Genomic DNA, 60948 nt, shown 5'->3' on the forward strand with positions numbered 1-60948 from the left:
ACCCAAGTATGACTATACCAAAGTATTACTGTACCCAAGTATTACTATACCCAAGTATGACTATCCCAAAGTATGACTATACCAAAGTATTACTGTACCCAAGTATTACTGTACCCAAGTATTACTATACCCAAGTATTACTATACCCAAGTATTACTATACCAAAGTATTACTGTACCCAAGTATCACTGTACCCAAGTATGACTATACCAAAGTATTACTGTACCCAAGTATTACTATACCCAAGTATGACTATCCCAAAGTATGACTATACCAAAGTATTACTGTACCCAAGTATTACTGTACCCAAATATGACTGTACCCAAATATTACTTTACCAAAGTATTACTATACCTAAGTATTACTGTACCCAAGTATTACTGTACATAAGTATTACTGTACCCAAGTATGACTGTACCTAAGTATTACTATACCCAAGTATTACTTTACCCAAGTATGACTATCCCAAAGTATGACTATACCCAAGTATTACTGTACCCAAGTATTACTGTACCTAAGTATTACTATACCCAAGTATGACTATACCCAAATATAGTCATTACTGTACCAAAGTATTACTATACCAAAGTATTACTGTACCCAAGTATTACTATACCCAAGTATGACTATACCCAAGTATTACTCTACCCAAATATGACTGTACCAAAGTATTACTATACCTAAGTATTACTGTACCAAAGTATTACTGTACCAAAGTATTACTGTACCCAAATATGACTGTACCAAAGTATTACTATACCAAAGTATTAGTGTACCTAAGTATGACTATCCCCAAGTATTACTATACCCAAATATGACTGTACCAAAGTATTACTATACCAAAGTATTACTGTACCCAAGTATTACTATACCCAAGTATGACTATCCCAAATATGACTGTACCAAAGTATTCCTATACCAAAGTATTACTGTACCCAAGTATTACTATACCCAAGTATGACTATCCCAAAGTATGACTATACCAAAGTATTACTGTACCCAAATATTACTTTACCAAAGTATTACTGTACCCAATATTACTATACCTAAGTATTACTATACCTAAGTATTTGTATACCCAAGTATGACTGTACCAAAATAAAGTCATTACTGTACCCAAGTATGACTATACCCAAGTATGACTATACCCAAATATAGTCATTACTGTACCAAAGTATTACTATACCCAAATATGACTGTACCCAAATATTACTGTACCCAAGTATTACTGTACCTAAGTATTACTATACCTAAGTATTACTATACCTAAGTATTACTATACCTAAGTATTACTATACCCAAGTATTACTGTACCCAAGTATTACTAAACCTAAGTATTACTATACCCAAGTATTACTGTACCCAAGTATTACTGTACCCAAGTATAACTATACCCAAATATAACTATACCCAAGTATTACTGTACCCAAGTATTACTGTACCCAAGTATTACTGTACCCAAGTATTACTGTACCCAAGTATTACTATACACAAGTATGACTATCCCAAAGTATGACTATACCAAAGTATTACTGTACCCAAGTATAGTCATTACTGTACCCAAGTATAGTCATTACTGTACCCAAGTATTACTGTACCCAAGTATTACTATACCCAAGTATTACTGTACCCAAGTATTACTGTACCCAAGTATTACTATACCCAAGTATTACTATACACAAGTATGACTATCCCAAAGTATGACTATACCAAAGTATTACTGTACCCAAGTATAGTCATTACTGTACCCAAGTATTACTGTACCCAAGTATTACTGTACCCAAGTATTACTGTACCCAAGTATTACTATACACAAGTATGACTATCCCAAAGTATGACTATACCAAAGTATTACTGTACCCAAGTCCCTACTTTACCCAAGTAGTCAATTTTCCCCAAAAATTTCATCCCAATTACTATACCCCAATTACTTACCCAAGTATTACGGGACCCAGTAGTACTTTCCCAGTATTACTAACCAAGGATACTTCCCAAGTATACTAACCAAAGTATTACTGTACCCAAGTATTCCCTTACCCAAAAAATTTTACCCAAGTATTACTGTACCCAATATACTTACCAATTTAAATATACAATATACTTTCCCCAAAATATTACACCAAAAAACTGTACCCAAGTATTTCTGTACCCAAGATTACTATTTAAAACCCAAATTGTCCCAATATACTGTACCAAAATATTACTCCAAATAATACTGTAACCCCAAGTATTACTTTCCCAAGTATACTACCCCCGTATTACTAAACCTAAGTATTACTGTACCCAATATTACTGTACCCAAGTATTACTTACCCAGTTTTTTTAAACCCCCGTTATTAATACCCAAGGATTACTAACAATACTACCCAAGTATTACTGTACCCAAATATTACTGTACCCAAGTATTACTGTACCCAAGTATTACTGTACCCAAGTATTACTGTACCCAAGTATTACTATACCCAAATATGACTGTACCCAAATATTACTTTACCAAAGTATTACTATACCTAAATATCACTGTACCCAAGTATTACTGTACCCAAGTATTACTATACCTAAGTATTACTATACCTAAGTATTACTGTACCCAAGTATTACTGTACCCAAGTATTACTGTACCCAAGTATTACTATACCTAAGTATTACTATACCCAAGTATTACTATACTATACCCAAATATTACTTTACCAAAGTATTACTATACCTAAGTATCACTGTACCCAAGTATTACTGTACCCAAGTATTACTATACCTAAGTATTACTATACCTAAGTATTACTGTACCCAAGTATTACTGTACCCAAGTATTACTATACCCAAGTATTACTCTACCCAAGTATTACTGTACCCAAGTATTACTATACCTAAGTATTACTATACCCAAGTATTACTATACTATACCCAAATATTACTTTACCAAAGTATTACTGTCCCTAAGTATTACTGTACCCAAGTATTACTATACCCAAGTATTACTGTACCCAAGTATTACTGTACCCAAGTATTACTGTACCCAAGTATTACTATACACAAGTATGACTATCCCAAAGTATGACTATACCAAAGTATTACTGTACCCAAGTATTACTGTACCCAAGTATTACTATACCCAAATATGACTGTACCCAAATATTACTTTACCAAAGTATTACTATACCTAAGTATCACTGTACCCAAGTATTACTGTACCCAAGTATTACTATACCTAAGTATTACTATACCTAAGTATTACTGTACCCAAGTATTACTGTACCCAAGTATTACTGTACCCAAGTATTACTATACCCAAGTATTACTCTACCCAAGTATTACTGTACCCAAGTATTACTATACCTAAGTATTACTATACCCAAGTATTACTATACTATACCCAAATATTACTTTACCAAAGTATTACTGTACCCAAGTATTACTGTACCCAAGTATTACTAAACCTAAGTATTACTGTACCCAAGTATTACTGTACCCAAGTATTACTGTACCCAAGTATTACTGTACCCAAATATTACTGTACCCAAGTATTACTATACTATACCAAATATTACTTTACCAAAGTATTACTATACCTAAGTATCACTGTACCAAGTATTACTGTACCCAAGTATACTATACCTAAGTATTACTATACCTAGTATTTACTGATACCCCAAGTATTACTGTCATGGGGGCCAGAATGTAGTTGCCTGTACCCAAGTATGTACTGTACCCAAGTATTACTGTACCCAAGTATTTACTATACCTAGTATTACTATACCCAAGTATGACTATACTATACCCCAAATATTACTTACCCAAAGTATTACTTTACCTAAGTATACTGTACCCAAGTATTACTGTACCCAAGTATTACTGATACCCAAGTATTACTGTACCCAAGTATTACTATACACAAGTATGACTATCCCAAAGTATGGACTATACCAAAGTATTAACTGTACCCAAATATTACTGTACCCAAGTATACTATACCCAAGTATGACTGTACCCAAATATTACTGTACCCAAGTATTACTATACCTAAGTATTACTGTACCCAAGTATTACTGTACCCAAGTATTACTGTACCCAAATATTACTATACCCAAGTATTACTATACCCAAGTATTACTGTACCCAAGTATTACTATACCTAAGTATTATCGTATACCCAAGTATTCCTATACTATACCCAAATATACTTTACCAAAGTATTACTGTACCCAAGTATTACTGTACCCAAGTATTACTAAACCTAAGTATTACTGTACCCAAGTATTACTGTACCCAAGTATTACTGTACCCAAATATTACTGTACCCAAGTATTACTGTACCCAAGTATGACTGTACCCAAGTATTACTGTACCCAAGTATTACTGTACCCAAGTATTACTATACCTAAGTATTACTATACCCAAGTATTACTATACCTAAGTATTACTGTACCCAAGTATCACTGTACCCAAGTATTACTTTACCAAAGTATTACTATACCAAAATATTACTGTACCCAAATATGACTATACCCAAGTATGACTATACCCAAATATTACTGTACCCAAATATTACTGTACCCAAGTATTACTATACCCAAATATTACTTTACCAAAGTATTACTGTACCAAAGTATTACTGTACCCAAGTATTACTATACCCAAGTATTACTGTACCCAAGTATTACTATACCCAAGTATGACTATACCCAAATATTACTGTACCCAAATATTACTATACCCAAATATTACTGTACCCAAATATGACTGTACCCAATATTACTATACCCAAATATGACTGTACCCAAATATTACTGTACCCAAGTATTACTATACCTAAGTATTACTGTACCCAATATTACTATACCCAAATATTACTGTACCCAAGTATTACTATACCTAAGTATTACTATACCCAAGTATTACTATACTATACCCAAATATTACTTTACCAAAGTATTACTGTACCAAAGTATTACTGTACCCAAGTATTACTATACCCAAGTATTACTGTACCTATTACTGTACCCAAGTATTACTAAACCTAAGTATTACTGTACCCAAATATTACTTTACCAAAGTATTACTGTACCCAAGTATTACTAAACCTAAGTATTACTGTACCCAAGTATTACTATACCCAAGTATTACTATACCCAAGTATAGTCATTACTGTACCCAAGTATTACTGTACCCAAGTATTACTATACCCAAGTATTACTGTACCCAAGTATTACTGTACCCAAGTATTACTATACCTAAGTATTACTATACCCAAGTATAGTCATTACTGTACCGAAGTATTACTCTACCCAAGTATTACTATACCTAAGTATTACTATACCAAATTATAGTCATTACTGTACCCAAGTATTACTGTACCCAAGTATTACTATACCTAAGTATTACTATACCTAAGTATTACTGTACCCAAGTATTACTGTACCCAAGTATTACTATACCAAAGTATAGTCATTACTGTACCCAAGTATTACTGTACCCAAGTATTACTATACCTAAGTATTACTATACCTAAGTATTACTGTACCCAAGTATTACTGTACCCAAGTATTACTGTACCCAAGTATTACTATACCCAAATATTACTTTACCAAAGTATTACTATACCCAAGTATTACTATACCCAAGTATTACTATACCCAAGTATTACTGTACCCAAGTATCACTTAACCCAAGTATTACCATATATCCAAGTATCAACATACCCAGGTTCTGGACTAATATTTCCACTCAACTTTTTCTCCTAAGAGATAATGATTTGTTTTTATGGATATCTCTTAAAGCAGCAGACATCTGAAATCAAATGGGTGAAACCCAAACGATACAAATACTAATATCAAATACTAATATCAAAAATACTAATATCAAAAATACTAATATCAAATACTAATATCAAATACATATATTTCTCTCTTTGCATATTTTACATCTATAGTTATTTGAAAAAAATAGACATATCAAAATTTCTATGAATATCTAAATCAGGGTTCATACAGGTTATAACAAACCAAATTCAATGTCTTTTCAAGGGTTTTTCAATGTCTTAATTAAATATCCAAGGCCCATTTTACCCTCCATCTAAGTCATCTTGAGAGGGAAGAAGAAAACAAAAAAGCAACTTATAACTGTGATCAAAATACAGCTTGACATGGTGATTATTCTTATAAACATTTATTAAAACAGTAACGCTTTAGGGGAAGGTGTCATAGACAAAGTTCAATCCAAATGATTATTGGCCAGGGTTTCACTTATCCTAATGAAACCTTAATATTCAAGGATTTTTCAAGGCTGTTAACCTATTTTCAAGGCTTTTCAAGGCCCACAATGAAATTCAAGGCTTTTCAAGGCCCACAATGAAATTCAAGGCTTTTCAAGGCCTGTGCTAACCCTGTACATTTGATGTGCAATTACCGAAACCGCCTGTCATTTTTCAATTTTTTGTTGATATAATCAGGTCAGGGTCAAAGTATCTGAATTTTCCGGGATGACTGCCGAGAGCAGAAGATGGCTGACAGAAATCGGTCGCTATTGAAAACAAACGAGCGACCGTTGTTCCAAAATCACCAGTCGTTAGTCCCATTAGACAGGTGGTCATTATATATAGGGTCGTTATATAGTAAAATATCACAGGGAATCTTAAAATTTGTTGTTATAGACAGGCGGTCGTTATATACAGGCGGTCGTTATAGCAGGTTTGACTGTAATTTCAATCAAAAACCATCAACAAATAATTACTATGAATTTGAAAGCGCAACAACACAAGCAGAAGTTGACCAATAACGATGTCAAGGGAAGTAACTTCACAAAAATTATCTGACTGCACTCTTCAAGATAGTATAGAAGAATTGGGAACACTGACAAAATCAATGACACGGAAAATGTACAAATTGTAAACAGCAGTTTCAAAATGGATAGTGCAGGTTCCTCAAAGTTATGCCGCCTGGCCATCATTATTTTGTATTTTATATCACAGGCGCCTGCTTCTGGTTAGTAGTTTATAGAAAAAAAATAGGAGTAGGGTCTAGCATTTTTTTTTTTTTTTTTTTGACTGTTCAAAATTTTTATTGCCACAGAACATTTAACGATTTGGACTGCTGCCAGGGTTGAGACCCTGGATTCAGTATCCGGACAAATATGTCATCATGCTTGATTGCATCTCGCACATACATACATACACTGTATGATATTTCGATACTTCAAATATGATCACCAGTTGTGAGTCCGTCTTGTTATGGTCTAGCGTGGAAATCCACACTTACCATTACTGACCCACAATCTGTAATCGCATTTGATTGACCCATACCATACCACACATACATAATTACATAAATACCACACATACATACCATACATGTACATACATACATACATATATACATACAGTTCATGATAGTTTGATAGTTCAATCATGATCACCAGCTATGAGCCAGTCGTGTTATGGTCTAGCGTGGAAATCCACACTTACCATGACTGATTCGCAACTTGTAATCGCACTTGATTGACCCATATCACACATACATACACAATATATCGCAACTTTCAGTCTCCTTTACTTTCGACACCGCTCTAATTTTCACACCAATATATTTCCTTACACCATAAACATTCACTCGCATGCATCATCGTATATTATTCATTCAAATATAATACATGGAGTTAAATCGTAATCATAATTATAGTATGCAGGTTTCACTATCTTATGTATTGTACTGTTCAAACAAAAATTTAGACACCTATTGTATACTTCCGGTTTATAGCAACAAATGGTTTTACTGTAAGTAAAGTTTACAGTTCTTGAAATAGTGTTTTGTATTTTGATATTGATGAACAGTTTTTAGTTTCTGGTGTAACTTTAAGACGTAAATATATGTTTTCTTTCAGTATCCTTCGTATAATAATTAAGGCAGATGCAGGAGTTGTTGATTTATTCTGATTTTTTTTTATGTTTCTCACTTTCCAAATGACCCACTTAGTTGTATTGATTATTGTGTTAAAAAGAGCTGTTGTCAAATTGACAGATACATCTCCAAACATCATTATCTCTTCGTTTATAGTATTTAGTGGTGTTGTTGAATCAAATATAGTGTTATTGTATAGTGTATTTTGAATTAAATCTAGTAATTGAGTTGTGTAGTTACATTTGAAGAATAGGTGTGGCAAGGTTTCTGTTTCAATGTTGCATAAATGACAAATCCCATTTGACCTATTCATTACCTGTAATCTTTGTTCTGTATATATTACTCTGTGAATGATTTTCCACTGAAAATCTTTCATTTTGTTTGTTATTGCTATGTCAATGCTGTTTAGGTTCTTCCATATTTTACACCATTCTATCTCTTTTTGAAAGTGATCATTCCATTTTGCTTCTGCCTTTGGTCTTGTAATTGTTACTTTATTATCAAGTAGAAGTGATAGTTTAAGTTCTTTTGGTTTTAGAACTTTAAAGTGATCTATTTTAAAAATACATATTTCTGATTTATTGTTGATGTAAATATTCTGGGTTTTTTTTATTCTTCATCATCTGGTCCTTGCAAAGTAGTGATATAACTTTTGGGAATAGCTCTCTTTATTTTTGAAATTTCTGCAATCCAGTTTTGTTTAAAAGTAAGTTTTCTTAATAACTGATGATTTTTTATAAAGGTGTTACTGTTTTCATCCCATATGTCAGCTATTTTAGTTATTCTACTTTTGGAAAAAGCTGGTATAAATAATGGTTGTTTGTTTAACTGCAAGTTTTTATTACCAAAAAGTTGACATGATAAAATTTGTTGTTTACCATTTGGTATTATTTTTGATCTGAAGTTTGTCCATGCTTTCAAAATAGTACAATAGAATTTTGACATTCGGTTGTTAATATTTAGTCCTGTTTAGTCTGAACAGGCTGTTAAGAAATTATTTTGCATGTATTTGGCATCCAATATTTTTAGATAAAATTTCCCTATAGCATTCCAGCTTTCAGTTTTTGTATGCAGAATTTTGTATATACTTTTAATCTGTTTACTTTCTACCAAATCTATCAAATTTATCATTTCCATCCCCCCGTTTTCTTTGCTATTGCAACAAACTTTCCTTTCTATCTGATGAACTTTCCCATCCCAAATAAAATTCCATATCATTTTATTAATTTCTTGTAAGTAAACTTCTGGGATTCCAAATTTTCAAATCCTATCAATGAGATAATGAAAGATTTAATAATGAGTACTTTTCCTTTATAGGTAAGATTTCTTGTTTTCCAAACTTGGAGACAGTTTTTAATTTTTTTGTATTTTTTCTTTCCATATACCCTCGTTATCTATTTCATGACCATGAAAAACACCAAGAGTTTTAACAGCAGACTTTGTCCATTTTATTTTTGTAAATAAAGGATCTTTGTTTTTCCATGGTCCTAACTAAATACCTTCTGTTTTATTGTAATTTATTTTTGATCCTGATGCTTCTTCATATATTTTCAATAATTTAAATGTTTTTTTCTATTGATTTCTCTGTCTTATTCATGAGTTGAGTATCATCTGCGAACATATTTAGTTTAGCTTCAATATTACAAGGTAGATTTATACCTTTTATATCTGGATCTGCTCTAATGGCGCATGCTAATGGTTCAGCTTGTATTATGTAGAGTAATGGTGCAATCGGCCAGCCTTGTCGGGCTGATCTTGTTATTTCAAAGTATGGGGATATAAACCCATTGGTCTGTAAGCAGGTTTTTGAATTTTGCAATAACATACTAACCCAGTCACAAAATTTATTCCCAAAATCAAAATCATGTAAGCATTTTAAAATCCACTCCCATTCTATTCTGTCAAAGGCTTTCTGTTGGTCTAAAAATATAATTGATCCTTCTTGGTCTTCTAATTCACAGTAATCTACTATATCTTGTAGTAGTCTATTGGCGTCCATAATGTTGCGTCCTGCTACAAATCCCTTTTGATCGGTATGGATAATTTTCTGTAAAACTGTTTTCAATCTGTTACTCAAAATTTTTGCAATGATTTTATAATCTGTATTTAATAGTGTTAGAGGTCTCCAATTTTTTTATATCTTCTCTTTCACCCTTCTTATACAGTAGTTTTAAAATACCTTTATGTTGAGAATTTGTTAATTTATTGTTTTCAAAAATTTCTATAAATAATATGTTCATCTCGTTTTTTATCAAGTACCAATGTTTTTTGTAAAATTCTGCTGTTAATCCGTCTTCTCCAGGTGACTTGTTTTGTTTCAATGATTCAATTGCTTTTGTTATTTCTAACTGTTCTATCGGCCTATCAATAAAACTACTCTCTTCATTTGTTAATTTTTCCTCTAAGCACCTCGTTAAGTTATTTGCTTTCTCAATATCACATCCTTCTGTTGTAAACAATTTTTCATAAAATTTCTTTTGTTCATAAAGTATATTTTTAATCCCAGTTTTATATATTCCTTCTTCGGTTTTTATCTTGTACCATAGTTTGTTTTCTGCATTCTTTCTTTCTAAGTCAAAAAAATACTTTGATGACCTTTCACCTTCTTCAAATTCTTGAATTCTTGATCTCACTTTAGCTGCATCTGCTCTGTTATTGTGGTATTGTTTTATTTTTTCCTTTAGTGTGTCTATTCTATTTAGAATACCTGGATCATTATTTTCTTTTCCTGCAAGTATATCTAATTCTTTTTCTATCTTTTGTATTTCTTTTGGGTTCGTGTTAATATGCTTACCAACTTCAATCGCTAATTCTTTGATTTTTATTTTAATGAGATCCCACCATTCACATATGTTTCCCTGTAAATTTATTTCATTTTTCCAATGCTTCCAACATGCTTCTAGTGAGTTTTGAAATTTCATATCATTAATAACTTTGTCACTTAACTTCCATGACCCTGGTCCTCGTTCTAAATCATAAAGAAATACATTCACTGAAATAGATTTATGGTCACTGTACGGACAGTTTTTGATTTTTGTATTACTTAATGATGGTTCTAGTGAATCATGTGTCAGGATAAGGTCAATTCGATATTTAGATAATCCACGTTGGAAAGTATAATTATTTGCATCTGGATTGTGAATTCTCCATATGTCTTGTAAGTGGTAGTTGGAAATTAAGTCTTTTAATTCTGTATTACCCATGTCTTCTCTATATTGATTTGAATTTCTATCTTTTGATTTATCAACAACACAGTTAAAATCTCCCATTAGGATTTTCCCTGTAGTTTGATCATTCACAAAAAATCTTCTAAGTGTATTAAAAAATAACTTCCTTTCATTCCCTTTATTAGGCGTATAAATATTGATGATTTGAAATTGTTTATTTTCCGAGTCTATTTTACATGATAAAACTCTTCCTTGGTGGTCTCTTGAATTTTCTGTCAGCTTGAAATAAGATCTGGTTTTAAACAAAATTGCTACCCCCCTCGATTCTGATGATCCATTATTCCAAATACTATCCCCACCCGAAATATCTTTCCATTCTTTAGCCCATTTTATCATATCAGATTCTATGCAGTGTGTTTCTTGTAAAGAAAAAAATTCAAACTTCTGACTTTTTAACCAGTGCATTAATCGTGCTCTTTTATTGCTATTTCTGAGGCCGTTTACGTTTAGATTGCAAAATGTTAAAGTGTTATTTGTACTTGTCATTAAAAAAAACAATTATTTTTGATTTAACAATGTTGTCTTTCTTGACTACAGACATACATACACATTTTGTTAAAAGAACCAGCTTGCAAATAGGAAAAAAATGAACAATTGTTATATACATGTATGGGATATATACAATAAGTAAGATGTTGCTAGTGGTTTATAAAACAATATTAATGAAGCTTCTTGTCTAGCTAAAGAATCGACTGAGGATTATATGCTAGTCTTATATTTACTCAATTACCCTTTGGGTTTTACTATTGAACGTGTCTTCTGGTGGCGTGGACTTGTCACTCATGAAGCGCTTTCTATTGTTAATGTTAAGTGGTGTTTTCGGGTCTTCATCGTTACTGGCAACAATACTACTAGAACGCATGAAGTCGCACATAACACCCCACATTTTCTTGGCACCAGACTGGTTTACATGCACTCCTGAGGAGTCATTTTTAGCGCTAAAACCTAAGCGCTAAAACCATAGGTTTTAGCAGCTATTGTCAGCGCTTTTGAGAGATGGGCACGCAACGCGCTTTTTACCCCCCCGGTTGGTGTTTTGTAAAATTACTTGACTACTGTGATATCTGTATTGGCAAATTTGCACAAATATGCAACACTGTAAGGTTTTTCATCATTCTGTTCACTTATTTTGCAATGAAAATATAATATAAAAATGAATTTTGAAAGAAAATAAAACTAATGTTAGACTGAATAGCCTCTTATTTATAAAATGTCTTAAGTTTAACTAACGTCCCGGTTAGCTCAGTAGGTTGAGGTGGTGCGTTCCACCGTGACGGCCGGGGTTCAATTCCCGGCAGCAGCAAATTTTTTTTTTTTTTATTATAATTATATCTATCTATATTTCAAGAAAAGATATATATTCGTATGCGTGTTTATAGTTGTTTTAATTCATATTTGCTCGGAATGTAAATGGCCTTTTAACACAAACAAACAGTAAGGCTTAGCTGTAGTACAGTAGGCTAAAGATAGATTTAGTACTATCTTTTCGTAGCTCATTTGCAAATATGATTTTATAATAATTTCTATATCTTAAATCAGTGTATGGACGCAGAAAATAATTTGAGCCGCTCGTAAATTTGACGCTTAAAATTTTGACTAACACTAGTGGGTTTAATCCTGTTTCTCCCAAAAATGAAAATCTAGGTAAAAATTTTTTGGGAGAAACAGGATTTGTTTACACAGAGGTCTAATTATTAAGTAAACACAGAAGGTAATTATCTCTCTCATTCATTTATTGCAAAATCCAGGTAAATACAGGTAGATAGGTAATAGAACTACAAAAATGTCAATTTAATGTTATACTGTGAGATGTGAAATTACATATTATAACATTGACAAAATCAATATTCATATATATGTGAATATATATTTCAAACATTTTCTAAACTTTAAAAAGTTAAAAATAATGCATTTATATTACACACATATATGTACTTTTTACTGGTGATATGATACTTGTACAATGGATAACTAATAAGCACTATATTATCTTCAAACAAGAAAATTTCTTTAAAAAAGATAAACGGCATAGTTTGAATGCTGTTGGTTATAATGTAAAACTGCTGGTGAAATAAATTAACAAGCTAATGCGTTTCAGCACGGATACCAAACTTATATCAGTTTGAATCATTTTCGGTGATAAAAAGACTCCATTTGAATCAGGAATATAATTTTATTGATATGTCATTTGAAAGGATACATCCAGCTTGCATCCAATCTTAACTTTGTTTCGTTTTTTACTGCATGTCTGCATTTTACATTGACCGCTACATTGACCAATCACATGCTTCATCTTGACCAGTAGCACCACCTGTCGCGTCATTTCCGGGACCAAAAGAATATTAAACGTCAAATGTCTGGCGTAGGTGGACTGTGTCTTCCCGGGTAGGAGTGCGTAAACAAGTGGGTACATCTGGTCGTCTATGATGGCGTGGATGGTGTATAATTGCTTTAAATTTTATAATATGGGGATACATATAAAAATAAGTCAATTATATAAAAAATGTTAAAATATCAATAACTTTAATTAATGTATCATCTGATTAAATTGCGCGTTTTATGAATATATAGATTAATCTAGAAGAAGTCAATTATAATCACTTCTATAAATTTATTATAAATTATATACATAAATTGTTATTTATTTATTTCTTATTAAATTCCACATTTATTTTTAAATTCAAGCCATCTATGAATAAATGGATCAATCTAAAAGAAGTCAATTATAATCACTTCTATGAATTTATCATAAATACACATGTATACATACATAACTTTTTATTTTTATCTATTTATTTCTTATTAAATTATACGTTTTATTTTTAAATTCAAACCATCTGTGAATATATGGATAAATATATTATTTTATTTATTTGTCAACTGATACATTCACACATAGACACCTTAATTTACCTGTACCGGTAACAGGAACGTTGATTTACCTGTACAGGTAGAAGTTAACCTAACTGTTAAAACAACACTCTCCCTATATTGTTTACATAAGTTTTTGGGAGAAACAGGATATATATTTTTCATTTTTGGGAGAAACAGGATGACACCCACTAGTGCTGCATGAAAGTTCTTTTGTGATGTCCTATATACAGACTCACCAAAGTGTAGGTTAGCTATGGTCAGTGACACTAATTGACCCCAAGTGGTTAATTACAAGAGTCAGCCAACCGTGAAACACTCCGACTGTCGCCAAATTTGGTCACAGGTGAATTCTCCAATTAACAAATTTACCTAAATTGAAATTATGTTATTTACAACCTAGATATATTTGCTAAGAAACAGTATATTTCAATTGACTTAAGAATATTGGGACCGAACTGCAGCCATTCTCTCACAAAAATCGGCAAAATCTGTCTCTCTCTCTCTCTCTCTTTTTTTTTTTATTTATTTTTCAAACGAAACTTATAAACATGAATTTTTATAGAAAAAAAAAGGAGAAAAAAGACAGAAACGTATATCTACTTATACATATACATATTGTGACTGTAATAACTGTATGTTAAAAATGTTCTGAGTATAGAAGAAACACAGATATATTAAATAAATTCTTGTAAAAACTCTGTCGTCTATCTTCACCGGAAATCGTTTTAATATTGGTCCGAAATTTACTTTATATATTTAGATTGAAATGTAACAACTTTTTAATGATATCTGCACCGTGTAAATTTTGAATTTTTATAGCCGTCTAACATTTGATGGTCTTATTCTAATTATTATATTAATTGTACAAGTACATATGTTTTAATGCAAAAGAAGTGTAACTAGATCTAGCTCAGTAGAGTTTTCTAATCCGATACAAAACGACAAATTATACTGTATCTTTAAACCTTCCAATGACAATGACAATGACAATATTTTATTCTCATAAACATATAAAGTGTAGAGAATTATATACATACAAAATTTGTACAGGACATATGATATAATACATCGATACATTTGTTAAGCAAGAGATTATCTTAAATATTGTTGAGTCGTATACTTATTTCTTTAGTTAATTTCACAGGTGATTTCAATTCATCGTCTACTACAAAATTAAAAAGTGTATTAAATTTGAATGTACTTGGTCTTTCATAATAGTATCTAGATATATATTTTTTTCTGTTTAATGCTATTTGATGATCGCTACAATGAAATAGATAATGGAATTCGTCTCCTATTTCATTCAGGTTACACAGACTACAGATTCTATTTTCTCTTGGGATGTTATTCCATCTTCCGTATTCGATTGGTAATTTAATGTTACAAGTTCGAAATTTACAATAGGAATTAGCTAGCTTAGGAGGGAGGTCAAGTAGATATTTTTCTAAACTTAAATCATGTTTATAAATTCTGTAATTGGTCCCTTTCGGAGAATTGAAAACGTCATTTTTCCAATTACATATGAACAAATTTCTTAGGGTATGAAAAACAGTATTTTTTAAGCAGCGTATACTAGTAAATTCATGGTTTTCATTTACATCTAATAAATTACATTCTTCAAAAATGTTTTTAATATAGTTAGACCATTGAGCATTATAATGTCTTAAAATTTGGAAAAATTTGTTGCTCAATTTATTATGAGTTGAGACCATCATTTTGGCCCAAAATCCAATCATACGAACTTTTATATTTATACTTAATGGAAACCTTCCCAATTCTCCATATATCATAAAGTTTGGTGTAGATGTTTTTAATCTAAGGATATGTTTACAGAATTTCAAATGTAGACGTTCTAAGAGTTTGGTGTCACAAAACCCCCAAACTTCACAGCCATATAGTATAATCGGTTTGATTGCTTTATCAAAAATATCCATTTTACAATCGATGGACAGATTATGATTTCTGCATTTTGAAATAGCGCCATACATGGCCCTAAGGCCTTTTTCATATAATTGTTTGATATTCAAATGTGTAAAACCATTTCTAGTGAAACAAACCCCGAGATATTTAGAATTTTTCACAATTTCTAAATTATTGCCATCATAGGTGAACTGTATATTTCGTGACACCGTTCCTCTCCCAAAAACCATTATCTTAGTCTTGTCAATGTTAACTTTAAGATGCCACAATTTTGAGTAGGTGTGAAATACGTTAAGTTGTGTTTGTAAATCTTCTACTGACTCTGCAAGTAGAATGGTATCATCGGCATACAACATTACATACAACTTGAGATAAACTTGTAGCTCTGTCTCTAGTTTTCCCGCCAAATTAGATAAACCTCTACAGTCATGTGATATTAAGAAATGTTCTAGATCATTTAAAAAGATTGAAAATAAAAATGGGGACAAATTTTCCCCTTGTCTTACACCGGAATTACAATTAAAAATATTAGAGACAGAACCGCCTTTAATTACTTTGGCCTTAATTCCATTGTACATATTAATTATGACTTTAAAACATTTCCCTCCTATATTACTTGTAATTAATTTGTTCCACAGTCCTAATCTCCAGACACTCAAGTTCAAGTTTCAAGTTTTTTATTTACCAAATGTCATATAACATATAGGTATATATCAATACATAATACAAGAATCATAATAATAGAATGTCCCAAGATGGCGGAGGATAATTCCTTATACATGTACAAAATTAATATTAATACCCATTACCATTAATATCATTAAAATAATGAAGTACAATATAGCACTATAGACGATACCGCATAGGTTCATAAATTCATTAGATTGTTTCTTAGATCTGTTGCATGCACCAAATATTTACCCAAATTACGTAATGTTTTAATATTTTTATATGAAAATAATTCTATTAGCTTGAATACACTAGGATGTTTGTAATAGTACTTCTTTAAAAATTTAATTCTTAATTCTACATACACAGGACATAATAAAATAAAATTCATTTCGTCTTCAATATCATTGTTGTTACACAAGGTGCAAATTCGCTCACCTCTCGGAACTGCATTATAGCGTCCGGACTCAATATGAAGAGAGTGTGCCTGCATACGATATTTACTTAAAATCTGTTTAGTTTTAGAATTAAGAGATTTCGTCAGGTAATATTGAAGTTCAAAGTCATTCGCAAGATATTTATAAATTTGACACTTAGAAGAATTATTAAAGGAACTATGTAAATCTTGTATAAATATGTCATGCAAGCGTTGCGTATACAATTCTAAAAAGTGTTTTTCATTGTTAACATTTTGAGCAATCCAAACGTAATTAAAGCCATGTCTACATAAATCATCTTTTATCTCATAGACCCAGTTTAATTTACAATTAGGCTTTTTAATATTGAGCTCTAGCAGTGCCACATAGCATGACTTCAATATACAATTATTTGTCTTTAACAACTTTAACCAATACATCATGATCATTATTTTTCGTTGTACATGTAAACTATATCTACCAGTCTCAAAATACACCATGGAGCTATTGACTGTTTTCTTCACGTTTAGTAATCCTTTAAGGAATAAAAGATGTACAGCTTCAATCTTAGGTGCTGGGTGATGTCCCCATACTTCACAACAATAATTAAGTATACATGACACATATGTATCGAATAGTGATAATTTAGTTTCGGCATTAAGCATATAATTTTTAATTCTACTTTTGAGAAGATAATAAGCTTTCCTTCCCTGCGATGCTAATGTATTGTGTGCGACAGTAAATCTTCCATTATAATTAAAAACTAATCCCAAATAACAAAAAGTATCAACTACATCTATATCCTTCCCTTGAAAAGTCCAATGTTCGGTAGGCGTCAAACGCTTGCTCACTGTCGAAGGCTTTCTCAAAATCTATAAATGCACAGTACATTTTACTTTTGAATTGTTTTGATAGTTCAATTAAAGAATAGAGTGAAAAAATATTATCAGTTGTGGAATGATGTTTTCTAAATCCCGCTTGGTTTTCTAGTATAAGTTCAATGCTATCTGCATAATTGGTGAGTCGTTCATTGATAATGGTTGTAAATAACTTACCCAGACAGCTTACCAGTGTAATTGGTCTGTAATTATTAGCATCATGGATATCTCCTTTATTTTTAAAAACTGGTATAATATTGCCCATCAACCACACATCTGGGATATTACCAGTGTCGAATATATAATTAAAGAGTTTGACGTATAATGGTAGCATGATATCTGCAGTAGATTTTATATATTCATTACATACTAGATCTTCACCAAAAGCCTTATTGTTTTTTAATCTAAAAATACATTTTGATATTTCTGATGAAGATATAGGTATATTTAAACAAGTATTGGCTCCCAGGTTCGATAACTATTGGAGCTGTTCACTGGAAAATATATTATTATAAGTTCCCTCAACATTATGGTTAAAATATTTACTGAAATAATTGTAGAGATCCTCGATATCTGCCTTACATGTTTTTTTCTTACTAGGACTACCTTTGTTTAATATTTTCCAATATTCTTTTGGGTTTCTAGATCTTAAATTGTTTAATTTCGTTTTAATCTGAATTTTATGTGCAGTAACTGATGACTTCAGCGTTTTACGATATTTGCGTTCCTTATCGTATAAATCTTCTTTAAATACTTGGTCACCATACCTTTTATATAATCTTTTGGCTTTTCTGTAATTCTGTCTTGCTGATTTACAATCTTTAGTGAACCATGGCTTTTTGAAATTGGAATGTTTGGTCATAGGTTGGGTAGTACCAAAAGCATGTTTAGCGGCATCGACGAAAATTTCACTCAAAGTATTTACAGTTTCAATGATAAAAGTTACATTTTCAATTTCATTATTGCACATGTTATTTACAATATTCTCTATATACGAGTATCTTTCAGATACTGACTGTACAAACTTATCCTTTTCAATATCATTCCATTTTTTTGGTTTGGGAATAAAACAATCATCTTCGGAAATCTCATTATCACAATCGTTTGTAATATTACATGTTTTAAGTAGATTTAGGTGCATTGGACAGTGTACATCTGACAAAAGAGAAGAAAATTCATTAATAGAAAAATTATCTACTAATTTAAACAGTTCAAAATTCCCTATACAATAATCTACAACACTTGCATTCTTACATGTAAGTTTACCGACATCTCGGTCTTCGCCCATTCTACCATTTAAAATAAAGATATTACAGTGTTTACACATGTCTAATAAACGCCCGCCATAATTATTTCGTACTGGATCTTGAGAAAATCTTGTCTTTGGTACATGTATTTCTTCAAATTTATTTACATCCTGGTCATCAAGATCATCATCTATATCATCTATAAAATCAGGAGCGTTTGCTGTTCTACTATTAAAATCGCCCAAAAGACAAATACATTTAACATCATTACTGGAGTTTAGTAATTCGTTTTCGATTTCTTCAAAACAATCAAGTGTAGAATAATTCGAATTGGCAGGAGGTATATATGTTACACCAAACAATACATTGCCATCGTTGTTGAAAATAGACTTATTCATTTTAACCCATAGTGCATTATCATTGTCTGTTCTTATTTGAGATACATATTTTACATATTCATCCTTGATATATACAACAATACCACCAGATTTGATGGTTGATAATGACTTTCTATGTTTACAAAATGAAGTGTAGCCTTCAATATCTACCAAGTCTGCACTATCAGTCTTAGACTCTGTGATACAGATCATATCATGTTTTGTAATAAATTCTATAAATTCTGGGCATTTAAGTTTGCTAGTGAGACCATTTACATTAATACTTGTTATTTTGAATGTAGTATCTTGCAGACATTTTGATGATTCTCCCTCCGCGTGCCCCTATACTGTTTTAACAAAAGTTTCCTCGTCGGATCGGTCCTGTCTAGCGTCGGCCGAGAAGTTGGATCGACCAGATGTGCGCACGCGTTTTGCCGGTGGTGTCACTCTGTGTGGATAGCCTGTAGTCGTTTGTGGCTCCTTGAAGTTCTGTGTTGTATTGTTATTGGGCGATGGACGCAGAGTGTCACTGTCGCTGACGGATTGAACATTAGGCCTACCTACAGTTGGTCTGTTGTTGCGCGCTCTGTCGTTGCTAGCCGCGCGATCATTCCGAACTCTTTCACTCGGAACACTTCTCGCCTGTCCCTCCCCCGTAGTGGTACCGATGTCACCCGTATAAAGACGTCCGTCTACGATCAATTTATCCCGAACTAATTTGGCTCGTCGCAGATCTTTGAGTTTGGGATACAACAATTTCCTCTTATCTTCGATTTCAGATGGGAACTGTTCATTTATGTAAAATGTGGTTCCTTTGAGTTTTTTTGCGTTTCTTAGAACATTGGACCTATCTTGATTAAACAAGAACCTCGCAACTATTTGTCTGTTCTTCCCGCGCACAAACTTCCGAACCTATGGACATTACCTAGTTCCACCCCGTTGATTCCGAGTTCAATACTAAGGAAATCCCGAAGTTTGGATTCAGTGTCCTCACCATTATCCTCTCGTAGACCACTAAACACTAGATTGTTTTTCATTGAGCGCCACTTAAGCTCTGTAACACTGTTTTTCATGTCTTCTTTTTCAGCCTTTAGCTCTTTAACGGATTGTTCTAACTCGTTCACTTTAGTGTCTGTTTGTGAGGGTGTTGATACCGTGCGTTGAATTGTTTTTATTTGTTTAGTTTGTTTTTCTGTTGTGATTTTCATTTCATCAAACATGTCACTTATTGTTCTACAGCTCACTTCCATTTCAACATTTTTTTCTGTCAGACTCGTTATTTCGTTTTCAAGGGAATGCACTTTCAGTGTTAGTGAGTCTAACGAGCTCTGTACTGTATTGAGTTTGTTCTCAATGGGCTCAAGGCGTTTGAGGCGAATATCAATGTTTTGGACAAGTTCAATAATTTTATTCAACTGTGTTACTGATTCATCACTTTTGACTTCACCAAATAAAGTCTCTCTAGTTTGGTGAAGTATCGCTGATGTCGGAGTCACAGACATTGTGTTGTCACGGGCATGTACGCGTGCATGTATACAGGTAAATCAATAGTGCGTGACGAATCTTCAGCGATATAACCGGTTCACACAAGGACTCGGTTCATAGAGTTCATATCGATTGTACAAGTTGTGTATATATATCATATAGTCAATATAGTAGATCGATAGTTACGGAATAAAAGGCTCCAGAATTCAACAAACAAGTGCACCAAATCGTAAAATGGTACAATACCGTTTCAGACGATCACATCCCTTGCCAGTCTGCTCATTTTGGGTTAACTATATGTCCTGGAAACATAGTTTCTTCTCGAAAATATCGGAGCGGGACTCGACCGGTGTTATCAAGGTGCCGCCATCTTACTGGTATACATCTTGTTAAAGTTATTATAAAGACAGTCTTATGAAACTCTGGGTATATCTCGCAGGTGAAAAATGAAGGTATATAGGTTAACAACCCCCACCACCACCACCACCTCCCCCTCCCCTCCTCTCCTCACCCCTGCTGGTACAGGTGTGACACTCTTTGATTACCTGGACAGTTCAGGTATAGCCTCAGGAAATCTTTCAATACACTGACCGGTTATAGAGATACACAGATATGTCAACTTATAAATCTTCCCATGTGTGAGAAATTTATCTTCATATATGGTAGAAATTACTTCCATAACTGTGAATGTATAATTGAAATATGTTGAAAGTCGTATTGCCTAGTAAATCTATATAATAAATATTTCATACAGAAATTGAATCCGAGTAGTCAATCATATATAGTTCATAATCTTACTTATCAAGGTAAAGTAATAATGCAAACTGGTAATTGCGTTGCCTTTGTATAATTTATATAAAATACCACAAAAGACTGCAAATCACCATTCTACTGTGCCACGCACTCACTATTTCTTGCATATTATGTAATATGTATAACCATGGATAATATATTAAATCATTATCTTTTATTCTTATTTTGTATTATACAAGTTCATGTGGAATTTGCATAATGAGGATGTTGGAATTATAAAACGTGTAAAAAAGTTATGGTGTAACATATGTATATCAAAAAAAGATGTTCTTAAAATTTAGATGATTTCAATGCAGCAACCTTTGTGTTGATTATTGAAAAAAATATATAGTTTATTCAGGTGTCTTTAATATTTCAATTTATGTCTTAATAATTATGCTATTTAAACAACATATAGAACTATTGAATTAATATTCAACTCAGACGGGAATCGGGCTGTGAATCACGAAAGATTGAAAAATAAACCCCTAAAATTTTACATAAGATACAGTTGTGCAATGTAGAACATATACTTGAGTCCATTCTCTGAAATTAATACCAATTATGACCTCATTTTTAGCCCACCATCTCATATGTAGGTTGCCCTTGGTCCCTAGTTACAATGTATGCATATTTCATTTTGGGACCAGTCAGAAAACAACATGGCCGACAGGCAGTCATCTTGGATTTTGACAATTGAAGTTTATTATCGCTATTTCTCAGAAAGTACTAAAGGGATCTTTCTGAAGTTCCATATGTAGGTTGTTGCCCTTGGACCCTAGTAACAATGTATGCATATTTCATGTTGGGGCCAATCGGAAAACAACATGACCGACAGGCAGCCATCTTAGATTTTGACAATTGAAGTTTGTTATCGCTATTTCTCAGAGAGTACAGAAGGGATCCTCCTGAAATTTCATATGTAGGTTCCTCTTAGTCCCTCGTATTTCATTTTGGGACCAATCTGAAAACAACATGGCAGACAGACAGCCATTATCGCTAAATCTCAAATTTCATATATAGGTTCCCTTTGTCCTGACCGTAGGCCGGTGGTTTTTTTCTCCAGGTACTCCGGCTTTCCTCAACCTCCTAAACATGGCACACCCTTGCTGTTTATAGGACGTTAAACAAACTAAACCAAACCAATTTGTTTGAAAACACTGAGGGATGTTTCTCAATTTACACAGATTAGTAAGAGGAAGAGAAAATATAGAGAAGATCAATCTGACATGGAATATATAAAGATCATTCAATGGTGGGCGCCAAGATCCCTCTGGGATTTCTTGTTTTTCTTCGTTTCGGCAAATACCTCAAATACACAAAACACCGTTGCCAGTTCCCGGTACTCTTCCTAATAACTCCGTCCCTATTTTTTTTGCAATTTCGTGGCATTGACATAGAAAACAGATATAACTATTATGGAGGCATCGACCAAGCCATATATATGTGATCTTGGGTTGCCATTAATACATGTGTGCAAGTAGAATTTTAGGTTGTTTGGGAGTATGTGTAGTCCGAGAGATTTCCATCAACCTTAGTAACATGTTGACATGCCTTAACAGTTAGGCCATATTCGATTGCCACTTTTGCAATTGGTGGATTTGTGGCCCGTTTATTGATAAGATATACCACCTACCCTTTCCATGCATTGACTGAATCAGAATATGGCGAGTTTCCTTAAAAATTGTAGAGTCCGACGAAATTCTTCATTCTTTAAGATTTAATTAATCTGATAGCGTTGAGAGTCGGAATAGTCTTTTCACTAAATCTTTTCAATACAACGACCAGGGTAAAACGCTTCAAAATGTTGCAGTGTCCGTCTGACATTCATTTTTACCTTGACACTGCTTCACACATTTGACTTGTGCGTTCATGTAATAGAAGTCAACAACGTGTGTTGGAATAAGTTAACATCAACCATATTCAATGAAACAACTTTGTTAACACTTTCAAACGGCTTTTGGCTAACTGAAATGAATACAATGGACATGTGAGTTTGGTCAGGTCCAAACGTGTTATCTGTGAAATTACGATAATGAACCAATTGAAGAACTGAATATCGACTTGCTCAAAAATAAGGGAAATCCTGTTTGTGATACAATTCCAACAGAAAAAAAAACGTGTAAAATATTGTCAACTGATAAAATTGCACAAGAGTTTTAGCGCTACAGTACTTACAGTACTTTGATTGTCATACATATTACCTACAGCTTGATTGTCTTTGGTGAAAACATCATAGCAGTCTATAACAGTTAAGTATTCCCTGCTATCACACAGTTTCTTGATGAAACTGTTCAGTTTGACAACTGCTTCATTGTAGACTGCGGGTCTTGGCCCTTTCGCCTTGCGTTTAATCACGGTGCACAGTCCGATGGCTGCATCTGGAAATGCACTATTGACTTTATCAAGCGCGTCAATGACCCTGATTGAAACTTGATGTCCGTTTTTATTTTCACTTTGCGGTGTATCCTTATTGTTTACATCGTTACTCGTTTGTTGTTGTTCTGTCGAACACGTGGATGTATTGTTTACTTCTTCTATCTCGTCGACATATTCACCGTATTGGTCGAAGCGTAATTTTTTCTTGCAATCGCGCTGTAGATGACCCATTTCCTTACAAAAATGACATGTCCTTTCGTCTACAGCCGAACAGTCTCTAATGACATGATCAAGACTACCACATCTATGACATTTTCTGATAATTTCACCTCTAATCGGACACTGATATGAAGGATGGCCGGTTTCTCCACATCGGAAACATGCCGTACGATTGTTGTCGCCAAACAGTCTAACTGTGAATCGCCCAAAGTTGGTTTTTAATGGCAACGAGGACACACAATTCACTAACGCAAGATACCTAGATCCGTTTTCGATATCAGTTCCCCTGATTTTCCCTCTTTTCACAGACCCATTTACTAGTTCTCCAAATTTCGACATGTGAGTACAAATGATTTCATCGGACATTTCAACCGGTGCATCCTTTATTGTCACATTTGTAATATTTTGTTCTACACTGGTAAAACGGATGGTCTGGAAATCTATAACTGTTCCTTCTGTTAGTAAAGCCGTTTTTGTTTATCAAGTTTTGTCAAGTATTTGGATGGATCTTATTTTCTCCTTGTCTATCGAATTTTCAACTGCATGGAGTACTTTCTCATGAGTCAGTCCTTTTAAGAATCTGTGGTAGAAATGTACAGACATTGGTCTTGTAAGTAGATCGGACATAATTCATATAATCAGATGGTCAGATGGTCATAAATGTTCAACAATATTATATATGATGACAATATATTGTAGTGAGTAGTGTTCATAACGAAGGAAAAACTACTCTAGGCCCTAAATGTCTAAAAAAAAATCTGAATTTGGTCACATCTGAATATATTTTCAAAGCTGGATGAAGTGCTAACCTTGTTGGAATCTCCTCCATTGAGATCGGGACGAATATAGGCGATAAATACCAATTCCAAAGGAAATATTCGTATATGTCCTTTATGATAACTGAGGGTATGAATTCACAGAACCAATTCTCATTCAAAAGACAATTACATGTAGTTAAAAACATTGTTACGTAAAAATGTTTGTTTGACATCATGTCACTTTTGATGGTACGTTTAGTATCGTCCCTGACGACCATCGCGCTCTGCTGCGGCGATCACGGCCACAAGATGAGGACCTTCGCTCCCAGCTTCGTGACCTCTTCCTCTCCCGACTTCGTGACCTCTTCCTCTCCCGGGACCTTCGCTCCCGACTTCGTGACCTCTTCCTCTCCCGACTTCGTGACCTCTTCCTCTCCCGACTTCGTGACCTCTTCCTCCCGACTTCGTGACCTCTTCCTCTCCCGACTTCGTGACCTCTTCCTCTCCCGACTTCGTGACCTCTTCCTCTCCCGACTTCGTGACCTCTTCCTCTCCCGACTTCGTGACCTCTTCCTCTCCCGACTCCTGCTACGACCTCGAGTGGGTGGAGACCTGGACCTTGATCTGTTACAGAAAAGTAAGAATGTGATGATCATGTGATATCAAACAGGTATGATGGGTATTGCTTGCTAATGCAATACATATCCCCTACTAATCTCCCCCCCCCCCCCCCCAAAAAAAAACCAACAAAAATTGTATGTGACCTTGACCTTGACGCAAAACAATACACCTCAAACTCATCTGATATATCACATTACAGTCTGAAATCATTGTGTGAAGTTTGATCCAAATCCCTCAAGGAATAGAGCCACTAGATTACTGACAAGCTTCTCTCAAGGAACAGAGCCACTAGATTACTGACAAGCTTCTCTCAAGGAACAGAGCCACTAGATTACTGACAAGCTTCTCTCAAGGAACAGAGCCACTAGATTACTGACAAGCTTCTCTCAAGGAACAGAGCCACTAGATTACTGACAAGCTTCTCTCAAGGAACAGAGCCACTTGATTACTGACAAGCTTCTCTCAAGGAACAGAGCCACTAGATTACTGACAAGCTTCTCTCAAGGAACAGAGCCACTAGATTACTGACAAGCTTCTCTCAAGGAACAGAGCCACTAGATTACTGACAAGCTTCTCTCAAGGAACAGAGCCACTAGATTACTGACAAGCATTGGTGTTATGTATATACGTACAGAACAGAGGGGAGGAAACCTATATATAGTCTCCCTGATTTCACCAGTTGGGGACTAAAAATGGAGGCAATCAAATCAAACCATGTTTTGTTTCATGAAGTGAATTTTGTGTACAAGAATCAAAAGAACTCTTACAATGATACTTGGTCATTATAATTGAAATCTTTGGATGTGTTAGTAACTTCCTCTAGTTTTAGCTCACCTGGACCGAAGGTCCGGTGAGCTTATGCCATGGCGCGGCGTCCGTCCGTCCGTCCGTCCGTCCGTCAGCATTTGCTTCAAATCGCTACTAGTCACAAAGTTCTTATTGGATTTTGACCAAATTTGGCCAGAAACATCCTTGGCAGAATGGGAACAGATTTTGCATAAATGGTGATTCTGACCCCCGAGGGGCCAAAGGGGCGGGGCCAAATATGGGAAATAGAGCTAATTCCTCTAAATCTCTACTTGTCATAAAGTTATGAATGGATTTGATCCCAATTTGGTCAGAAACATCCTTGGGGGAAGGGGAACAGATTTTGCATAAATGGTGGCTCTGACCCCCGAGGGGCCAAAGGGGCGGGGCCAAATATGGGAAATAGAGCTAATTCCTCTAAATCTCTACTAGTCATAAAGTTATGAATGGATTTGAACCCAATTTGGTCAGAAACATCCTTGGGGGAAAGGGAACAGATTTTGCATAAATGGTGGCTTCTGACCCCAAAGGGACCAAAGGGGCGGGGCCCAATAGGGGAAATAGAGGTAATTCCTTTAAATCGCTACTAGTCATAAAGTTATGAATGGATTTGAACCAAATTTGGTCAGAAACATCCTTGGGGAAGGGGAACAGATTTTGCATAAATGGTGATTCTGACCCCCGAGGGGCCAAAGGGGTGGGGCCAAATATGGGAAATAGAGGTAATTCCTCTAAATCTCTACTAGTCATAAAGTTATGAATGGATTTGAACCCAATTTTGTCAGAAATTTCCTTGGGGGAAGGGGAAAAGATTTTGCGTTAATGGTGGCTCTGACCCCAAAGGGACCAAAGGGGCAGGGCCCAATAGGGGAAATAAAAGTAATTCCTTTAAATCGCTACTAGTCATAAATTAAGTTATGAATGGATTTGAACCCAATTTGGTCAGAAACATCCTTGGGGGAAGGGGAACAGATTTTGCATAAATGGTGATTCTGACCCCCGAGGGGCCAAAGGGGCAGGGCCAAATATGGAAAATAGAGGTAATTCCTCTAAATCTCTACTAGTCATAAAGTTATGAATGGATTTGAACCCAATTTGGTCAGAAACATCCTTGGGGGAACGGGAAGAGATTTTGCATAAATGGTGGCTCTGACCCCCGAGGGGCCAAAGGGGCGGGGCCCAATAGGGGTAATAGAGGTAATTCCTTTAAATCACTACTAGTCATAAAGTTATGAATGGATTTGAACCCAATTTGGTCAGAAACATCCTTCGGAAAATGGAAACAGATTTTGCATAAATGGTGATTCTGACCCCCGAGGGGCCAAAGGGGCGGGGCCCAATAGGGGTAATAGAGGTAATTCCTTTAAATCACTACTAGTCATAAAGTTATGAATGGATTTCAACCCAATTTGGTCAGAAACATCCTTGGGGGGAGGGGAACAGATTTTGCATAAATGGTGGCTCTGACCCCAAAGGGACCAAAGGGGCAGGGCCCAATAGGGGAAATAGAGGTAATTCCTTTAAATCGCTACTTGTCATAAAGTTATGAATGGATTTGAACCAAATTTGGTCAGAAACATCCTTGGGGAAGGGGAACAGATTTTGCATAAATGGTGGCTCTGACCCCTAAAGGGGCCAAAGGGTGGGGCCCAATAGGGGAAATAGAGGTAATTCCTTTAAATTGCTACTAGTCATAAAGTTATGAATGGATTTGAACCCAATTTGATCAGAAACATCCTTCGGGGAAGGGGAACAGATTTTGCATAAACGGTGACTCTGACCCTAAAGGGGCCAAAAGGGCGGGGCCCAGTGGGGGAAGTAGAGGTAATTCCTTTGAATCGCTACTAGTCATAAAGTTATGAATGAATTTGAACCCAATTTGGTCAGAAACATCCTTTGGGGAAGGGGAAGAGATTTTGCATAAATGGTGGCTCTGACCCTAAAGGGGCCAAAAGGGCGGGGCCCAGTGGGGAAAATAGAGGTAATTCCTTTGAATCGCTACTAGTCATAAAGTTATGAATGGATTTGAACCCAATTTGGTCAGAAACAGGGGAACAGATTTTGCATAAATGGTGACTCTGACCCCCGAATGGCCAAAGGGGCGGGGCCCAATAGGTGAAATAGAGGTAATTCCTTTAAATCGCTGCTAGTCATAGAATGATGAATGCATGTTCTATAAACAATTCTTGAGGTCTTTCAGACCTTAGAGAGTCTGGACTTCATTAATCTTTAAAGCAGTTCGGATTCCCACACTATGACCATATATAGCATTGTTAGAGTTTTACAAATAAAACAAATTTAATATGAACATTATTTCGACATTTGGTCTAATCCAACCAGGTTAGCGATACAGGCCCCATGGGCCTCTTGTTTATATTCCCAAACTGAACATCCATACATGAAGAACAGACAAAAACAAGAGGCCAATGTCCACACAGCTGGTGGGCAGTATGTTACCTAGATTCTTTCTCTCTCTCATAGAATATAAGGAGGTTAATTGTTCATGTTACATACTAATACAATATTAGGCACCTCTGTCACTGCAATCACTATCTATTTATGAAACACACAGAAAATTGGCAACATGACAAAACGTGACTGACTTGTGAAGGCCTGAATGGGTCGTCTATAACTGACTCGTTATTTCTATCATTAGTGGAGTTCCTTAAAGGTTATGCATCCATAAATCTTGGTTATTATTAAAAGTGAAATACCTGCTCGAAACAGGTAAACAGGTGAAAAATATGTAGGGAGAATTTGAACATGTGTAACTGACAGAATGTTTTTCAATTGTGTTGATGGTTACGCAAAACTTATACAGCTACACTGTATAATGTCCACACATTCATACATGAAAATATCCCTTAAGGAAACACAACAGAAAAAGGATGTCAATAATTAACATATACATTATTTTTCTGTACTCTGTGACTCCATTAGTTGAGTGTCACCACCACTTGAACATACGATAGTCCAAGCAAACTTTAAGCATGAAAATTGATGTAATCGGAAGATGTTTCGTTACATTTGATCAGAAAAAAAAAGTTTTATTGCTGGGTTTATAACCCCGTGAATAGCCAGTGTCATTATGTAGTAGTTGGTGACTACCTCACTTAACAACACACGGAAGGCCCGTCGCATGCCACCGAAAGTAATAAGTGTAAAGTGGCTCCTTGCCCAAGGATACAACCACGACAGCATAGACAGGTCCATTCCAGAAACACAAACCATCACAGGAGGGTCGACGCCTGTACCTCGGATCTTCACCTCAGGTTTCCTGGCCGGCGCTCTGACCCGCTGGGCTATCGCGGCCACATCTAAATTGTTTTTAAAAAACAACAACAAACAATAAAAACAAAACAAAAAAACAATTGAAATGATGTTTCAGTACGTCATGGAATAATACATTTATTATACTCTCGTAATACAAAAATATGTGATAGATATACAATATAATTTGTGATAATTAATGATTATGAGGCTGTCGACCCTTTAACATCACTCCAAATACTTGTTCCTTATACCCGACGACCCTTTAACATCTCTCTCTCAAAAACACAGTCCTCATAATATGTGCTATAATATGATATGTTATAATATGTGTTGTAATATAGCACAAATAACATATAAAAGTGTTCCCTATCTTCAAAACCCGATATAGATCAAGGTTCTATGTCTTTTCCTCTCCGGAAATGATACTTTGACATTTTATTATTGATCATTATTTATCATTATATTATCAGAAGAATCAAAACATGATTACATTTGTCTTCCTAATTTGTTTTCGTGTTTGTGGTCCTAAATCTCACTCCTCGGATATTATCATGATCACTCTTTCTCGATCTCCCCTCGGATATTGTCATGATCACTCTTTCTCGATCTCACCTCGGATATTATCATGATCACTCTTTCTCGATCTCTCCTCGGATATTATCATGATCACTCTTTCTCGATCTCACCTCGGATATTATCATGATCACTCTTTCTCGATCTCTCCTCGGATATTATCATGATCACTCTTTCTCGATCTCACCTCGGATATTGTCATGATCACTCTTTCTCGATCTCTCCACGGATATTATCATGATCACTCTTTCTCGATCTCCCCTCGGATATTATCATGATCACTCTTTCTCGATCTCACCTCGGATATTGTCATGATCACTCTTTCTCGATCTCACCTCGGATATTATCATGATCACTCTTTCTCGATCTCTCCTCGGATATTATCATGATCACTCTTTCTCGATCTCACCTCGGATATTATCATGATCACTCTTTCTCGATCTCTCCTCGGATATTATCATGATCACTCTTTCTCGTTCTCTCCTCGGATATTATCATGATCACTCTTTCTCGATCTCACCTCGGATATTGTCATGATCACTCTTTCTCGATCTCTCCACGGATATTATCATGATCACTCTTTCTCGATCTCCCCTCGGATATTATCATGATCACTCTTTCTCGATCTCACCTCGGATATTGTCATGATCACTCTTTCTCGATCTCCCCTCGGATATTATCATGATTACTCTTTCTCGATCTCTCCTCGGATGTTATTCTGATTATTGTCTCTCTCCTCAAATCGAATTTTGATGCCAGTCTTTGGTCGGAGTGTCAACTCGGGTATCGGAATAACTTCATGATCCTCGTCCAACACGACTTTGAACCTGAAAACAGAACCAAACACCACGTGACAAATAGTAAGATATACATAATTGAGTTTCCCTAATTCGATTTTCAAACTTGGCTGAAATTGGCTAAAACATATCTAAGTGACCTCGAAACCAAAACGCTAATCTCAACAACCAATATCTTGTCCTTGTTCAACATATACTATGTACCAAAATAATGACCAGCTGTGGATGTTGTTCTCTTTAATACCATACTATGATCTATTTATACATGGATTTCCCGAATACCACAACGTGACCTAATTATAAATGGATTCTCCCGAATACTACAACATGACCTAATTATAAATGGATTCTCACGAATACTACCACGTGACCTAATTAAACATGGATTCTCACGAATACTACCACGTGACCTAATTAAACATGGATTCTCACGAATACTACCACGTGACCTAATTAAAAATGGATTCTCACGAATACCACAACGTGACCTAATTAAACATGGATTATCCTGCATACCACAACGTGACCTAATTATACATGGATTCTCCCCAATACTACCACGTGACCTAATTAAACATGGATTCTCACGAATACTACAACGTGACCTAATTAAACATGGATTCTCACGAATACTACCACGTGACCTAATTATTCATGGACTCTCGTGAATACTACAACATGACCTAATTATATATGAATCATCATAAATACCACAGCGTGACCTAATTATACATGGACTCTCACGAATATACAACGTGACCTAATTATACATGGATTCTCACGAATACTACCACGTGACCTAATTATTCATGGACTCTCGTGAATACTACAACATGACCTAATTATATATGAATTATCATGAATACCACAGCGTGACCTAATTATACATGGATTCCCCTGAATATCACAACGTGACCTAATTAAACATGGATTTTCATGAATATCACAGTGTGACTGAATTATACATAGATTTTCATGTATACCACAGCGTGACCTAATTAAACATGGATTCTCCTGAATATCACAACGTGACCTAAATAATCATAGATTCTCGTGAATTCCACAGCGTGACCTAATTAAACACAGATTATCGTGAATACCACAGTGTGACCTAATTATACTTCAATTCTCGTTAATACTACAGCGTGACCTAATTATACATGGATTCTCACGAATACCACAACGTGACCTAATTATACATGGATTCCCACGAACACTACAACGTGACGTAATTACTTAATGACAAGAGTATTTTATTGTACAAACAAAGCTGGATACCATTATCAGACAGAATAACTCGTGTATCAATACTCGACGACTACAGACGATGTTGTATAGTAGATTGATATGTTTGGTTATGACAGTGTATTTTATAATGCTAATTCAGTAAAACGTGCTCAGCTTGTTACCGTTTAAGTATTCTGGATAACATCACTTTCTGTTCGTTCATGGAAAAGTTTTGTCCAATGCAGTTCCTGGAAAATCAAATTAATAGATTGATAAGCGGTCTAAGGAATAAGCATGTATATGTATGTGATTTAAGATTTTATATAGAAATTGGAGTCTGAATTCTGTTTATTTACTGAAAGCATTAACTTACATAATGATTATACATGTAAAAAAACTAAACATTTCAGATTTTTGACAGAATGCAGACGAAATTCTAAACCGAAAGTCTGTAAAACAAAGGCAAATACGAAATATAAATTTACATCGAGACTATTGAAATAGAACGAGGGGAATAAGACCAGACGTTCCGACATCTCAAGCGTTTTTATCGACGACCCACGTAAAACAATTACACAACGTTGAAGTTGAGATGAAGTAAAATATTATGATTTATATGTGTTTGACACAACACAGAATAAACAGACATTAAAATTAAGTGAGGAATAGAAAGGATTGTTCTTACCTGAGACCGGCAGAAAACGGAATGAAAGCATAAGGGTCCCTGTCCTCGGAATTCTCGGGAAGAAAACGTTCAGGTCGAAATACCTTAAATGAAAATCGTACTAATTAGACAGGTGGCATTTGTGTTAAATGTCTGTAAAGTGTTCGTTTATGATCTCGTGATGTGCTCGTTTGGCCCCATTGATATCTTTATCTGAATCAGGTAGTTATAAAAATCAACACATGAATTTTGCAACATTGGAGAATTCAGCAATCTTAATAAATTGTTGTGTGTGCTTTTTATTTGGCATACAGGCCAATTCGAAAATAAGTTTTTATTTGTGAGTAAAAATTCCAAATATTTTTCAAAATATCCTGCTTCTTTACTACCATCTTCAAGAATGGATAAGAAAGATTTTGTTCCTTAATTGGCATTTGCAATATGTGTCATAATGACTTCAGCCACTCCGTCAAGATATATCCCTAACGACCATTACAGTATATGGTGTCCCAATATGTAGCCGCCGTCACCACAAGTGGTACTTGTCACGATATTTACAGTATATGGTGCCCCAACATGTAGCGATCGTCACCACAAGTGGTACTCGTCACGATATTTACAGTATATGGTGTCCCAACATGTAGCTATCGTCACCACAAGTGGTACTCGTCACGATATTTACAGTATATGGTGTCCCAACATGTAGCGATCGTCACCACAAGTGGTACTCGTCACGATATTTACAGTATATGGTGTCCCAACATGTAGCCGTCATCACCACAAGTGGTACTCGTCACGATATTTACAGTATATGGTGTCCCAACATGTAGCGATCGTCACCACAAGTGGTACACGTCACGATATTTACACTACATGTAGCCCCAACATGTAGCCGTCGTCACCACAAGTGGTACTCGTCACGATATTTACAGTATATGGTGTCCCAATATGTAGCCGCCGTCACCACAAGTGGTACTCGTCACGATATTTACACTATAATATGTAGTCCCAACATGTAGCGATCGTCACCACAAGTGGTACTCGTCACGATATTTACACTATATGTAGCCCCAACATGTAGCCGCCGTCACCACAAGTGGTACTCGTCGCGATATTTACAGTATATGGTGTCCCAACATGTAGCCGCCGTGACCACATGTGGTACTCGTCACGATATTTACAGTATATGGTGTCCCAACATGTAGCTATCGTCACCACATGTGGTACTCGTCACGATATTTACAGTATATGGTGTCCCAACATGTAGCGATCGTCACCACAAGTGGTACTCGTCACTTACATTGAAGTCCGGGTAGACATCAGGATGGTAGTGTACACCTATCATTGCTACAGTGACAGAAGTCCCGGCCGGGAGGGAGACTCCGTCCAGTTCGAGTGGTTGTTTGAGGAGTCTGGTGCTGGAAGTCACCGGGGGGTACAGCCTCATACTCTCCTTCATAAACATGGTCAGCTTCTGTAACTTTCCCAGGTCCTCCCTGAAGCCGAATGGGGATTACTTATATACTTAAATACACGACAAAATCTATATCTATAAAGGATTCAGTATACACACGACCTCGTCATCCCGAACAGCCAAAGCCGTAAAAACGGACATGTTCAACGTTAAAATTAAATGCTTTTCCGCTAACAGGCCAAGCATATAGGATAGGTAGGTCGTGACTGTATCTTAAAATAAATCAAATTTGTCATTTTTGTTCTCTCCAGTTTCTACCCGAGGCTGAGTGAGGTTAGCCAATAAGTTGTTAAGCAAATAGATGTTAAAAGAGTGATGCTTAAGTACTTTTGGTATGTGTTTACTGTATAAATTTTGAAAATGAAATATAATTTAATCGTCTATATTGTGCCTGATAAAAGATGTTCTGTCGGCCTTCTAGGTTTGGCAACTATGTTCGCTGAAAACAATGTTCAACATTGGTGCGGAGCTGTTGTTCTTTTTAATATGAAAGACGCCAGAAAGAAAAAAACAAGAATTATAATTTCATTTTCTTTGAATAAAAGTATTTTGGAATGTCATTTACGAAAACTGATTTGCTGAAGTTTTTTCCAATCAAAAATACATTTGCTTGCGAAATAGATTTTTTGTGAATAACGGAAGGAACATACCATTTCTGATTAATTGCGTGGCGTTAACGTGTATGTGTTTTAGTAACGTGACTTAAAATGATAATTTTATTAATATCTTGGGATAAGCATCCTAAGGTCATTATAAATTAACCGGTCTTTGTCAACTGTTTCTGTTTTCTTTAATGTTAAAGCTACTTGTGAGACGCAAATTTGTGCGAAAGTCGAAAACTATGTAAGGGAATAAAATTACATCTGACCTAAAATGATCAAAAATAGCCCAGGGTTTCCCATAATTCTTACCATTCTGTGTACTTTTGGTCTCCCATGACGTCACACACTTCCCGGTAAACTTTGTCTTGCTCATCCGGGTACTTCCCAAAGTTATACAGAGCCCATCTCAGTGCCGTGAAGGTAGTATCGTGTCCTGGAAAGTAAAAAGGTGTGTTTCTCAACAATCGTCCAGCTTTTAGACAGGTTTCTCTGTCCTCACTGGTTGTAAAAGACACCTGTCTCGGTGTCTCAATAGAGTGGCATTACATATGTCTTATCAAGTGGAATTATGGCTCGTTTTCGTGCTTTTTCTGAAACCCTAAATGGCCGAAGACAAGCTCTCTCAGCGAAGAGATTACATGAATGCTTTCACTTCCATAGCCTTTCTTAATCCCCTTTTTAGAAAAGTCCAATTTTTTGCGGTTTTGGCAGAAGTTCGATAAAATAGAACAGACTATAATTTTTCCTTTTTTGTTTTCTTTTTACTTCAGCAATTTTGGCGAAACTTTGTTACATTATTGTACTTTTATTATTAGCATATAAAGTGATGCTGGGAACTCGATATGTTATTTCAGCTACCAATCTTTACTTACCAGCAAACAGGAAAGTGTCCACCTCGTCCCGGATTTCCTGGTCCGTCAATCCGACTCCGGACTCGTCTTTAGCTGTCATTAGGATGTCCAGGAAATCAAGTCTATGCTTCCCTTCCAACAACGACGAATCTTCTGTCTGAAATCGCAAACAGAATAAAATCCAGAAATAAACTATTTCCAGTTCGTATTTCTATAAGAAATCAAACATGATTTGGCACGAACTCCCAATCTTTTATACATCAATATGTGTCATTCCGTCCCCACTGCGATAACTATTCTCTTCTCTGTCCTCCTTGATAAAAATGAAAATGCTTTGTTTTGAAACAGTGCTGTGTATCAACTACGAACACTACTATAACTGTATATATCAAATTGTAAATATGTTTTTCTCTATACACCATATCAGTGAGTATGTGAAAAGAGAATAAAATGAATTTGAATTTGAATTTGAACTTGTACCGTTAATAAAACTCACCAAAGCCTTCTTTCGTTTCGCTATCAGATCGTCGGCAAATCCATGGACGTAATCCAGATGTCGTTTGTATTCTTGCCCGTCAGCGGACATCATATAGAGTGTCCAGGACAGGAACTGCCAGGGGTACCTATCGAGACAGGATGACGTCAGGGGTACCTACCGAGACAGGATGATGTCAGGGGTACCTACCGAGACAGAATGGTGTCAGGGGTACCTACCGAGACAGAATGATGTCAGGGGTACATACCGAGACAGGATGCTGTCAGGGGTACCTACCGAAACAGAATGGTGTCAGGGGTATCTACCGAGATAGAATGATGTCAGGGGTACCTACCGAGACAGAATGACGTCAGGGGTACCTACCGAGACAGAATGGTGTCAGGGGTACCTACCGAGACAGAATGATGTCAGGGGTACCTACCGAGACAGAATGGTGTCAGGGGTACCTACCGAGACAGAATGGTGTCAGGGGTATCTACCGAGATAGAATGATGTCAGGGGTACCTACCGAGACAGAATGACGTCAGGGGTACCTACCGAGACAGAATGGTGTCAGGGGTACCTACCGAGACAGAATGATGTTAGGGGTCACCTACCGAGACAGAATGACGTCAGGGGTACCTACCGAGACAGAATGACGTCAGGGGTACCTACCGAGACAGAATGACGTCAGGGGTACATACCGAGACAGAATGACGTCAGGGGTACCTACCGAGACAGAATGACGTCAGGGGTACCTACCGAGACAGAATGACGTCAGGGGTACATACCGAGACACAATGGTGTCAGGGGTACCTAACGAGACAGGATGACGTCAGGGGTACCTACCGAGACAGAATGACGTCAGGGGTACAAACCGAGACACAATGGTGTCAGGGGTACCTAACGAGACAGGATGACGTCAGGGGTACCTACCGAGACAGAATGACGTCAGGGGTACATACCGAGACAGAATGATGTTAGGGGTACATACCGAGACAGGATGATGTTAGGGGTACATACCGAGACACAATGGTGTCAGGGGTACCTACCGAGACAGAATGGTGTCAGGGATACCTACCGAGACAGAATGATGTTAGGGGTACATACCGAGACAGAATGACGTCAGGGGTACCTACCGAGACAGAATGACGTCAGGGGTACCTACCGAGACAGAATGATGTTAGGGGTACATACCGAGACAGAATGACGTCAGGGGTACCTACCGAGACAGAATGACGTCAGGGGTACCTACCGAGACAGAATGATGTTAGGGGTACATACCGAGACACAATGGTGTCAGGGGTACCTACCGAGACAGAATTACGTCAGGGGTACCTACCGAGACAGAATGACGTCAGGGGTACATACCGAGACACAATTACGTCAGGGGTACCTACCGAGACAGAATGACGTCAGGGGTACATACCGAGACAGGATGGTGTCAGGGATACATACCGAGACACAATTACGTCAGGGGTACATACCGAGACAGGATGACGTCAGGGGTACCTAACGAGACACAATGGTGTCAGGGGTACCTACCGAGACAGAATGACGTCAGGGGTACATACCGAGACAGGATGACGTCAGGGATACCTAACGAGACACAATGGTGTCAGGGGTACCTACCGAGACAGAATTACGTCAGGGGTACATACCGAGACACAATGGTGTCAGGGATACCTAACGAGACACAATGGTGTCAGGGGTACCTACCGAGACAGAATGACGTCAGGGGTACCTACCGAGACACAATGGTGTCAGGGGTACCTAACGAGACAAAATGATGTCAGGGGTACCTAACGAGACAAAATGATGTCAGGGGTACTTAACGAGACAAAATGATGTCAGGGGTACCTAACGAGACAAAATGATGTCAGGGGTACCTACCGAGACAGAATGGTGTCAGGGGTACCTACCGAGACAGAATGACGTCAGGGGTACATACCGAGACAGGATGACGTCAGGGGTACCTATCGAGACAGAATGATATCAGGGGTACCTAACGAGACAAAATGGTGTCAGGGGTACCTACCGAGACAGAATGATATCAGGGGTACCTAACGAGACAGGATGACGTCAGGGGTACATACCGAGACAGGATGACGTCAGGGGTACATACCGAGACACAATGGTGTCAGGGGTACATACCGAGACAGAATGACGTCAGGGGTACATACCGAGACACAATGGTGTCAGGGGTACATACCGAGACAGAATGATGACAGGGGTACCTACCGAGACAGAATTACGTCAGGGGTACATACCGAGACACAATGGTGTCAGGGGTACCTATCGAGACAGAATGATGTCAATAAACGATACACCAAGATAATGGTCAACACTGTAAAATAATCGTACAATGATGGTCCTATCTCTTGATTATTGAGGAAAGTCTATTCTATAAAGACACGATAAAATAGGTGTTAATTCCAATTATACACACACACACACACACACACACACACCCTATACCCACACACACCCTATACACACACACCCACACACCCAGCCACACACCCAGCCACACACACACACACACACACATATATATATTGGCGCAAATAAAAGTTTGCAAATTAAAAAAAATAAATATCTGAATTTGCCATCGAGATGATACACGAGGGATATCTCATTTTAAACATTCAGAAGCTGATAGAGAGGGAAAGTGTGTTGTTTTATACTTACGTCATTCTGCTCATTATAAGAGACCCTATCCTTTGTACCGCCATGGCATAAGGGTGTTTCTCTCTGGAACGAAATTAGTATAGACCAAGTCAAAACTTATGTCCAAAATCAAGTAATCAGATTTAATTATATAAGTGCCTAAATTGACTGTCGCAAACGCTGACCTTAATCTTAGAACTTACCGTAATGCTAATTATTTTTGCGGGGGTGATATTTTCGCAATTTCGTAGGCCATTGACGTGGTTGCGAAAATTTTATCCGCAAAATAAACTGCGATTATTTAGTGTACCATCATTGGCCGACTTGGCCACCTCCACTTATCCAAGGTTGTTGCACCAATTATAATTGTTCAGAACATGAACCAACGAAAACAATACTGGTAAACATGAACCAACGAAAAAAATACTGGTAAACATGAACCAACGAAAAAAATACTGGTAAACATGAACCAACGAAAACAATACTGGTTAACATGAACCAACGAAAACAATACTGGTAAACATGAACCAACGAAAACAATACTGGTAAACATGAACCAACGAAAACAATACTGGTAAACATGAACCAACGAAAACAATACTGGTAAACATGAACCAACGAAAACAATACTGGTAAACATGAACCAAAGAAAACATTACTCAATTAAATCACCAACCAATCGGAATTAAACTGCCGGTCAATTAAACTTTTAACTAAACAGTCAATTAGTTGGCGTACTTACTGCCTCTGTATGTTGCCCTCGTACGACAAAGCACACCTGAGGATGACGTCCAGCGTGGCGAGGTTTAGAACGTCGGTGATATCAATACTTTTAGGACTTTCCTTCATCATTGTGGCAAACTTGTCCTGCGGGAAAATTTTAAATTATATATGTATAGTACAGTTAATATCTTATATAAAGGATTCTTTTTTCATCTGAGTAGCGAAATAAGAACCAAACCATAATTCAAATTGAAAATCGATTTAACGAGAGCAAAATATGCATAAAAAGCATAGATTTGTATGAAGATTCGCGGTGGGGTGCTGAATTATACACACTACGGAAGGTCCAAATACATGTAGACTGTAACAGGTTCTCGAGTCCCTGAGGTAAGAAGTTGATGTTGAGGAGTTTGACTCTCCAGCTCTATCGACGATACTCGCGTGGTAAAACAACAGTCCAGTGTACTCTCCAGCTCTATCGGCGATACTCGCGTGGTAAAACAACAGTCCAGTGTACTCTCCAGCTCTATCGACGATACTCGCGTGGTAAAACAACAGTCCAGTGTACTCTCCAGCTCTATCGGCGATACTCGCGTGGTAAAACAACAGTCCAGTGTACTCTCAAGCTCTATCGACGATACTCGCGTGGTAAAACAGTCCAGTGTACTCTCCAGCTCTATCGACGATACTCGCGTGGTAAAACAGTCCAGTGTACTCTCCAGCTCTATCGACGATACTCGCGTGGTAAAACAACAGTCCAGTGTACTCTCCAGCTCTATCGGCGATACTCGCGTGGTAAAACAACAGTCCAGTGTACTCTCAAGCTCTATCGACGATACTCGCGTGGTAAAACAGTCCAGTGTACTCTCCAGCTCTATCGACGATACTCGCGTGGTAAAACAGTCCAGTGTACTCTCCAGCTCTATCGACGATACTCGCGTGGTAAAACAACAGTCCAGTGTACTCTCCAGCTCTATCGGCGATACTCGCGTGGTAAAACAACAGTCCAGTGTACTCTCAAGCTCTATCGACGATACTCGCGTGGTAAAACAGTCCAGTGTACTCTCCAGCTCTATCGACGATACTCGCGTGGTAAAACAGTCCAGTGTACTCTCCAGCTCTATCGACGATACTCGCGTGGTAAAACAACAGTCCAGTGTACTCTCCAGCTCTATCGACGATACTCGCGTGGTAAAACAGTCCAGTGTACTCTCCAGCTCTATCGACGATACTCGCGTGGTAAACAGTCCAGTGTACTCTCCAGCTCTATCGACGATACTCGCGTGGTAAAACAACAGTCCAGTGTACTCTCCAGCTCTATCGGCGATACTCGCGTGGTAAAACAACAGTCCAGTGTACTCTCAAGCTCTATCGACGATACTCGCGTGGTAAAACAGTCCAGTGTACTCTCCAGCTCTATCGACGATACTCGCGTGGTAAAACAGTCCAGTGTACTCTCCAGCTCTATCGACGATACTCGCGTGGTAAAACAACAGTCCAGTGTACTCTCCAGCTCTATCGACGATACTCGCGTGGTAAAACAACAGTCCAGTGTACTCTCCAGCTCTATCGGCGATACTCGCGTGGTAAAACAACAGTCCAGTGTACTCTCCAGCTCTATCGGCGATACTCGCGTGGTAAAACAACAGTCCAGTGTACTCTCAAGCTCTATCGACGATACTCGCGTGGTAAAACAGTCCAGTGTACTCTCCAGCTCTATCGACGATACTCGCGTGGTAAAACAGTCCAGTGTACTCTCCAGCTCTATCGACGATACTCGCGTGGTAAAACAACAGTCCAGTGTACTCTCCAGCTCTATCGACGATACTCGCGTGGTAAAACAACAGTCCAGTGTAGGCTATGTCAGTCTTTGAGAACCAGGATGGTGACAACGAAACTACCGAGTTTATCAACGACAACAAATGTAGACTGGATTACCTGCCGTAGTTTTTCTACTCTCCGCTAGGCTTCGCTTCGAAAATACTGTATGAATGGTTGTCACTACAGGTAAAACTGATTGGTTGTTTGTAAAGGTTCAAATACTGTATGAATGGTCGTTACTACAGGTAATACTGTATGATTGGTCGTTACTACAGGTATTCATGAGCGCAGCCTAGCGGAGAGAAATGGTACTAACAAAGATGTTATTTAAAAAACCATGTAAAAAGCAGAAAACCCTAAACTACTTCAGCAACAGAGTGGTGTTAAACTGGAACTCGCTACCAGAATGTGTGGTTTCAGTCCCGTCAGTAAATAGCTTTAAGGACAGGTTAAACAAGCACTGGCGTAACCACCCCCTAAATTTGAACCCTCGTTCAACTAACCTGTACATGTAGAATGTGTGAGTTCCAATCCAGCTCCACTGGGAAACTACGTCATAAGTATTCCACAAACTGTGTATACAATATAACCATAGTAGAACTATTGGACTATCAGTTAACCCATAAATGTATACAGTCGTAACGTCTACCTTTCTCAGTAAGACATACCCCAGTTTTTTATGACCAACTTCGATAATATACTCTGAGTATACATTATGTTTTTTAGAACTGTTTAAGTGTATATACAATTTTGTGATTATTAAGTGTGTGTGCAACCGGAACGAAGTCGCGAAGGACAAACATTAGTTGTGGGAAAACGTCAAGATACATCAAAGAAGTCAAATAAGACTTATATCGATGTCTTCCAGTGATTCAGTGATTCAGTGATACTAAGGCAGGTAATCCACTCTACAACAGATGACGTCGGAAGTCATAATCAACTTTTCTTCCTCCATTGTTACAAATTAAGTTATTATATCAAAATTATATGAACATGTTAATGATTCAATTTCCAGTACATTTTTTTTGTTTTTGTTTTTTAATTTAGCGGCAATATTTTCTATATACCTGAAAACCGTTCATCTCCCTGTCAGGTATTTGAATTTATCGAGAGAGAAATGATCCATATCTAGTCAAATCCTTCGATAACAGATTTTCCTTGTTTTTTTGTTTTTGTTTTGTTTTTGTTTTTTTTTAGCACTCAGAGAATGGGAGTTTTTGCCAACGATTTGAATTAGAAAAGTGTGAATTGCAAATATTTATAAAATAGGACAGTTTTGGGGATTCTAATACATATCATAGTTAATATACTTAATTACTTCTGGTGAACAACAATTCGGTTATCAAATTATACAGAAAGGACAGCAAGCACTTATGAGGGAAAAAAATAACCATCAAAAGAGATTTTCCTTGTATAGTACATGTACACACAATACTTACCAGTACAATGTCGGCGGCCTCGTTGTAGATCCTAACATATGGACGTAACACATCGAAATGGAAAGCTGGAGTAAGTAACTTCCGGTTTCTTTCCCATTTCTTCCCATTGCTGGTCACCAAACCGTCGCCTAGGAAACACAAAATTAGGTCATCATGTATTTTTGCAATATATAATTACAGGTTTTGTTAACAACCGGAACACAAAAACAGAAGATGACAATGAATATACATCGCTATGCAAATTAAACAAAGCATATAGGTACACACGACATACAACGATCACCCTTGCTGCTGCAAGAAGAAGAGGCCCAATGAGCCTTAACGACTCCCGTGTTGTTCTGATATATCGATAGTCGGTCTTTTGTGATTTGATATATAATTCATGTAAACAAATCAAGTACATGGTGAGCGAATGATTCTGTCTTACCAGTCATTTTATGATTTGACCTCAAACTAATTGCAAAAGAATTAATTTTATTGGTTTTAGATAGCATACGACATCCATTAAATCATACCAAAAGTTTAGAAAAACCTAACTTGGGGAAAATCAAAAATAACGGAATTGAAGTAGTCAAATATTGTCAATACGGTGCTAACATCTGGTACACAGATTCAAGTTTGAAACGTTATTCATTCTAGATAATCAGAGTTTTGAAAAAAAAACCGATTATTTAATGTTTAGTCAATTTGACCTATTTGGGCCCCGCCCCTCAGCCACTGGGTGTGAATCAGAATATGATGGTTCATTCTATAATAATGGATTATGATTTAATTTCAGAATAACATTTATTTACCTATAAAATCAATCAAAACGTTATAGACCTGTCCTCGCCCCGTTGGTTTTGGATCAGACAGTTTCAGTACGGCTTTAGCACTGTCGGGGTGGGTGGCCTGGATCATTGGTATAAAACTCATCCAGAAGATTGACCATTTCTTGTTATGGTTAATCCTGTACGCCTCTTCTCTGGGTAGGTCAAACAGCAGCCGCATATCACTCATCTGTAAAATAAGAAAAATCTAATAAAAAAAAGAAGATCTATTTTAGCCTCATCGGTGTTTCGTCAATAGAAGACGAAGAAGCTTTTGTTCATATATTATGAGGTCCGATCATGGGCGTCCCATTCCATGCCGTTGCTAAGAAACGGTCTCTGATCAAAGCAGTTCGGTTTTTGTGCTATGCACTTCATTGCTAAATGAAGTCCCATTGCAGGATTCATGAGACTAAGTTTAGGATCTTTTCTCTTCTTTCTTAATACTTTCTTCTTATAGTGACTCCCTTGAGACTGCCTAGCCTTTGGTCTGTAGTAGAGCGTTCGTCCCCTCAGACACTGGCATTTCAGTGTGACAGTACTATGGAATCGCCTATCACATGAACTTACGTTGACGTAAAACCTTAACAAAACTATTCAACTTTATATTGAACATATGTACATGTACATGTATATTTTCACTTACATATCCCAGTTTCATATGTCCCCAAAACCAATGAGCGGGGGCTAATTGGGCGAAGTCTTTAACTGTCCGACAGAGAGTGTTGTATCTCCACAGGGTCGTAACGATAACCCACAGCACGTATCCTAGCAACAAGGTGAGCAGGATCTGTATCAAGTTGTCCATGGCTCTGTAGTGTACAAACAGATAAAATATAAATAGTACCATTCGGCGATTCATGAGAGAAATCTAGTTACCAATACACACGATTAGGGGAATATTACTTGACTTAAAAGGCTACTCCCGTAAGGTATTCCGGATTTTGTTCAAATTTAGCTTAAGTATGGTTGAACAAAATAGATTTTTACTATTCATTGTAAGATAGGATAAGATAAGATATATCTTATTTAAGTGTCACACATTTTAAATACATAAAAGTACATACGTGTAATTCACATACATATGATACATTAAAATGCTCAGTCTTGTCAGACACTCGAGTAACTAAAAAAATAACACTGTTGTTATGTTTTGGCGAAAAAAAACTTTGTGAATGAGGAAGTAGTGTGAAAGCGGAGAGTATGTGGTCACCCAGTTAATTCCCTTTAGTCTAGTGGTATGATGCTTGTATTGAGAGCGATAGTTCGCGATAGTTGGAGCCCAAGCACGGGACGATTATCGTCAGAACTCAACAGTCCCCTAAGACATGTTAAGTATCTGGCAGTGTTAAAATGACAGTTTTACCTCTCGGTGGTCCTTTGTCTCTCGTCGATAAAGTCTTGTTCGAATTCGTTCAGAATCGGTGTAATGCTGACTCCTTAGATTCTACCTGGTGAATAAACGTGTGGAGAATCAGTATATGTAGTATAGAGTATCCGTATCGCCGTCTATAAATAGTAGCCCGGTCTAAGTAATAAGTTTACCTATTGCATCATGTCATACTTATTCGGATTTCATCAGATAAAAATGATAAAAAGTACCAAAGAAAATATTATAGAAGTTTTCAGATGTGAAAATTGTGTCATGATTCGTCATCGTGATCATTCAAGCGTGAAAGCAAGTCAAAGTATAACTTAATTACTACGTAGTTATCAGAACGTCCTGTTCAAACATTTCGAAGAAATAAACCAAAATAATAATAAAAATGTATAAGAGCATAAGTACTTTTTAGAAGCTTATTTACTTTTATCACCGTGTTGACAAAAACAGCGTGGAAAAAAACCCCACCCAAAATCACAGTCGATGGAAGTATGAGGTACTGGAGTAACGCCCGCCTAGAATGTAAATCAACATCCCATATCTGTATACGAGTTACCTCCCCTAAATCATATCTCATTAGCTCTCAGGCCTAATGCTAATTATAGACATGCTACCGTGATACAATCTTGGTAGTAACGGCCAGCCATATTAATATCTTTTTTTTATTTCGTACATTTTCACATGTGAAGGATGATCAATCGGGAATTACCATATTTATAAAAAAAACTTCAGTAAATTTATACAAAATGTTGTATGAGGATATAGCTCTACACGTCCATATAAAGTATGATATACTGGAATATCAAATGAAGAGTGTGAAGACTTACCACTGTCGCTCGGATGGCCGAGACATTTCTGATCCTGGATTCATGGACGACCTATATAGTGACCTGAAAATATAGTGTTGTAGCTTCCGGTTTTGATTTGGGTTTTTTGTCTACCTAAAACTATACATTTTCAGATTAGTAAAGCCATGGTTTACGGGGTAGCCAAGCTCTTCAATATAGGATGACTAAAATCAAAATCAGTCAAGCTTGATACAAAACTAAAAAAATTTCAATCCAAACTTTATGATAAACAAAATCTCTCAAATATAGTTATATTGAACCAAATTGAGATATTTCTGGGCCTTGGTTTAATGTATCGCATGTTAACTTACATAGCAGAAAAAATCGCGGCACATTGATAACTTTTAATGTAACAATAAAACCTTGATTATTTGGAGATCCGGATATATTGTGCAGACATTTGCCTTCGTTTTTATAGTTCCATTAATGACTTCCGCTTTGATCTGCAGTTGGTCGCTGGCGCCAGAAACATGAATTTAGAGCTTCTCGGTGAGGTTTTCCGTTATCCTATCATTTCTTTCTCGTTCCATGTTATTTTTCAAGACATTATCACTTCGGTGATACCTTTTGTGTGCGTGAAATCACCGATCAATGGTCAAACACCACCTTATCACAGAGTGGTCGTGGAAGACCCGATTGTTTTTGTTTGGGAAAAAGCGAAAATAGAAGGATTATATTATCATCGTTTGATTTATGCTCCATTTCAGGTCTATCGTGTCTAATGTATTCAATAGTTTTTTCTCTCTCTTTTCAGAATCCTTTGGACAGAATTACCCAGAGGTAATGAGGCTGGATTTATAATGTTATTAACTAGTGTCAGGTTGGAGAAAACCACCAAATTTCTTATAATATGCAAGCTTGTTATTAACCCAATTAAGGTGTATTTTTAACACTAAAGATAGCCAAAATCACTTTGAATTGATAGTATTTTTTTTCTAATTTTCGTCCAAATCATATTTTTTTGGCATGAAACATAATGCGAAAATAAAAATTATCTGCACTTTTGAAAGTATAAAAAAATTGATGCAATACTTCTGGTAGAGAAACATCAAGTTTCTAAGGGCACAACGCTTTCAGTAAACATCTTTTAGTAAAATATAATTTACCTTGTCATAAATTGATATGCCTTTAGATAATACATTTAAAAAATTATTGTTTGATCAAAATCTATTTTAGTAACCAATCCATACTCAAACTAGCAAGTAGTAGTTTGAGTATCAAATGCAAGATGGCACTTTTTCCAAACCTGCTAGTTGACAGTAATGTGTACTGTAATCAACATAATCACAATTACCACTACAATATTTAATGTGAAAGGATGGGGGAAACGTAAAACCTTTTGAATAAATAAGGGAACCTTACTGTTTAACATGTCCTACTACTAATGGGAACATTTCATCAAAGCCAGTTAGAAAAATAGTAATTAGTTAGGTGACCTATACACTCCACTTTCAGAATTTAAATTCTAAAAAAAATCTTGATATTACAAAATTATATTCTGTCTATTTTGTACAATAGATATTTTGTTATATTTAGTGTCGGATTGAATTCAAATCAATTAAATCAACTTCTTTTCCTTAATAGGATTTTGATGGAACTTTGGACTGTGTGAGCATCGCCATCACATGTGCGTACAACAGACAAGGGACACTACTCTCTGTTGGGTGTAACGATGGAAGGATCGTCATCTGGGATTTCCTGACCAGAGGAATTGCCAAGATTATTAATGCTCATGTTCATCCAGTGTGTTCTCTCAGGTAATACTGTATGAATGGTTGTTACTACAGGTAAAACTGTATGATTGGTCGTTACTACAGGTAATACCGTATGATTGGTCGTTACTACAGGTCAGACTGTATGAATGGTTGTTACTACAGGTAATACTGTATGATTAGTTGTTACTACATGTAATACTGTATGAATGGTCGTTACTACAGGTAATACTGTATGATTGGTCGTTACTACAGGTAATACTGTATGATTGGTTGTCACTACAGGTAATTCTGTATGAATGGTCGTTACTACAGGTAATACTGTATGAATAGTCGTTACTACAGGTAATACTGTATGAATGGTCATTACTACAGGTAATTCTGTATGAATGGTCGTTACTACAGGTAATACTGTATGAATGGTCATTACTTACAGGTAATACTGTATGAATGGTCGTTACTACAGGTAAGACTGTATGAATGGTCGTTACTACAGGTAATACTGTATGATTAGTCGTTACTACAGGTAATTCTGTATGAATGGTCGTTACTACAGGTATAACTGTATGAATGGTCGTTACTACAGGTAATACTGTATGAATAGTCGTTACTACAGGTAATACTGTATGAATGGTCGTTACTACAGGTAATACTGTATGAATGGTCGTTACTACAGGTAATACTGTATGAATAGTCGTTACTACAGGTAATACTGTATGAATGGTCGTTACTACATGTAGTACTGTATGAATGGTCATTACTACATGTAATACTGTATGAATGGTTGTTACTGCATAATGATATAACAAGATTTAAAAACTGTCAAAATTTAGAAACAAAGCCATCAAACAGAGAGTAAAAGTCAATACCAGACAGAATTTTGTTCATTGTACCAACCACCTAAGTTCTCTTTGTGGTCCTAATTACGCTTCCGTAAATGTGAGACACAACAAATCATATTGGTCAGATCAACCTCTGTAGTCTTAAATCCCAAATACTATCGAGGACACCATAGCTACTATCATTTTAAAGCCACCAAATCGCCTCATTCACCTCTGAGCAGCAAAATAGGGAATATTAATTCAATATTTTGAGTGGTATCGGTTTTGCTTTGTATGACTGTCCACCAAATACTTTATACTTACCAGAAAACCAATATGGATTTAGCCAATAATCTATAGTGAGAATTGTGTAATAAACCATTTACATATTTGTCTCCCAGATAAGATATCAAAAAATTATACAAAAGTCACGCTATTTAATACAAATTCAGCGTTAGTTTATAACTTTGAATTTGTATTGACTGGTGCTAATATTGTATGTGTCTTTTGTAAAATACTGTAGAGTCAGAATGTACATTGAAACTGATCATACATGTGACCCATCCCTCTAGGCCTCGTCAGTAATGCTAAGGCCTCTGTTTGTCTTTGTGATATATTTGAATACCAGGATTGTATCGTTACTTACAGTTGGAGTCGGAATGGACATAAACTTCTTAGTGCTGCTACAGACAACACAGTGTCAGTGTGGGATGTAATGGCCGGGGAGTGTGACAAGACATTCCGCTTCCCCTCTCCTATCCTCAAAGTACAGTTCCACCCCAGAAACAGGTAAAGTACCCGTCTCCTATCCTCAAAGTACAGTTCTACCCCAGAAACAGGTAAAGTACCCGTCTCCTATCCTCAAAGTACAGTTCCACCCCAGAAACATGTAAAGTACCCGTCTCCTATCCTCAAAGTACAGTTCCTCCCCAGAAACAGGTAAAGTACCCGTCTCCCATCCTCAAAGTACAGTTCCACCCCAGAAACAGGTAAAGTACCCGTCTCCTATCCTCAAAGTACAGTTCCACCCCAGAAACATGTAAAGTACCCGTCTCCTATCCTCAAAGTACAGTTCCACCAAGAAACAGGTAAAGTACCCGTCTCCTATCCTCAAAGTACAGTTCCACCCCAGAAATAGGTAAAGTACCCGTCTCCTATCCTCAAAGTACAGTTCTACCCCAGAAACAGGTAAAGTACCCGTCTCCTATCCTCAAAGTACAGTTCCACCCCAGAAACATGTAAAGTACCCGTCTCCTATCTTCAAAGTACAGTTCCACCCCAGAAACATGTAAAGTACTCATCTCCTATCCTCAAAGTACAGTTCTACCCCAGAAACAGGTAAAGTACCCGTCTCCTACCCTCAAAGTACAGTTCCACCCCAGAAACAGGTAAAGTACCCGTCTCCTATCCTCAAAGTACAGTTCTACCCCAGAAACATGTAAAGTACCCGTCTCCTATCCTCAAAGTACAGTTCTACCCCAGAAACAGGTAAAGTACCCGTCTCCTATCCTCAAAGTACAGTTCTACCCCAGAAACAGATAAAGTATCCATCTCCTATCCTCAAAGTACAGTTCTACCCCAGAAACATGTAAAGTACCCGTCTCCTATCCTCAAAGTACAGTTCTACCCCAGAAACATGTAAAGTACCCGTCTCCTATCCTCAAAGTACAGTTCTACCCCAGAAACAGGTAAAGTACCCGTCTCCTATCCTCAAAGTACAGTTCTACCCCAGAAACAGATAAAGTATCCATCTCCTATCCTCAAAGTACAGTTCTACCCCAGAAACATGTAAAGTACCCGTCTCCTATCCTCAAAGTACAGTTCTACCCCAGAAACAGGTAAAGTACCCGTCTCCTATCCTCAAAGTACAGTTCTACCCCAGAAACAGATAAAGTATCCATCTCCTATCCTCAAAGTACAGTTCTACCCCAGAAACATGTAGGACTTCTCCTAATTGTAATATGTGTACAATATTTGTGATCTAAATTCATATAATACATGTATATTTTCATGAAGTGTCTATTTTAATAAACTAAACCTTACCTACTGTTACAGTAAGCGGTTCCTGGTCTGCCCTATGAAACACCCTGCTGTTATGATGTCCATCGACGGGACACATACCTCCATACAGATGGACGACGATGTAAGCTTGACATGTTTGTCTTTGTCTAACAACTGAAAATTTCATTTAACGACTGAAAATTTCTTCTGAAAGAGAACTCTAGTTTTTCAGAGATGAACAATTCCGTTTATTCAACCAGAATTGTGATAAACATCTGCCTGTACTTGTATCTGTGAAACACAAAAAGTATAATGAATGAAGCTAATTTGGAAATAAATGCAGAGATACTTTCTGTAGTATCAAATAGAAGAACAGTTTATAACTAGAATCATAGCGGTAATATTCACTGACAATTTATAATATATTGGTTTTGTTTTCAGTCAGATCTTAATATTGTGGCAGCATTTGACAGACGGGGAAAACATATCTACACAGGCAATGCCAAGGGACGGGTAAGTTATATATATCTATATGGGCAATGCCAAGGGACGGGTAAGTTATATATATCTATATGGGTAATGTCAAGGGGCGGGTAAGTTATATATATCTATATGGGTAATGTCAAGGGACGGGTAAGTTATATATATCTACACGGGTAATGTCAAGGGGCGGGTAAGTTATATATATCTATATGGGTAATGTCAAGGGACAGGTAAGTTATATATATCTACACGGGTAATGCCAAGGGACGGGTAAGTTATATATATCTATATGGGCAATGCCAAGGGACGGGTAAGTTATATATATCTATATGGGTAATGTCAAGGGGCGGGTAAGTTATATATATCTATATGGGTAATGTCAAGGGACGGGTAAGTTATATATATCTACACGGGTAATGTCAAGGGGCGGGTAAGTTATATATATCTATATGGGTAATGTCAAGGGACAGGTAAGTTATATATATCTACACGGGTAATGCCAAGGGACGGGTAAGTTATATATATCTATACGGGCAATGTCAAGGGACGGATAAGTTATATACATCTACACGGGCAATGTCAAGGGACGGGTAAGTTATATATATCTATACGGCAATGCCAAGGGACGGGTAAGTTATATATATCTACACAGGCAATGTCAAGGGACGGGTAAGTTAAACACATCTACACGGGCAATGTCACGGGACGGGTAAGTTATATATATCTATACGGGCAATGTCAAGGGACGGGTAAGTTATATACATCTACACGGGCAATGTCAAGGGACGGGTAAGTTATATACATCTACACGGGCAATGTCAAGGGACGGGTAAGTTATATACATCTACACGGGCAATGTCAAGGGGCGGGTAAGTTATATATATCTATACGGCAATGTCAAGGGACGGGTAAGTTATATATATCTATACGGGCAATGTCAAGGGATGGGTAAGTTATATATATCTACACGGGCAATGTCAAGGGGCGGGTAAGTTATATATATCTATACGGGCAATGTCAAGGGACGGGTAAGTTATATATATCTATATGGGTAATGTCAAGGGACAGGTAAGTTATATATATCTATATGGGCAATGTCACGGGACAGGTAAGTTATACACATCTACACGGGTAATGCCAAGGGACGGGTAAATATTACATATCTTCATGGATGAAGCCTAAGAATGGCAATCAAAATTTTTCATTTTACTTCATGAAACAAAATATTAAACAATTTTGTATGAAAATGATAATGGTAGAATTCTTATCAATTTCGGTAGTAAATATTTTAGGACAGAAACAAAAAGTCTACATAAAGTACATAAAAGTCCCATTCATTAAATGAGAGACTTTATGTATGGGTACAAATATTCTCATTTGATGTTGATTAATAGTTATCTTAATAACCACAATAACATAGATAAACTTGGGTAAATGATTTACTAAATTAAGTCATTAACGATTTGATATTTATGTTTTACAGGTGCTTGTTTTTCCTATTAAAGATCTCACTAAGCTGGTAGCTTCATTCCGTGTAACAACTGGGACGTTAAACACGACAGCTATCAAATCTATCGAGTTTGCTCGGAGGGGAGAGTGAGTATCAGTTCACAGGGAAGAAGCTAGCTCCAGATTACAATCCTTTAACTTTACATGTGATTAGAATCGTGTGAATTGTATTACCAGAGTTGTAGCCCTTTATTAATCTGAGGATCTATATGACCTGATTTTAGAAACGTGTGAAATACAAAGATAATGGAAATGCCAAATTTAAACAAACTAAAATAGAATCTTCCTATTCTAATCAGAAATTTTAAAATGCTCTCTGGTTTAATTCTTTAGAGTATTCCAGAGAATTAGAACAAATCATTTTCACTTTTGTTATAGAAAGAAGTGAATGGGTACACTAGTATGCTTCCCTGTTATGGGGGAAAAGCTCTATTAACCCAAATCATAGACTTAGACCTTCTTTCATAATGTCAGAAATAGATGAACTTAAAATGTGTTGTCATAAAAAGTTATTAGCAATTAAAAACTTGAACACATTTTAGTATCTTTTTACATAGTTTATTGATGTTTGTATTAAAATCTGAGTTTTTTTTGTTTTAGTTTATTGATGTCTGTAATTGTGGTGTGTCAATCTGAGGGCCTTGGTTGTATGGGTGTCTGTATGAACCTCGACTTGTTTTAGGTGTTTCTTGGTCAACTCTGCAGACCGAATCATCCGTGTGTACGAGAGTCGAGAGGTCATGACCTGTGGGAAAGATGGCGAACCGGAACCAATACAAAAACTCCAGGATCTTGTAAACAAGTAAGTATTGATCTCGTAAACAAGTAAGTATTGATCTCGTAAACAAGTAAGTATTGATCTCGTAAACAAGTAAGTATTGATCTCGCAAACAAGTAAGTATTGATCTCGTAAACAAGTAAGTATTGATCTCGCAAACAAGTAAGTATTGATCTTGTAAACAAGTAAGTATTGATCTCGTAAACAAGTAAGTTTTGATCTTGTAAACAAGTAAGTATTGATCTCGTAAACAAGGAAGTATTGTTCTCGTAAACAAGTAAGTATTAATCTCGTAAACAAGTAAGTATTGATCTCGTAAACAAGTAAGTATTGATCTCGCAAACAAGTAATTATTGATCTCGTAAACAAGTAATTATTGATCTCGTTGATCTCGTAAACAAGTAAGTATTGATCTCTTAAACAAGTAAGTATTGATCTCGTAAACAAGGAAGTATTGTTCTCGTAAACAAGTAAGTATTGATCTCGTAAACAAGTAAGTATTGATCTCGCAAACAAGTAATTATTGATCTCGTAAACAAGTAATTATTGATCTCGTTGATCTCGTAAACAAGTAAGTATTAATCTCGTAAACAAGTAAGTATTGATCTCGTAAACAAGTAAGTATTGATCTCGCAAACAAGTAATTATTGATCTCGTAAACAAGTAATTATTGATCTCGTTGATCTCGTACACAAGAAAGTATTGATCTCGTAAACAAGTAAGTATTGATCTCGTAAACAAGTAATTATTGATCTCGTATACAAGTAAGTATTGATCTCGTTAACAAGTAAGTATTGATCTCGTAAACAAGTAATTATTGATCTCGTAAACAAGGTAGAATTGATTTTTTAGACTGAATATTTACCATAAGCAAGAAAATCTTGTGTCTTTCCTATCAGCAAGTTCGTCTTTCTGGATCCTCAGAAATTATTTAATTTATTTATTTAATTTAAGTTTGAGATGATGAGGGTACATTTCTGAATTCATTGAATTTTAATTTTTATAATTTGAATTGTTATGTGTTTGTTTGTTTATTTCAGAACTCTGTGGAAAAAATGTTGTTTCTCCGGCGATGGTGAATACATTGTAGCTGGATCGGCACGTCAGCATTCCTTGTATATATGGGAGAAAAGTGTTGGTAATCTGGTAAAAATTCTCCACGGAACAAAAGGGGAACTTCTACTTGATGTGGTGGTAGGTTATTTCATTGGAGTTTTCTTATAGGAGACTGTTACCCAGTGATGATAGGACATCTGTCGCAAATTTGTAATCAATTATTGGTTAAAATTTTTTTTCAAACATTTTGAAAAATTACAATTGATTATTGCATCAGTACTTTTAACTTCAGTTTCTTATATTCTTCATAGTCATTGGTCAAAACTAAATAGTCAGTGGTCAAAACTAATTAGTCAGTGATCGAACTTAACCAATTTTAAGATAAAATGTGTGTAGTCGTCTCTAGTATGAATTGCTGGACAGATTTACTTTAAATAATTAGTAATATCATCTGTTTCCATGGCAACCGTGTGTCCCATCATACTGTAGGCACTGTTTAGTACCGGTATTACCGGTTGTTGATCTGTTTCAGTGGCACCCTGTGTGTCCCATCGTACTGTAGCCACTGTTGTGTATTACCGGTTGTTGATCTGTTTCAGTGGCACCCTGTGCGTCCCATTATAGCCTCTATATCCAGTGGTCTGGTGTCTATCTGGGCACAGAATCAAGTGGTAGGTTTACAAGGACTTTTTGGAGACAAAAATGGGTCCCATATCTAATTGAAATTATCTAATATTAATGCTTAATTCCTAAAATTCTTCATTTACTCACAAAAAATTGCCTCCAAATCTGTCAATTTTCGTTTTGAAATAAGACAAATAAAAAATCTGTTTCAGTCTATTTCCATATTTGTTGTAGGAAAATTGGAGTGCCTTTGCGCCAGATTTTAAGGAACTTGATGAGAATGTAGAATATGAGGAGAGAGAATCAGAGTTTGACATTGAAGATGAGGATAAAGAAAAAGAGGAGGCTAAAGGTAAGGTCACATACAGTGTGAATGTTACAGTAAAAAAAATAATGAATTGGTTTGTATGCATAAACGAACAGGCCCTGCTGGTACTACATACGGATGCAGACTTTAGGTTTGTACTCCGACAGACTGTGTATTGGTGTCTGACTTTTTTGTGTGAAAATAAGTACTTTATTTAATACAAGGTAACCCAAAAAATACAAACTAAGATGCATTATTTAATTAAAAGTTTGATATACATGTAGTTGATATGTAGATTAAGAAAAATCACCATCTGATTTGAAAAGTTTTTCATTTTCAAGATCTGTCATTCATTGTGTTGACAGGGCCTGACGAAGAGGACATAGAAGTTGATGTTACTACTGTAGAACCCATACAGGTGTTTGTTAGCAGGTAGGTCACATAGATAACAAACGGTCGTCACCGCTATAGAACCCATACAGGTGTTTGTTAGCAGGTAGGTCACATAGACAACAAACGGTCGTCACCGCTATAGAACCCGTACAGGTGTTTGTTACACAGACAACAAACGGTCGTCACCGCTATAGAACCCATACAGGTGTTTGTTAGCAGGTAGGTCACAAAGACAACAAACGGTCGTCACCGCTATAGAACCCGTACAGGTGTTTGTTAGCAGGTAAACTCACAAAAACAACAAACTCTCAATATTTACAGGTGTTGTCTGTATATACAAGATGGTAATAATAAATGTATGATATTTACAGGGAGGTGTTGGCTGTATATACAAGAGGATAATGATTAATGTATGATATACAGTTTTGTAGCCTTTTTCTCCCTGATGTGCTGATACATTGTTTAACTCTCAAACATTGCTGGGATGATGCTTGACAAAGTTTATGAAAAGAAATGACCTCGACCTATAGGCCACAGGGGTCAGATTTGTTAAAACACTCAAACAATTTCTACTGATTGACCGAGAATCATCAAAGCAGTGTAAACCAATTGCGCAAAGCATGCCCATAGAACCAATTGTTACCAGGTGTTTGCTTATCGGTAGATAATTTCTCTGTGTTTTTGTATGACAATTCCGTTTCTCTGTTGTAGTGATGAGGAGGATGAGGACACAGAAGCCTTGTTGTTCCTGCCTGTATCACCAGAGCTGGACGAGCCAGAGGCTCTCCCTGAAGGGGTATGTAGAGGTTCAATAGTTATAAGGTCAAAAGTCAAGGTCACTATTACTATAAATAGAATTTTGGTTCTGTACAATAACTCGAAGTTGAAGTGGACTGATGAATGCCAGCTCACCCACTACTTCCTGTCATTGTCTGATGGGATTTCTTTTCAGGTCAAAGGACAATGAACGAATTGTGGGATTAGTATCATCTATTGATACCTTGTTAAGACACCAGAAATAAAAACCATGCCACATCCCTTTAAAGGTCAATAGGGAGTTTTAATACATAATATGTGATAATGACTGATTTCATAATCAATAATTTGTTGTGTATGTTTACTGATCATAGTAAAATCTCAACAGAGCTGATGTCTTTAATTGAGAAATATACACAATGTAAAATAAAGTGATTATTTAATTAGATGACCTGTTGTGTTTCCATAGTGATGTCCGTTCCAGCTAATTAGCCATGTGACAGTAATGTAATTTGTTTGATTCCAGGTGTTAGAAGAGCCCCCCGCCCCGGAAAAGAAACGTCCTGCTCCCACTGATCATACTCCGTCACCAAAGAAAAAGAAATTTAAATCCATAGACGTTGATCTACCTAATGCTCCCATTGATGGTAAGTTAGGTTAAAAAAAAAAAATTCTAATATATTTTTTATTCATTTTAAAATTTGTTTACAAAACATGACATATACAAAATACACAAGACAAAACATTCACATTTAATACATCCACAGCTACAGTTTGGTTAAATATTGTAAATAATTGGTAACTGTTTTTAGCTCGCAAAGACGAAGCCCAGGGGAGCTATTTCTTCATAGACAGCTAGGTTAAAGTTTTTATAAAAAATTGTATCGGTACTAATGATGATACAGCTTAGGTATTTGACATGTTGTTCCTTGTGAGAAGACCTTGCCATTGGTACTACATTTGCAGACCTGCTGACCTTGACTGACCTTTGACCTATTTTTAAATAGCTTTAACCATGGCCATAGTATGTTAACTGTATGAGACAGAACTTTCATATTTGATATGTGTGTTCCTTGCCAAAACCTTTTCATTGATACTATATTTGCCAATCTGCTGACCTTGACTGAACTTTGAGTTACTTTAACCTTAACATAATGACTAACCTTAACATAATGACTTTAACCTTAACATAATGACTTTAACCTTAACATAATGACTTTAACCTCAACATAATGACTTTAACCTTAACATAATGACTTTAACCTTAACATAATGACTTTAACCTCAACATAATGACTTTAACCTTAACATAATGACTTTAACCTTAACATAATGACTTTAACCTCAACATAATGACTTTAACCTTAACATAATGACTTTAACCTCAACATAATGACTTTAACCTTAACATAATTACTTTAACCTTAACATAATGACTAACCTTAACATAATGACTTTAACCTCAACATAATGACTTTAACCTTAACATAATGACTTTAACCTTAACATAATGACTTTAACCTCAACATAATGACTTTAACCTTAACATAATGACTTTAACCTCAACATAATGACTTTAACCTTAACATAATTACTTTAACCTTAACATAATGACTTTAACCTTAACATAATGACTAACCTTAACATAATGACTTTAACCTCAACATAATGACTTTAACCTTAACATAATGACTTTAACCTCAACATAATGACTTTAACCTCAACATAATTACTTTAACCTTAACATAATGACTTTAACCTTAACATAATGACTTTAACCTCAACATAATGACTTTAACCTCAACATAATGACTTTAACCTTAACATAATTACTTTAACCTTAACATAATTACTTTAACCTTAACATAGTTATACGATTAACTTTTCCTTTACAGAATTAAACATAATTATACAATATTTTTCCTTTACAGAAATACACCCGTTGTTGAATGTGAAAAAACCAAATGAAAAGAATGCCGGAAAGAAAACCCGTCCTAAACAGAGACCCCCGAAAGAAAAATCTAAACACAAGGAAAAGTTAAAGGATGATTTTGTAAGCTTACCAATCAATCCAATTGAGCAAATATTTCTGGAGGTTAAGGAATATAAACTTTGTTGTAATATCTAGAAACAGGAATTATAAACTTTGTTGTAATGTTAGAAACAGGAATTATAAACTTTTATGTGATGTCTAGAAACAGGAATTATGAACTTTGTTGTAATGTCTAGAAACAGGAATTATAAACTTTTATGTGATGTCTAGAAACAGGAATTATAAACTTTGATGTGATGTTAGAAACAGTATTTATAAACTTTATTGTAATGTCTAAAAACATGACCCGTCTGAAGTAAGTTCATCGAGTTTAAATCTAACTGACCCGTCTGAAGTAAGTTCATCGAGTTTATATCTAACTGACCCGTCTGAAGTAAGTTCACCGAGTTTATATATAGCTGACCCTTCGGAAATAATAGTTAGGTTATACTGAAGTGCAGCCCTTGAACTGTCTCAGTTTCATCAATATTCCATAGGAAACTGTTATTAATTAAGATAAAACCGTTAGTTAAGGAACATTCCTTAAATTCTATAATGCTTTCCTGTGGCAAATTTTGAGTTAAGTACAAGTATGTCTCTAAGTGAAGGAAAAATGATGGAACCATGGCTCAATTATCACTAATCAGTCTGACTTGTATATTGATGGAACCGTGGCTCAGTTATCACTAATCAGTCTGACTTGTATATTGATGGAACCGTGGCTCAATTATCACTAATCAGTCTGACTTGTATATTGATGGAACCGCGGCTCAATTATCACTAATCAGTCTGACTTGTATATTGATGGAACCGCCGGCTCAGTTATCACTAATCAGTCTGACTTGTATATTGATGGAACCGCGGCTCAATTATCACTAATCAGTCTGACTTGTATATTGATGGAACCGCCGGCTCAGTTATCACTAATCAGTCTGACTTGTATATTGATGGAACCGCCGGCTCAGTTATCACTAATCAGTCTGACTTGTATATTGATGGCACCGTGGCTCAGTTATCACTAATCAGTCGGACTTGTATATTTAATCATCTTATTTTTAAAAAAAACACACATTATTTCCATTGATGTTGCAAATTTTTTGATTTTGTTCTTTTCCAGTACTGAAACAAGTCACGCGAGGGAAAACTGTAGATAATGGGCGGCCTTAACAAATTCACATGGAGTACAGCCGGCAGTCGTCTGATCGGATGAGTTCTGGAGATCCGAGGATAACAACAGCCACATCGAACCAGTCATCTCTTTAACATGGATGTCAGATCAACTGTTGTGTGTCATCCCTGTCATGTCTGTAGACAGTTACATTGGTTATGGTAGGAATCATTTCTGTATAAATACGGTTACATTGTATATCATGTGTCATGCCGATGTAGATTTGTACAGATGCTGGTGTAAATATGTACATTTGATGTATATAAAGCCAATAAATATTGTAAAATCTTAAATGTTTTTTTTTTTTGTGAATTTGTGCCGGTTCTCTGTAATGAAATGGTGAGATGATCTCTGTAGTGAAATGAGTAGGTGATGTTTGTGCCTGGCCTGTTATGATTTGGGGAGATGATGTTTGTGCCTGGCCTGTTATGATTTGGCGAGATGACGTTTGTGCCTGGCCTGTTATGAATTGGGGAGATGATGTTTGTGCCTGGCCTGTTATGATTTGGGGAGATGATGTTTGTGCCTGGCCTGTTATGATTTGGGGAGGTGATGTTTGTGCCTGGCCTGTTATGATTTGGGGAGGTGATGTTTGTGCCTGGCCTGTTATGAATTGGGGAGATGATGTTTGTGCCTGGCCTGTTATGATTTGGGGAGATGATGTTTGTGCCTGGCCTGTTATGAATTGGGGAGATGATGTTTGTGCCTGTTATGATTTGGGGAGATGATGTTTGTGCCTGGCCTGTTATGATTTGGGGAGGTGATGTTTGTGCCTGTTATGATTTGGGGAGGTGATGTTTGTGCCTGGCCTGTTATGATTTGGGGAGGTGATGTTTGTGCCTGTTATGATTTGGGGAGGTGATGTTTGTGCCTGTTATGATTTGGGGAGGTGATGTTTGTGCCTGGCCTGTTATGATTTGGGGAGGTGATGTTTGTGCCTGTTATGATTTGGGGAGGTGATGTTTGTGCCTGTTATGATTTGGGGAGGTGATGTTTGTGCCTGGCCTGTTATGATTTGGGGAGGTGATGTTTGTGCCTGGCCTGTTATGAATTGGGGAGATGATGTTTGTGCCTGGCCTGTTATGATTTGGGAAGATGATGTTTGTGCCTGGCCTGTTAT

General features: G+C 36.4%; 3 protein-coding genes across 7 annotated transcripts; 1 reads left to right on the forward strand and 2 right to left on the reverse strand.

The window, feature by feature from the left end:
• Positions 1-25429: 25429 nt before the first annotated feature.
• Positions 25430-30646, reverse strand: LOC117340371 (luc7-like protein 3). The gene is made up of 3 exons (XM_033902133.1): positions 30595-30646; positions 29749-29878; positions 25430-25757 (listed from the first exon to the last, which is right to left on the reverse strand). The coding sequence occupies exons 1-3, from the start codon at positions 30644-30646 to the stop codon at positions 25430-25432; spliced, it is 510 nt and encodes a 169-aa protein (XP_033758024.1).
• On the reverse strand, positions 29939-46272 carry LOC117341240 (cytochrome P450 4F6-like). 3 transcript variants are annotated; one of them, XR_004535593.1, is made up of 15 exons: positions 46168-46272; positions 45326-45410; positions 44606-44771; positions 43945-44149; positions 43151-43278; positions 39910-40034; positions 39189-39251; positions 36519-36645; positions 36044-36179; positions 35481-35604; positions 34396-34591; positions 33117-33199; positions 32614-32679; positions 30447-31234; positions 29939-30372 (listed from the first exon to the last, which is right to left on the reverse strand). XR_004535593.1 is itself a non-coding variant. In XM_033903093.1 (14 exons), the coding sequence occupies exons 3-14, from the start codon at positions 44765-44767 to the stop codon at positions 31093-31095; spliced, it is 1557 nt and encodes a 518-aa protein (XP_033758984.1). In that variant the 5' UTR covers positions 44768-44771; positions 45326-45410; positions 46168-46272; the 3' UTR covers positions 29939-31092. The 3 variants fall into 3 exon arrangements, 1 of the variants encoding a protein (XP_033758984.1); XR_004535592.1 differs by having other exon boundaries at positions 29939-30409; XM_033903093.1 differs by having other exon boundaries at positions 29939-31234.
• A 297-nt stretch (positions 46273-46569) lies between these two features.
• Positions 46570-60121, forward strand: LOC117341241 (retinoblastoma-binding protein 5-like). 3 transcript variants are annotated; one of them, XM_033903094.1, is made up of 16 exons: positions 46570-46677; positions 46943-46968; positions 47773-47945; positions 49370-49510; positions 50777-50864; positions 51164-51235; positions 52689-52801; positions 53397-53516; positions 54533-54686; positions 55148-55219; positions 55407-55524; positions 55845-55911; positions 56584-56668; positions 57155-57275; positions 58560-58681; positions 59778-60121. In XM_033903094.1, the coding sequence occupies exons 1-16, from the start codon at positions 46659-46661 to the stop codon at positions 59781-59783; spliced, it is 1497 nt and encodes a 498-aa protein (XP_033758985.1). In that variant the 5' UTR covers positions 46570-46658; the 3' UTR covers positions 59784-60121. The 3 variants fall into 3 exon arrangements, with proteins under 3 accessions (XP_033758985.1, XP_033758987.1, XP_033758986.1); XM_033903096.1 differs by lacking the exons at positions 46570-46677; positions 46943-46968; positions 47773-47945; positions 49370-49510 and adding an exon at positions 49692-49710; XM_033903095.1 differs by lacking the exons at positions 46570-46677; positions 46943-46968; positions 47773-47945; positions 49370-49510 and adding an exon at positions 50091-50109.
• The last annotated feature ends 827 nt before the right edge of the window (positions 60122-60948 follow it).

This window comes from Pecten maximus, chromosome 13 (genome assembly GCF_902652985.1).
Source record: "Pecten maximus chromosome 13, xPecMax1.1, whole genome shotgun sequence".
Classification (NCBI taxonomy): Eukaryota; Metazoa; Mollusca; class Bivalvia; order Pectinida; family Pectinidae; genus Pecten; species Pecten maximus.

Excerpts from the sequence above, each read along its gene's own strand:
- LOC117340371 (XM_033902133.1), bottom strand. The coding sequence starts at position 30,646 with ATGATAATATCCGTGGAGAGATCGAGAAAGAGTGATCATGACAATATC. Across the intron at positions 29,879-30,594 it reads TGATCATGACAATATCCGAG|ATGTGGCCGCGATAGCCCAG; the intron begins GTGAGATCGAGA and ends AAAACAATTTAG. Across the intron at positions 25,758-29,748 it reads CTGTCTATGCTGTCGTGGTT|ATCAAGGTCCAGGTCTCCAC; the intron begins GTATCCTTGGGC and ends TTTCTGTAACAG.
- LOC117341240 (XM_033903093.1), bottom strand. The coding sequence starts at position 44,767 with ATGGACAACTTGATACAGATCCTGCTCACCTTGTTGCTAGGATACGTG. Across the intron at positions 35,605-36,043 it reads GGACACTTTCCTGTTTGCTG|GACACGATACTACCTTCACG; the intron begins GTAAGTAAAGAT and ends TTTACTTTCCAG. Across the intron at positions 31,235-32,613 it reads TTATCCAGAATACTTAAACG|GTTCAAAGTCGTGTTGGACG; the intron begins GTAACAAGCTGA and ends TTCTGTTTTCAG.
- LOC117341241 (XM_033903094.1), top strand. Across the intron at positions 53,517-54,532 it reads CTCCAGGATCTTGTAAACAA|AACTCTGTGGAAAAAATGTT; the intron begins GTAAGTATTGAT and ends TGTTTATTTCAG. Across the intron at positions 55,220-55,406 it reads TCTGGGCACAGAATCAAGTG|GAAAATTGGAGTGCCTTTGC; the intron begins GTAGGTTTACAA and ends TATTTGTTGTAG.